This window comes from Talpa europaea, assembly GCF_964194135.1.
Source record: "Talpa europaea genome assembly, chromosome: 10".
In the NCBI taxonomy this organism is placed as follows: Eukaryota; Metazoa; Chordata; class Mammalia; order Eulipotyphla; family Talpidae; genus Talpa; species Talpa europaea.
In genome coordinates this window covers 63,229,903-63,301,192 of record NC_140077.1, presented here as the reverse complement: position 1 = coordinate 63,301,192, position 71,290 = coordinate 63,229,903, and the positions used below count along the sequence as shown (strand labels likewise).

At 47.4% G+C, this 71,290-nt stretch overlaps 3 protein-coding genes across 5 annotated transcripts in view; 1 reads left to right on the top strand and 2 right to left on the bottom strand.

The window, feature by feature from the left end:
* SNRPD3 (small nuclear ribonucleoprotein D3 polypeptide) overlaps positions 1–9,706 on the bottom strand; it is a 12,061-nt gene extending 2,355 nt beyond the window's left edge. Inside the window, exons 1-2 of the mRNA XM_084245387.1 lie at positions 9,429–9,706; positions 1–106 (exon numbers count right to left, since the gene is read on the bottom strand). The exon at positions 1–106 is cut by the window's left edge and continues 87 nt beyond it. Coding sequence (XP_084101513.1) covers positions 1–106; positions 9,429–9,554 — 232 coding nt within the window. The 5' untranslated portion in view covers positions 9,555–9,706. The remainder of the gene's footprint in view (positions 107–9,428) is intronic.
* Positions 9,707–12,566: 2,860 nt separating this feature from the next.
* GUCD1 (guanylyl cyclase domain containing 1) lies at positions 12,567–22,088 on the top strand (the record flags this gene model as incomplete). 3 transcript variants are annotated; one of them, XM_084244444.1, is made up of 6 exons in its annotated part: positions 12,567–12,609; positions 16,717–16,801; positions 17,599–17,764; positions 18,870–18,961; positions 21,238–21,350; positions 21,997–22,088. In XM_084244444.1, the coding sequence occupies 6 exons, from the start codon at positions 12,567–12,569 to the stop codon at positions 22,086–22,088; spliced, it is 591 nt and encodes a 196-aa protein (XP_084100570.1). The 3 variants fall into 3 exon arrangements, with proteins under 3 accessions (XP_084100570.1, XP_084100569.1, XP_084100568.1); XM_084244443.1 differs by having other exon boundaries at positions 21,109–21,350; XM_084244442.1 differs by having other exon boundaries at positions 21,109–21,350; positions 21,994–22,088.
* A 16,507-nt stretch (positions 22,089–38,595) lies between these two features.
* On the bottom strand, positions 38,596–65,432 carry UPB1 (beta-ureidopropionase 1; the record flags this gene model as incomplete). Its single annotated transcript, XM_084245386.1, has 10 exons — positions 65,320–65,432; positions 59,188–59,359; positions 57,313–57,400; positions 51,136–51,230; positions 48,739–48,900; positions 46,934–47,103; positions 43,057–43,138; positions 42,042–42,084; positions 40,833–40,987; positions 38,596–38,679 (listed from the first exon to the last, which is right to left on the bottom strand). Exons 1-10 carry the CDS (start codon positions 65,421–65,423, stop codon positions 38,596–38,598), a joined length of 1,155 nt encoding a protein of 384 aa, XP_084101512.1. The 5' UTR covers positions 65,424–65,432.
* Positions 65,433–71,290: the final 5,858 nt, after the last annotated feature.

The window sequence follows — 71,290 nt, the reverse complement described above, 5'->3', positions numbered from 1 at the left end:
TCAGCATGTCAGGTAAAATCAGAAAGCGGATCTTGCTGCCACGGATGTACACCTGCTCCAGCTGTGCCACACGGCCATCTCTGTATGTGACTGTGATGTTAGACATCTGGAAGGAAATCATTAGCTTATCAGGAAGGCCAACAGCACCAAAAGATAACAGGCGCACACAAAGCAGGGGCACCTTGGCCAGTGGGAGGAGTACAGAAAGTAATAGTCAAACAAAGGAACCAGGCAGAGCTGTGGAACTACCGGGAGTGCTTTCAGGTGCACTGAGGGCACTGCCCAGCAATTCTTTCTTTCTCTTTCTCTTTCCTCTCCCCTCTCTCTCTCCCTCCCTCCCTCCCTCCCTCTCTCTCTCTCTCTCTCTCTCTCTCTCTCAGCCCCTCTGGGAGAGGTATGAGCTTTCCTAGTTTTACAGAGAAAAAAAAAAAAATGAAGGCACTTGGTCCAAGATCAAATAGCCAAAATACAGGGAATCCAAATGCAAACCCAACTGCCCTGACTGCACTAACTCAGCTGCTACACTGCCTGTATGCGAAGCATGTGACGCACTCAACAGCAGTTTGGCATGTCTAAACTCTACGCTCTCCTGCATTTGCCTGACACACAGACTGCAGAGGCACTGAGGATGTCATGAACACACATCAGATGCAGGTCTATGCTCTCAAAGTGCAGACACAGTCTAGAAGTACCATCCACTCTGGTGTGGATGAGCACCTAGGCATAGGCACTGAGAAGGGGAAGTGGAGGGCCTCTACAAAGGGCCTGGAATTGGAGAGGTGTGAGGCAAGAGCTTGCAGAGAGATGGAGGAACCCACAGGATCAAGGACTGAACAGTGAAACTGTTCAGAACCCCTCACAGATTGGGGGTTTGTGGTCATATGAAGGGCGAGGAGGGTTACAGTGGCACTTAGGAAAGATGAATATGCCAATATGGACAAACTGTGAGATAGAGAGGAGGGAGCCTAGAGGTGAGACCAGCCAAGGGACTGGCTTGGTGTGAGGAGAAGCAAACTTATCAGTGGTAATCTTTGGGTACCATATTTGCCAGAAAAAGGTAGCTTGTTTTATGTGTCTTCTGGTTGGAAGAGAACTGCGATTTATTTAGAATGATTCAAGCCCACGTTACATAGGTGTGCTGTTCTGACTGGCTTGTTACCTTATACTAGCTCACTCTTTTTCTCAAGTGCCAAATGACCACCAGCCTCTACATGAACACCCAGAGTGCAAAAAGACTAACAATATTCTAGGGCTGCCTCTGCTGTATTTGCACAGCTGGAATGGTCTACACAGCTTCCACCTGTCCCTACTACCCCAGTGGGGCAGTAGGCTCAAGTTTCCCACACACCTTCTGCTTTAGGCTCAATATTCCCAGCTTCTTAATAAGTTTCCACACAGGTTCTGATTCCTTGCTGTCCTCCTGTTGCCTTAAGAACACCATAACCTCTGATGCCACAAATGAATACCAGATATGGTTAGACTATTCTGAGAGATCCAGGGCCTGATGCAGGCTCACAAATACCAGACATACTGAATACTCTGTAAAAGACACATCAGGCCTGATACCCTAGATCTGAGATCCAAGCCTGGCCATTTACTGGGGCTGTAACCCTGGGTTCTCCAGGCTTCCCTGAATCTCAGTTTCCTCAGCTGCCAAGTGAGGGAAATACAACACAACAACTCTGGCGCTCACTGAGCACTTACGGAGATGCCAGGCACTGTCCCAGGTGACTTCTCATTGCAATTCATTTTACATCACAACACTACAAGGCAGATTATTTCATCATCCCCACTGGAAAGAGGAAGAGGCACAGCTAGTCAGAGGCAGATCTGTCCCTACAGGCCACACTCGCAGCCTCTTATTTTCCTGTGCAAGGTCACACTGCTCTTCCTATGTGGCGTGGCTGGGGTTCAAACCCAGGACTATCAGCCTCTATATCCTTATTCTTAAACACACATTAGACCACCCCTCGCTTCCTTAGACCTGTTAAAGAACAAGCATGTCTAAATGCTGTTCCTACTAGTAGCACACAGTAGAAGCTTAATAAATGGTAAATCTAAAGGATGGTTAAAATGTCTATGTTGGAGGTCGTGCTATTGCTAAGCCACTTCTCCAGCACATCCCAGTATATATCTTACTCCTTCTTCTGTCATAATCTCCCCAACCCGATTTGAGAATCCTTGTCAGTGTTTTTTATATAAGACCAGTAAGACAAAGTGTTTTCACAAATGGCACGTGTTCTGGCTGCAGTAGGAATGAATCCAGTATCATCTGACGCCCACTACAGCCCTAAGTACACTGCTCTCATGCTCTACCTGCAGGGCTAGAGAACAGCTGACCTGCACACAAGTCCAAGGTCCCACCACCCATATCCACAGCCTGTTAATAAGCAATAGCTGTATTTTTTTTTTTGAATCAACTTGAATTTTTTTTAAAAAGATTTTTTTTTTTAAAAAGAGTTACTTACTTATGCATATAAGAACTGGGGTACAGGGCCTCCCTGGTGGTGCAGGCAGTTGAGCATGGCGCCATGAGGCTGTCTGCAGGCCGGCCTTGCAGCAACCCACATGGCGAGCCCGCTGTTCCCCTCAGCAGTGTACTTCGCCAGTCTGCCTGTTCTCTTCCCGGCTCTGTCTCTGTGAATCCTCTTGCCCTCCCACAAATCTGGCCTATACCCCAGTTCTTGTATAAATAAAATATCTAAAAAAGAACTGGGGTACAGGCCAGAGGTGTGGGGGCGGTTGGGGGGGAGGAGAGAGTAAGAGGATTCACCAGAATAGGCATATTTACTGAAATACACTGCTGAGGGGAGCTGCAGGTGAGACAGATGAGGTCTGCTGTGCCATGTGGGTAGCTCCCTGGCTGGATGGAACTCGCACTGCAGAGGATGAGGATAGCTTCACAGCACTGGGCTTAAGCCCTTGTGCCAACAGTGAGGCCCCAAAATTTATTTGTTATGCATTTGTAATGCATATGGAGTGTAGGGCAGAGGTGCGGAGGGGGTGGGTGATGGGTGTGTGCGTGTGTGTGAGAGAGAGGATTCATCAGAGACAGAGTGGGGAGCAGAACAGGAGGATCAGCTGAAATATACTGCTAAGAGGAGCAGAGGTCGAGACAGGAGAGGTTTGCTGTGCCTTATGTGGGTTAACTCCCTGGTTCAGAATCGAACTCAGGCTGCAGTTGTGATAGCATGATAGCGCCGAGACTTAACCCCTACACCACTAGGGAGGCCCCAATTTGAATTTTTAATAAAAGGCAGGCAGGAATACTCAAATTTGTTTTGAGTTTACTCAACTTTGCTAAATAGCCACAAGGAAACAGAGATCAAGAGCCACATACCCAATTAAAAAGACATCCCAGGAGAGAGCTTAATATAGTCAGAATTGTGGGGAGAGACACAGTGCTGGCTCCCAGGCTGTAAAGCAATGTTGTGGTACCTAAGGACAGTCAATCACAGCTTTCCTGTTGTGGGGCACATGGCAAGCACTCTGTCCTGCCATTAACAGCAGTGCTCCCCTACTTTTCCTGGTTCCTTCTACTAAGTTTCCTGCCTTAAATTTGGCAGAGCAGAGGTGTGACACTCAGCAATAGGATCCAACAAGTTTATTGTACACCTCATCCTTGGAGACTGTTGTTAAGATCACAGACTTGGAAGTCAAAGACCTGGCTTTACAGCCACTTTCACCCTGGACATCTGGAGACTTGTCCTCTGGTAGAGTCCTATGGCAACATAAGGAGCTATTTTTTATAATCATCCTAGCACTGAGTCTGGCACAGAACAAGCATGTGAAGAATGGAAACTTCTGGTACTTAATATTAAGCACACAGCCATTCAGAATTGGGTCCTAGTTTGATAAGTTACACCAAGACTTATTAAATAATTAACAGTGCCCAAATCTTGGCTCCCTGAAGAAATACTTGATTCCAGAGCTGGGTTAGGGAAGGTAAAAGATGAGTTTGTAACAAACATCTTATTCCGAAGGGTAAGGCTGTGCATTCCAAAAAGTTGCTAGGTCATATCAAAAGGACTCAGAAATCAGCTCAGGGAGAAGGCTCCTACCAGCCAAATCTGGAATAACAACATCAAAATAATGATAGCAATGAATTATATGGCAAGGCTCTCCCATATAGTTAGATCTAATGAATACAGAAAAGAAAGATGGAATAAAAAAAATTATTTTGCAACCATCTTAGTAAAAAAAGATTCAAGCAAGAAGCTTTACTGGATGCTAAATGGATAAGAGGTATGGTGAGGTATAGTCAGTTGGTATTTGCTCAAATAATCTCTCCACAATGGGCCTCCCGGTGGCGCAGTGGTTGAGCGCTGGGTTGCGGGGCTGCCCGCAGCCTCTGCGGCGCCGGTTCGATCCCCAGCTGCTCCCCGGCCACCAGAGGAGGGTCCCGCATGGCGCGCGGACCTCTCCTGCTGCCCGCTGCTCCCCTCAGCGGTGTGCTTCGGTCCTTCTGCCTGCTCTGCTCCCTGCTCTGGCTCTGGTGGATTCTCTCACCCTCCCGCGCTTCTGACTGTGCCCAGTGCTTGCATAAATAAATAAACAAATAAATCTTTAAAAAAAAAAAATTCTCATTAGTTACAAAAGGAAAAAGAATATACAATGAAAAGACTACATAATATAGCAACCAGATGATTTTAACATCACCAGTAAGGGGCAAACAGGCATTTTGGGTCTCTGAATGTGAGACTAAGAAGAAATCACCTACTCAGCAACAGTCAAAGAAAATATGACCTGACCTGAAGCTATGCATCATCAGCATAACCTCAATTAAGGAACATTTTATGAAAAATCAAAAACAAAAAACCTGACTTCTAGTCTCTAAGTGATCCTGGACTGCATGATGTAAAGGAAAACACTCATAAAAGACACTTGTAGAAAATGGAATATGAAGTACAGATTAAAGGACAGATACAAAGTTGAAGTTCCTGAATTAATAACTGTACTATAGATACAACAGAGTGCCTATGTTATTAAGAAACATACAAGGGTGGGAATAATGGGCAGAAGGGGGTCAATTTGCAATGATGGTAGGTACTGAGATGTGAAGCTACTACTCCTGACACTTACATAATCTTTTTTCTTTTTTTTTTTAAAAGATTTATTTAAGCACTGGGTACAGTCAGAGGAGCGGGAGGGTGAGAGAATTCACCAGAACCAGAAGGACCAAAGTACACTGCTGAGGGGAGCAGAGGGGCAGCAGGAAAGGCCTACGTGCCATGTGGGACCCTTGCCCAGCGGCCAGGGATCGAACCGGCGCTGCAGAGGCTGTGGGCAGCTTTGCAGCCCAGCACTCAACCGCTGCGCCACCAGGGGAGGCCTCACTTACATAGTCTTAACCAATGTAAGTAAAAATTTAATAAAGGCAAAACAAAGAAATATGCAAAATTATTATGCAATAAAGGAGTATGGTGAATATGATCCACTCTCACACAGTTCAGAAAAAAACAGATTAAAAGTTAGTATTCCTTCTAGCTAGAGAGCTAGGTAACTGAAGAAATTTCCAACTACATTATATTTAGAAATTTCCAAAACCTTCCTGATATTAATTCTGGGCGTTTTTTTTTTTTTTTTGGAATTAGGGTTTTGTTTGTCTGTTTGCTTGTTTTTTAAAGATTTATTAATTTATCCATACAGACAAGAACCGGGGTACAGGCCAGATTCGAGGGGAGGGTGAGAGGATTCACCAGAGACAGAGTAGGGAAAAGAACAGGCAGATCTACTGAGATAAACTGCTGAGGGGAGCAGCGGGCACTACAGGAGAGGTCTGCTGTGCCATGTGGGACCCTGGCTGGCTGGGATCTGGAACCGGAGCTGCAGAGGTTGTGGACAGCTTCACAGCGCTGTGCTCAACCGCCTGTGCCACCATGGGAGGCTAATTCTGGGCAGTTTGTAACTAACAATCATGTGAGAGCTATTTTGGATTCTCATTGTTATAAGACTATTTTTCCATAGACTGTTATGTCACAGCACAGAAAACATAGTTCAATTAGTCCAGTCAGTGACTGGGTATAAAGGTTATGCCTAAACCATCAAAGCACTAGTTCAGCTCCTGTGGAACCTATTAATGCTATCACCTTTTCCCACCAAAACTTCTAGAAATTGTTACTTTTAAGAATAGTGAAATTTTGGGGTTTGACATTACCTTCTTTATGATCATAAACTTAACATATGGTCACCATTTCCCCCCCCCCCAATAGAGGCATGTTATTTATTTATTTATTTGTTTGTTTTGTTTATACATGCAGTGGGTACAGTGAGAAGCGCGGGAGGGTGAGAGAATTCACCAGAGCCAGAGCGGGGAGCAGAGCAGGCAGAAGGACCGAAGTACACTGCTGAGGGGAGCAGCGTGCGGCAGGAGAGGTCTTTGTGCCATGTGGGACCCTCATCCGGTGGCCGGAGAGCAGCCGGGGATTGAACTGGCGCCGCAGAGGCCGCGGGCAGCTTTGCAACCCAGCGCTCAACCGCTGCGCCACCGGGGAGGCCCATGTTCACCATTTTTGAAATGAGAAAAATCTTTAAATATTTTAGTCACATATAATTTCCATCAAAAGGTAACTCTTCTCCTCTGGTTTTCCTTAAAAATCTTTACTACATGGGACTCCCTGGTGGCACAAAGGGTTAAAATGCAGCACTATGAAGCTATCTGCAGCCACTGCAGTTTGATCCCTGGCCAGGGAGATGACCCACATGGCACAGCAGACCTCTCCTGACTCGCTCGCTGCTCCCTTCAGCAGTGTATTTCAGTCAATCTGCCTGTTCTGTTCCCCACTCTGTCTCTGGTAAATCCTCTCACCACCCCGCCCCCCGCACACCTCTGGCCTGTACCCTAGTTCTTGTATGCATACACAAATAAATCTCTGAAAAAAATTCTTCACTACATTCTTATGTAGGAAGTATATTGTGTATTAAATACATTTTATGTATCATTTATACCTTGTTTGTACATTTTAAGAAAAATTTATTTTTGTGTAGAACTGGGGTACAGGCCAGAGGTGTGGGGGTGGTGGTGGTGGTGAGAGGATTCATCAGAGATAGAGTAGGGATCATAACAGGCAGATCCACTGAGATATACCACTAAGGCGAGCAGCAGGCAAAACAGGAGAGGTCTGCTGCACCATGAGGGTTAGCTCCCTGGTGGGAAATCAACTCAGGCTACTAAGGTGGACCTTCAGTGTGGTAGCAGAGATTTAACCTTTAGGCCACCAGGAAGGCCTCTTTGTTCATTCTTTTATAAAACCAGGAAGACACTGTGGAATTTTGTATTTTTCTCCACTTAGGTCAACAGCATTTTCCTATGACATTAAATATTGTTCTACACTATTTTATTGGATGATTACCATTCCTTGTAACATACCTTAATTTGTTTAGTCACAAATGTTGGTTGTTTTCATTATGAAAAATACCACTGCAATGGATACTCTTGCATATAAACTCACTGGTTGCATCTGCAAGACCACCAAATCATCTGGTCAGACATCTTTACAGTATAGATGGGAAACCTGAGGCCAGGGAAGCTCAGTAACCTGTCCAAATAAATAGTCGAGTAAACTCATTCAGATCCACTATCCTGTCTTACCCTGTACTCACCAAACAAAAGTACCTTAAAATGAAGATGTATTAAGCCAACAAAAAAAAGAGGACTGATCGGACTAGTTTTTCATCACAAAGGTAAAGGTGGTCTCTGCCCCATAGGCCTTTAAGAGAGCCCTCTATAGCTATCAGATGTCTAACCTCCCTAAATGCCAAGAACTGCCACAGTTGGTCAACCTGGCAGGAAGATGACGCTCAAAGCTCTAAAGAAATCACAAATAAATGAACACTGAAAGAATGGATAGTTAGGACATTTACCTCTCTGGTCTTAACAGGTATCTCATGCTGACAAGATGCTGAAATGCTGCACACACATAACTCATCTGATCTTTGAGACACTCCTGGCTGTGGATGTTATCCCCATAGTAGACTTGGAAATGCACTGCTCAGATCTCCCTTCAAGGGAGAGCAGGCTGTGAGGAATGCAGGGAGTCAACAGTCTCTAGCCACTACCTTGGGGATCCACAGCATTCACCTGAGGCCACTCTCTCCCCAGGCTGCCAGTCAGTGATGGACCACAGTGGTGGGTACTAGAACTAGGCCACTTCTGCCTCATACTAGATTCTTAACAAGCAACCTCTGCCTGGATTGCCTCAGAGATATGCTACAGTCTAAGGTTCCTCCCAATCTTCCTTCCTGACCCCTCTCCTTTCATCAGGGTTAGCCCAGCATCCCAGTTCTCCTGTTCTCTCTCCGTTATTGTCATTTCCCCCAATAAATCTCTTGCACAACTGACCCAGTATTAGCATCTATGTATTAGGACACAAAATAACACCACACCCCATTTTACAGGTAGAGGAGAACTATGATTAATATGCCTAAGGTCATACAATTAGGATTCAAGCCCATAGCTCCAATTCCAAAGCCCAAGCTCTTAACCTACTGTTTAAAGAAGTGTGCTGATACATTTTGTAAAGTAATGCTGTACAAATTTAAGTCACTATCAGTGAAAGGCAAAATAAGTGTCAAAGAAGGGCATTCTATCAGGAAGCTGCTGGAGCACTTACATTAGCAGAGAGACATTTAGTAGACAAGCCCTCTAACTTTATTCTGCCAATTTTATGGATGAGAAAACTATCACCAAATCTGCTCACCTCACGGGTAATTGCTCTTCAGGCATATCTCACTTGATTGTGTGCTGCAGATGCTGCCTTTTTAGTTTTTATTTTTTACAAGACCCTCCACCAGTAAAAAGAACGTAATTTGCTAAAGGCTCAGATGTGATTACCTTTTTGTTTAGCAAATAAAACATATCTGCATATTAAAAAAATTTTTTAGACATGACACTACCGCACATTTAATATGCTAAACTCTAGTGTAAATATAACTTTTCTGGGAAACTGAAAAATCTGTATGACTTGTTTGATTGTCACAGCCCAGAGCCCAAACCAGTATCTCAAAGGTGTGCCTGTAATCAAACAATTCCTCCCCCAAGAAAAATGGAAACTAAAGCACCATGTGAGTGGAAGATTATGCTAACTGAAAGGCATTATGTAAACGTGCAGGCAAATGGATAATGGTTCTGAACCTAGAAGATTCTACCAAAGAGAATAGCACCATTTCTCTTAAACAAGTTCCCAAAACATGGGAGAAAAAATTGTGGGATGAAGAAAACAAAGTATAAGGTTAAATACTCCAAACTTTAATTAACTCTTATTTACGTCCACTTCCCCAGCACTAGTAACAGTGCTGGCACACATTAGGCAATCAATAATTAACTGGTGAATGAGAATATCTTTAAAAAGTCCTGTAATCGCCACTTTTCTATCCTCCAAAACAAAGGTGCAAGCTCCCCCCACAGCTTCACGTGTAAAGCAGGATACCTGGCAGTTCATGTTGTCCTCTGCTTCAATAAGCTTCCCACGATATACTTCTCCGGTATTTGTCTCACAAGTCACAATGTGGCCCTCGGCCTCATGGAGGACTTTAATTGGCACACCAATAGACATCTTGGCAGGAAGAAAGTTCTACAATAAGAGAAAGACAACAATTAGTTCATCTCTCAGAACATGAAGGCATGTAGAATATACCAAGTCTCCCCTAAGGCCCTAATATGCCATAAAACTTAGCAAAAATGCCAAAGTTGTATTTTCTTTAGAAAAAGGAATGTGAACCCATCTGGCAAATACATGCAAGATGAGGGGAGGACTGTGGGGGCTGGATAGAAGGAAAGCTAGTGGGAACAAAAAGTGTTTCCCATTTTCCTCCCTGCTACCATTTCTCTCTTTAACTTCATCAAATAAGCATTAAACAACACCATGTATATGTTGGGGAAGAGAGTTAGAATGTATGTATAGTACAATGTATCTGTCAACTCATAATTGTGGGTAACACCCCTTTGTGAACCCATAATAAAATCTGGTCACTGTGCTCATGTAGCTGTTTATGTTAAACTTAAATGGAAATAAAATTCAAATTAAAAATTCAGTCCCTCAATTTCAAGTGCTCAACACTCATGCATTGCTACTATTGGGCACATCTGTGTACAGCCCTGGGTAGTGGAGACACAAACTGAACAATCAAGAGTAGAAGAGGCTGTGCATTCAATTCAGCCCATTAAGTGCCCTTTGATTTTTCTGCTTACTTCACCAAGGAAAGTGAAAGAGAAAATATCAAAGTGACATAGTGACTGTATGCTGTCAAGTCCCAGGGCAAGTTAGGGTTAAGTAGGCAGCTTCAGGGACAGTGCAGGCAGTAATTTTTTTTAAAAAAAGATTTATTTATTTATGCATACAGGAAGGGGGGCAGTTTACAGGCCACAGGTGAGAGAATTCACCAGAAACAAAGGGGAACAGAACAGGCAGATTGACTGAAATACACTGTTGAGGGGAGCAGCGGGCAAGTCAGGAGAGGTCTGTTTTGCCATGTGGGTTTCTCCCTGGTTGGGGATCGAACTTGTGCTGCAGTGGCTGCGGTACGCTTCATAGGTTGTATCTTAACCCCCTGCGCCACCAGGGAGCCCCAGGCAGTAAATTTTAGGAGACCTTGGACAGGGGAGGTAAAAAGAGAAACTCTAAGATTAAAGACTAGGGAAATGGGCACATCTGCCCAGGGGAGTATAGCCACTAGGAGGAAGAGCCAAGCACAAAATAGGATGATGAGATTTTAGAATAGAGGGGGAAAAAAGGTTTAAATATCCCTAGACACAGGCCCAAAACAGCTTCCTTGCCCCTCCCAAGTACAGCGTACTTGGAAGTCCTTACTTTCTTCCTTTAAATAAACTTTACTTTCTTAAAGTTTGCTTCTTTCTGCTTACTTATCTAAAATGTCTGCGAATTTCTTTTTACTGCTTCGTGGGACAAGAACCTATGGCGGTTCAAGGGAACAGCGCATACCGGCTTCACTATAAGCAGGAAATGATTTTTTTTGCAACAAAAACCATAACCAAGGTAAGCACCTATCTTGCAGACAGTGGAAAACCACAGTAGGATTATACACAGGCACGATCCAGTCAAAGTGTGGCAGTACTTAGAAAACTGGATGGAACGGGTTACAAGCAGGGACACTTGATAAAACTTCTGTATCTAGAAGGTAGGTGGAGGCAGAGCTGCAAAGAACGTTGAAAACTGTAACCCTAATAGGACTTAGGCGAAGGAGGTAGCAACCACAAGTTATTTCAAGGCTACTGCCGGGATGCTTCGAACAACACTAACCTGGGGAGTTTCAGAAAGTGACGCGCACGTACCCTGGGGGGAAAGCTAAAGAACTCACTTCCAGGCCAGGCAGACACTTGGATGGCCGGGCTTCCCGCTCTTTTCCCTCCCCCAGTTGCGCAGGGCTCCTCCGAAGCGCGTCCTTCTCCGGCCCCAGACCTCTCACGAGTGCCTCGGCCTACCCTCACCAGCCCCCAGCCTCTCCTCACCGGATCCGGCCTCCTTTTTTCTCGTGCGGCAGCGACTCAAGCAACTGCGAAGGCGTGAAACGAGCGAATGGCGGGCCAGGAGCTCCCAGAACACCACGCGTTCCCAAAATGCCGCGCGCAGAGCTTGCACCCTTCCTTTTCCTGGTGTTCAGCGCGGTCTCGCCTCTGCTTCCTCCTCACTGCGCCGGCTAGGAAACGTCTGCTCGGCTACGATAGTTCCGGCCCCGGAAGAAGGCTGATGACCGGACCTAGTTGCCGCCGGAAACACCGACCCTCGGGCCGGCGAGGGGAGAGGGGGGCTCGCGTAGCCAGACACTCCACGCCGGGGCCGGGTCGGATCGCGAGGCGGGAGTCTGGGGCCTGGGCCCTTGGATCCCGGGCGGCAGGCGATGGGCCCGAGGGCCAGGCTCTGCCCTCACGATTTAACGCTTGGGCCCCGGCACCGCCAGGTAAGGGGTCCCCTGAAGCGAGGCGAGGTCTCTCCCTCTACGCGCAGGGAAACTGAGGCACGGGGTAGAGCGAGGGCCGGCCCGAAGTCGGCCCTCACGGGAGTCGGAGTAGAGCGAGGTCTCCCGGAGCCGCGCGGCGTTTCGGGTAGAGCCGCGCCTTAGCCTGCCGCAGGCAAAGGAGCCGGGCGGAGCAGGGGCGGAGCCTGCCGAGGAAGCCGCGGGCTGAGTCCGCGGAGCGCGGGGCTGCGGGCGGGGCTCGGGCCGGGGCCCGGCGCGGAGTGGGGCGGGTCTGCGCGGCCGCGCCCGGGGCTGGCGGGGGGGCGTGGTCGCCAGCCACCGAGACAGCGAATGGCCGGGACGGGTTTAGGGGGCTGGGCCTCTAGGATTGTAGTCCGGGGGGGAAGGGGAGGGGTCCCCAAACCCGAGGCCCGAGAAGGGGCGGGGCGTGAGGAAGGGGCGGGCCCCGGGTCGGAGGCTTGGAAGGGCCGGGGCGGGGCTTGGGATGGCCCAGCCACCGCCTCCCCTGCTCACCGCGGTCTCTGTGGCCGCGGAGGAACCCGACGCGCAGCGGTCCCTCTCCCGCCCTTGCCGAAGCCGAAGCTGCTGCCGGCGCCGGGCCAGGGCCATGGGCGCCCCGCGCCGCCTGGGTCATGAGGACGGAGGCGGAGGCAGCGGGGCAGCAGCTCGAGCCCGGTTAGTGCTTCCCTAGGCCTCAGCCCTCACCCCGGGGAACTAGGGGGACCCCGCCCTAGCGCAGGGCAGGGTCCGGCCGCGCGACCTTGGACTGACCGCCACCTCTGCCTGAGCTATAAAGCTTCAGGCGAAACCTGGCCAGGTGTACACACTCGCCTTGGCCCTGCCAACCCCTCAGCTCGGGTCACTTGGAATTTCTTGATATTCCCAGGCTGGAACCCCCTGTCAGCTCCTACAGTGGTCATGAGGGGAGGGTCTTGGTTGTAAGCAGGTGCCACCTTACCCAGGAGCTTCAAGTCGTTCTGGAGCCACCTGGGGAGATTCTGATCCCTCAGGGAACTGTGGGGGAATTGAGGCCTAGAAGGGCAGGGAACTGCCTGAGAGCACAGAGCAATGGGAGGGCCGCTTCTTTTAACCTCAGCCTCCCAGACTCAGCATTTTTGTCTTGCTGCTCTTCTTCACCCGCTGTTCCTTCTGTCTGAGATGACCTCAGTTCTTTTAGGGCAGAGACCAAGATTGGCCCTCAGTTTGCTTCTCTAAGTGCAGGAGAGAGAAAGTAGTGATTCCTGTTCTGCTTAAGGCACAGGGTTGATGAGAAAGAGAAAGTGCTAGTAAAGAAAAGTGAGGAGCCATCTTATGGGAGATGTCATGAGTATATGGGACCCCAATCCTAAGGTATCAGTGGGACCATAGTGTCACCCATAGGGAGTGGTCTTTTGTGATTGCAGCATGGAGGAGGGTTTTATGCTGTCCTGGGATTTGCATCTCTAAACTTCCAACTCTGTGATCTTGGCCCACTAGGCACTTGGTTTTCTGAGCTTCAGTGGATGCTCACATTTATAGGGACTTTTTATGTGCAAGCACTGCATTAAGTTGTATGAGGCATTTGCAGTGCCTCATTAATCCTCATAATAATCCCAGAATATCATTATATTCACTTCTGCAGATGAACAGACTGAGGCTCAGAGGGGTTAATTATCAAGGTCAGTGAGTTGCCTACTTCCTTGATGACAGCTGCCAAGTGATTCCAGGTTAGGGCCCTCCAGGGAGGCCTCTGGAAGGCCTCAGGTTAGGGCCTCTCAGGTAGGACAGTCCCTTGACTCTAGACATCAACTTCAGGCAACGGCTTTGGGCTTGGAAGGCCTCGCCTACCCTTATCACCCCCCACAGAAGCATCTCAGGGTCCCTTTGGGCTGACTGCCAATGCCAAGACAGGGGATGGCCACGTGGGGATGTTAGGCCTTGTCAGGCTCTAGGATCAAAGGGGTTCTGGGGAGGAAGGCAAGAAGAGGAGGAGCAGAAGGATAGTGGCGTTCCCAAGGGCCCTGAAGAATATCTATCCTATGCCACATATATCGCACAGACAGAGACAACCCAGCTAGTTGGTGTCAGAGCCCAAGGTCAGGGAGCTATGAACAGATTCTGGAAGACCGAGGGGACGGGGTGGGGGTGGGCATAGTGGTGATAAGTAGGCCCAAGGCATCTCAAGGAATAAGACCTTTTCGGAAAAGACTTCTATTCACCAAACATGTTTGAGTGCTTGCTCTGGGCTGAGGACTAGGAGGAGGTGAATGTAAGCCATCCCCACCTGCCACTGAGGATTTCTGTTCAGTGAGGAAAGCAGACATCATCTCTAGTACTCTCTATTGAGGGGCTCGGGGCTCAGAGAGAGAAAGGAATTGGAAGTTCAGAGACAACATTCCAGACTAAGGGATATACAAGAGCAAAGACTGAGGAGTAAGTCACCTGTGTATGTAGAGAAAAACAAAAAGGCACTAATTTATGGCCATAGTAAGGGGTTCTTGAGAAGGGAAGCACTCCACCATGAGGGGACAAAAACTGTATTTATACAACTCTCCCTCTACTCGGCCCTTTGGGAACACTTGTTGGAACATGAATCACCAGAGGACAAAGTGTGGGAGTGCTCAATAAATTCATTTCCCCCAACAAATGTTCATTGAGTTACTATTAACCACCAGCGGCACTGGGAACAACAGTGAACAAGATTAGCAACTTCTCTGTCCTCAGATAGGTTATATATAGCGGGGAAACAGACTAGCTTTTTTTTTTGTTACATTTGCAAAGTACTGTAAAGGAAACAAACCGGATGCTGTGAAGGAGGGCTCTCCCACCCCACCCCAAGGCATAGTCAGAGAAAGCTGCTCAGAGACTTTGAACTGGAACCTGAGTGATGAAAAGGGGCAACTTTGAGAACACAAAGGAAAGAGTTGCAGACAGAGAGCTAAGTATGTAAAGGCCCCAGAGTGGAATGAGGCTTGATGGGTTTCCAGGGTTACTGGAACAAGTTGAGCTACAGTAGAGGGCCAAGGTGAAGTTGGTGCGCCTTGTGTTGGGCAGTGCCCTACAGGTCATGGTAAAGGGTGAGAACGTTATCCTGAGCAAAGAGAAACTACGGATGGGATCCCTGTGGCTGCTGTGTACAGAGATGAGAGAGGAAGGGTGGAATTTGAGGCAGAAGACAGGCAGGAGTCAGGCAGGCCTGAGCCCTCAGGACTGAATCTGAGTGGGAGGTGGTGAATATGCAGAGGCTTTGAATGAGGGGCCTGGGTTTCTTTTAGAAGCAGGGCAAGAGCAGAAGAGGAAGTAGGCCCAGACAAGTAGAGAGAGGTCAGGCACCTAAGGTGACTTAGGTGGCATGTAGCTTGCACTCACCCCTGCCTTCCATAGGCCCTTGGAGGTAAGGAGTAGGGGGAGAGAGGCCAGTACAACTTAGCGAAAGAGCAGTCACAGATCCAAACCTTGAAGACTAGTGTGTGTGTGTAGGTGGGTGGGTAGTTTAGATGTAGAAGAGCAGGAACTTGGGGCCCACTCCAGGCAAGGGACTGACCAGACATGTCTAGCAGGTGAGAAGGCCAGGATGGACTCCAGGGCTAGTAAGTGACCCTCTAGGTGGCACCTACAGTGGGCACCAGGGCTGGCATGGCTGGTGGACTCCAGGGACAATTCTGTACAGGCTGGCCTCAGGTTCAAGAGAGGTCCCAGGAACCACTAAGATGAACAGTAGGGAGTCCCTCTTGGTTCTTTAGACTGAATTTTGTCCAGATTCATGGGATCTTAGAGTTGGAAGGTCCTGTGGGCAACGTGCTGACTCGCCTCTACCTCGGGGATTCAGCATATTCTGTACCCCCTTTGCCTTGTGTTCCCTGATTCTTTCCTCTCTAAGATACACCCTTACCATTCCCCCTAGCCCACCCTTCCATTTTTCTCATATACTTGCTTGTTTTTGCTGTGCACCAGACAGGGGGCTGTGTCACTGACCGTCATATCTCCAGGTCAGGCACTTACTAGGCGCTTAGGAAATATTTGTTAAACATGCTCAAAGTGGACCAAAGTCCCCGCTTTAGAGATGACCAAACTTAGTTCAGCAAGAGGAATTCAGCTGCTCCACCCACCGTGGCAGAGGTGGGCTAGAATGTCTAAATAGAACCCTTTCTGCTCTGCCTCGCCACTTGGCAAAGACAGAGTGAGAGGTCGCTTAGGATAGCATTCCCTGAACAGATTTTGTGACAGTCTCCTCCTAACCATGGTCTTCATACCATGGTGGCCCTAGGGGGTTTGGAGTCAGACAGTCATCCAGGGGCCTCATGAATTCGGACATGAATATCCGATAAGTACCTCTCATGCCCTGTCTCTCTGGAGCCTGAGTTCACACAGTGGGGGCATGAGTGGAGCATCATGGAGAAGTGACATTCTCAGGTCGGAGTTAGCTCAGGCATCTGGGAGACCAGAAGTGCCCAGAGGGAGCAGGTGTACAAAGGCCCTGGGACATAAGATTCTATCTGGAGGGTGCCTGGTGAAAGCCAAGAGAGGCAAAGAGGCAAGGGGTGCTGGGGCAGCACCCTTGAAAGTAATATCCTAAGAGATAGCATTGGAGGATTTTGAGTCAGACTGAGCTGCTCTGACTGGTGTTTTGGGGAGATCACTGTTGTTGTAAGGAGGAAGGATTGGGAGGCCTGAAATGCTGTGAGCCCATCTTTGAACAGCCTCTACAGGCTCTATACAGGACCCAGTGATCATGGCTAAAACAGGAGGGGCAGCAGTGGGTACAGCACCAGGGGTTTGTGACCACCATGTGTTTCCATGCAGGGGACTTTGTGCAGCTGCCAGTACCCATCATCCAGCAGCTCTACCACTGGGACTGCGGCCTAGCCTGCTCCAGAATGGTTTTGCGGTGAGTGGGTAGCCCAGGCCCTTGCCCTCCACACCACCTGGTCTGGTTTGGAGAGATCTAGGGGGATCCGGAGAGATCTGGGTGGGATTCATCATTCACGTTACTCTCTTTGGTTGGGGATTGGGAGAACGGCCCAGCTTCCATCCAGGCTCGGTCTCATCTGCAAAATGGAGCAAGTGGTGGACCTGGTCTTCCAGGTCTTTATTCTGGGAATGACCAGGAAGTTCCAGGTGCCTAGGTCTGGCCCAGAGAGTGACCCCATGATTGGTACAAAAGGTCTTCAGCCTCTAGCTTTGGGCTCCTGGGAGACAGAGTCACTGGGGACCCAACCTCAGAGCTGCGGCTACGTGAGCATCACAGGAACCTTGACCACAGAGCCTGGAGGCACAATAATCATCACTTTGCAGGAGAGTTTTCAGGGGACCGCCTGGAATTGCCTGGTGAAGGCCTCTCCTTTGCCCATTTTACATCCAGAATTCCAGGCAAGATAGTGTTCAAGAATGGATTCTTTGACTAAAACTTAGAAAACCATGAATGTGGTCCTAGTACCTCAACTTAGAGATGAGCTAGTGAGGCCAGCGAAAGTGGTGACTTGCTTCAAGTTGCACAACCTGCAAGAATCTAGGCCCCTGGCAGAGCCAGTGTGGCTCCCAGGCAGCACGAGAGTGGGAGATACAAGGTTGGAGATTTTTGGGGAGTAGGGGGTCTGACAGTGGCTGATGGGCCCACAGGTAGGAAGTGACCCAGTCAGCTTCCCCTGGGGGATGAGCCAACTTCAACAGTCCGACTGCCCACAGGTACCTGGGCCAGCTGGACGACAGTGAATTTGAGAGCGCCCTGCAGGAGCTGCAGCTGACCAGGAGCATCTGGACCATTGACCTGGCTTACCTGATGCGCCACTTTGGTGTGAGGCACCGCTTCTGTACCCAGACCCTGGGCGTTGACAAGGGCTACAAAAACCAGGTGAGCAACTAGCCTGCACCAGTCTAGGCATTGCAAGAAGGTGCAGTCAGCCTAAGTACCTGTGCACCTGGATAGCACACAGATGTGTAGAGACCAGGGAGCAGTGTCAGATCTCCTGTAGGCAGGACTTAGGAGCTGGTCAAACCAGGTGACCTTGAGGTTTCTGATGCCCAAGGATTCTGCAGAGAGCTGGATCCTTCCCAGCACCTCCTGCCTGCCTTTGACTGCTCTTGAGGCTATACAGAGATGCCTCTTAGGCTGTCTTCCTGTGCCCTTCCCTGCTGCCCCTCAGCACAAGGCAGGACCTGGGACCTCAATGCACATTGCTCTGACCTTGTCGGCCATCACTTGCCCCTTTTCTTCCTTTCACAAGACAACCAGCTTCAAGCTGAGTAATTGGTATTCTGGGAAAGAACGCAAAATGTTTTCTTTATGAGAAAAAATGCTGATGTCGCCTCGCCAACACACCAATGTAGTCTCCCTCCCTGCACAACTAGAGCTGGTCTTGCCTGCCCCAAGGCAGATCTTGTCCCAGACTCTGAAACTTGGCAGAACAGAGTCACTGCTGGCCTTGTTGGCAAGAGGTTATTTATTACATGGTGGCCAGTGCTGGTCAACTTCTCCTTTGAATGTTCCAGACTAGAACATTCTGACCATGTAACCATGAGGCAGAGAAAAGGGCCTTTTCTGCTTCCCCCACAGGGACTCTGACCCTTTTAAGACCACTGCATTAATGTATGTTTCATGGACTTCCCCCGGCTTAGCTGAATGTTGGCTGAATGTCCAGGTGGATTTAACTGCCCTTTTACTCATTACTACAGACTTCTACTCATACATACCAGGTATATAAGCCCAGGTGTGACTACCCTCCTCGAGGGATCCAACCTGACTCTGACTGCCCACCCATCTGCTGTGCACTCTGACTAGCCATTCTGCCAGCTTGGGAGAAACACAGCTTTCTCCCCAGGCATGCTGCCTGCGCCGTCTCCCTTGCCTGTGCCATCTCCATTCTCTCGCTGTCTCTGACTCTATCACATGATCTTTACAAAAGGGACGAGGGTAGCCCAGATGGGTGACATCCTCCAGCCTGACCTTTTCTCTTCAGTCCTTCTATAGGAAACACTTTGACACAGAGGAGACCCGAGTAAATCAGCTCTTCGCACAAGCCAAGGCCTGCAAGGTGCTGGTGGAGAAATGGTGAGCCTCCCTGCGCCTTCCTTTTTGTACTTGCTCACCCAGACTTGCAGAGGGAGAGGCCTCAAGATGGCCTGCAAGAAAGACTAGGTATTTGTAAGTCAGGCCGAGTGGATTTCCTACCCAGGTGGCTGTGGGCAGTGACTTTGCCACCACCTTGGTTTTTTCATCCATAAAATGGGACCAGTGGGCTACTGACTTACTATACCCAAAGCCCTGGTCTTGAGTGGGTCTTGAGCAGAGACTGGAGAGGCAGGTGAGCAAGACAGACTCTAGCCAGCCTTTGGTCTGCTCATAGAATGGTGGCATGGGGCCCAAGTGATGGTGTGGTAGCAGAGAAGTATGCTGGCATGGGGTTAGAGGGTATAGGGACATCATTATAGGTTGCCTAGAAAGGCCCGGCTCCCAGATCTTCCCATGGGCTTTGGTGCTCTTACATGGGTCTTCCCTTTCTATCTAGATGGGGGTAGAGTTGGAGGTAGGGACCCAGATTCAGGCAGTCCCTGAGACTACTTCTCCAGGCTCACTGGCTTGCTGGCTCCCTCAGGCTTGCTGGCTCATCTCCCAGCCATGCTTCCCTAGACCATTCAGCTCAGGTCTCCCTTTTCTTTTCTTTAAGATTTATTTATTTATGCATACAAGAGCTGGGGTACAGGCCAGAGGTGTTAGGGGGATGAGAGGATCCACCAGAGACAGAGTGGGGAACAGAACAGGCATATTGACCAAAGTACACTGCTGAGGGGAGCAGTGGGCGAGACAGGAGGGGTCTGCTGCACCATGTGGGTAGCTCCCTGGCCGGCCATGGAATCGAACTCATGCTGCAGAGGCTGCGGACAGCTTCATAGGTTGCATCTTAACCCCTTGCGCCACCAGGGAGGCCCCAGGTCTCCCTTTTCTTTATAGATGTCAGTTTTCATTATTAACACAATGTAGCCAATGATGGGTGATTTGGAAAATGGGGGGAAGGTGTTCATGCATTCTTTCACCACATGAGCACCTTTAGAAGGAACAGCAGCAGATGTTTATTTAGTGGCACTTGACAGCTGCTGTCTTACTGAGTGGGAAGCTGGTACTGTCCGCATTCCTCAGGCGAGGAAACTGAGGATGGGAAAAACAGCATGAGCGCTCCACACTCACCGCCAGCGTCTCAGCAGTGCCGTGATCTCAACCCAGCACCTCCACACCAGATTATTCCATGAAACTGGCTGCTTTTCCTTCCAACAGAGCCCCTCTTTTCCTGCAACTGAAATCCCACTCTTGTGCCATGGGTTCTCGGTTCCCACTGTAAACTCAGCCAGTTATTTCATTTCTAAGACCAAATGGTAAAATGGCGTGTCTTCTTGGGCTGAAGCCACAAACCAAACCCCAATGTGCCTGAGTTGTGGACCAGGCCATGTGGTGCTCTCATTGCCACTCCTGAGGAGATTTCTCAGGAAGGAGGACCCAAGTGGGTGAGCATCCCCACCACTGAGGATAGTTGTACCTCTCTCTGGTTTTGGGGACCCCCTTCCAGTCCTTCTCCCCTTTTAAATTCTTACTTGAACTTGCTGCCTTCTGGGGGACAACAAATGGAGTAGTGCCTAAGAATTGGCCTCGGGTTTGTTCCCGGCAGCCAACTCTGCTGAACTGGGGGTTCCCCCTGGAGGTGGTGCTGATCAGCCCTGCCTTGGCAGCCCCTTCTGTGACAAGGAGCTTTAAGAAAAAAAGGAGCCCTTTCTAAAAAGCACTCGGCTTTAAACCTGGTAAAGACGTGTTTGGCGCAGATTTGGGAATCAAATTGGGCTGATAACTTTCCAGTGTAAAACACACGATTTGGGGAAAAGGACCAAGGAGGGTAATTGGCAAAAAGAATCCACCGACCAGGTCAGGAGGTGGGAGTCCCGTGTGCTGCTCTCATGGTGTTTGGCTAGGACTTGTTGGGAGGTGACCTGCCACCCTGTGATGAGCCTGCCAGGGCCAGCTTGTCATTTGGCATCCTCAGTGTCCTCGGTGGTCCTGGGCCACCATGTCAAAGTAGGACAGTCCTACCTGCAAGGAGCTCAGGCAGAGAGAAGCATTGTTCCCAAGCTTTGTGACACAGGGAAGAACTGGGGTCCAAGCAGGGGTCCACTTGAGAGTTGGGCACCAGCTGACCCTCCTCCTGTCCACAGCACGGTGAGCATACAGGACATCCAGGCACACCTGGCACAGGGCCACGTGGCCATTGTGCTGGTGAACTCAGGGGTGCTGCACTGCGACCTCTGCTCTAGCCCCGTCAAGTACTGCTGCTTCACCCCCAGCAGCCACCGCTGCTTCTGCCGCACACCAGAGTACCAGGGCCATTTCATCGTGCTGCGTGGCTACAACCGGACTGCAGGCTGCATCTTCTACAACAACCCAGCCTACGCTGATCGTGAGTATGGCAGGAAGGATGGTGGGCAAGGGTCTGCATTCAAGTTCCCAAATGCCCTGCCCACATCGCTCCTTCCCTTTCAGCGTGGTGTGGCCAAGATCTTCCTCCTCACCTCTCCCCAAAGCCTCCACTCCTCCTGGGCTCATGTCATTCATGCTACCCCCCAACCATATAGCAAACCAACCACAGACCTGGGGACACATGGCCTCCTCCACACCCAGGCCAGGCCCAGCCATCTGTCCCGCCTACCCTGCTAGCCCCGTGCCGTGGCCCAGGGCCCCAGCTCACTATCTCGTGCTGCACAGACTGCAGTTTCCTCCCTGCTGTCCCTGATTCCACCTCTCCCAGGACAGCCTCAGCACTTGCTCCAGACTGAGGAAGGGGAACAACTCACATTCCTACCCTGCATGGCCCTGACCATCCCCTGTCTGGGCCTCACTTTCTCCATCTGCTGAACTGGGGGAGCTCTGAGAATGAAACGATGAAGGCTGTAGTAGGCAAGGAGGACTTGCCAGGGCTGGAAGGCCCGAGCAGGGAGAGGTAGTCAGGCAGGTGCAACATAGTCAGACCTTTCCTGGCTCCCTGGGCCGTGAAACCAGTGTTCTTCCTGTACCTGCTGACCCCTCTGTCCTCTCACCCCCAGCAGGAATGTGCAGCACCAGTGTTAGTAACTTTGAGGAGGCCAGAACTAGCTATGGCACAGATGAGGACATCCTCTTTGTCTACTTGGACAGCTGACATCAGGAGCCTGGTGTCCCCAGGCCCTTGGATCCTACCCTGCCCTGTCCAGCTGAGGCTACTCAGGAGGCCCTGACCCCGGCCTGGGGCTGCTGGAGCTGTAATGCAGAACTGCCTCGGCCATTGTGATGAAGCGCCAGGAACTTGGGGAGACCACAACATGCCTGCTTCATCTGCCACTGCTGAATGTCATTATGCCACCCACTTAACCCCCACACCTGCCAGTAGCTGGAGGCATTTCCAGCATGTCTGTGCGGAGCCTCCCCCAGACTTTGAGCCTGACTCCTTCCAAGCCCAGGGGATATCCAGCCTGTTGGTGCCCTTTTCCATGCTCCAGACCCTGGGGGGGTCGGGGAGACCAGAGCCCATGTCCCTGCAGACCAGGGACTGAACGCTAAAGGGAGATGCCACTTGTCAGGACAGCATCTGTATGTTTGGAGACTGTAGCCAACCCCCAGGGCTGTGTATTGCTCCAGACTTTGGTCGGAACCGTCCTCAGCCCTCTCCCTGGAAGTGCTGCAGACCCCTTGTCCCCTTTGATGGATGCCATTGCCCTTCCCAGTGGGCCCTAGTGGACTGGTTGCACTGCCTCTTGGCCCTGAGGAGGGCTGGACCTCAGGCAAAAAGGACTCTGAAACTCCCCCTCCCCAGCCCTCCAGGCACTCAGCCCTCTAGGGTGGAGGGTACTAGGCAGGCAGGCTTGGCAGGTAGGGTTCCTGGATCCTGCCAACTGGCAGTGCTGAGCGTGCTCCAGGATGCCTGAACAAGGACCAGGAACATCTGTCTGAGCCCCAAGAATTCCCCCCTCCCCATGTGGACACACCCTGGAGGCCTATGACAATAGCCTGAGTGGGAGGAGCCCAGAGTCTCCAGGACTGGGTGCTGTGCTCCTGAAGCAATGTCGGGGAGGCCTGTGGCCTCCCACCCACAATCTTTTGCACATAATGTTGGTTCTCTTCTGTTTTGACAGTGAAAGGTAGTACTTGCCCAGGATCATGTGGCATGAATCATGGACTGGAGCTCTTCCTCGCTGCCCCCCTCCATACCCCCTTCTTTTTTTGGTGGAGGGTGGAGATGTTTGTGGTGTTTTTTTTTTTTTTTTTGAGATTTAAATTTTCACATTTAGGATTTGATTCTCAAATGACCCCCAAGTAAGATAATAATAGTGAGTTTGCAGGTACTTTGGAACCACTGACACCTCTTTTTATGGGCCAGGTAAGCCACCTTAATGAGAAGGGGACTCACCTTGAGGCGGACTGAGTATCAGGGCCCATACCTTAGAGACAGAAGCTGGTCCAGTCTGTGGAGTTGGCCAGGAAGTAGTAGTGCTGGGTCTTGAACCCAGGTCTGCACCTGAAAAATAAGGGAAATTGATCATTTCCAAGGGGGCTGCCTCTGGCAAAGAACCAGCGATTCCCCAACAGACAATACCGCCCCTGCATCCCTGCATCTTGGTCTAACAGTACTGAAGGCATGATGCAGTGGCAGCTGCTGCCCCTTTCTTAGACTGTAAGCCACACTCAGCGTCTGCCTCCACCCAACTACTGGCCCTATCCCAAGGAGGCTGCTCTGAGATGCTGCATTTGGCCCTGTATACAGGGCTGTCCGACTACCCAGCCGATTGCTTCTCAACACCAGAGGCAGCCTTGGGTCAAGAGGGAGGCACTGGTAACTGGGCAGCTGCCCTGGGTTTCAGAGACTAGTGTTGCTCTCAGACTGGTCTCCTATCGCCTTAATGATGAGTGGTCCAGGATCCTGAGGAACTCCAGTTCCACAAGTACCTCGTGTGACAGCTGTGGGGGGTTTGGGCATCCTCAGGAGAATCCAGGGAAAATGGTGAAAATACCTATACAGAGGGAAGCAGTGAGGTAGCCAAGCTTCCACAGTGGCTGAATGAGTGAGACATGGCAGATGTGCTGGTAGGGCTGGTGTGGGAACAGCCTCTATCAGGAGAGTGGTCACAATACCTCAGTCCATCATGGGACACTGAGGCAGCCCCTGGCCTTGGATGAGGCTTCTCAGGGCAAGCCACAAGCTAGGTGTCACCCACTTGAAAGGGTACGAGAAAAGCTGCCTGTCCCTGAGGTGGTGCCAGCTGCCGAGGGAGTGTTGTGTGAACACTGTGTCATGTTCTTGCGCACGTGAAAGGCAGGTTGGAAGAGTCCAGACATCGGGAGCTTCTGTCCACAGCCCATGGTACCCACAACCTCCTGTCTGCACACTGGGGGCCCAGGGTAGCCCCTGAAGCCACACTGGACTTTTGACTTTGTTCACTCCAGCCACACAGGGACAAAAGGGATCTTTTGCATTGCAGAGATTTTATACATAAATATATTTTGTTTGTAATGAGCCATTCTCAATAAACATTGTCACTGCAAAATAATGATACCCCTGCCTTCTTGGATTTTCATCTTCCCAAGTTCTCAGCTGCATGAGCACATGGAAACCTGGGTCCCTGACTTGGGTCCCTGGGACTAGAATCCAGCTTTTTGCCTTTCATGCCTGCAACCCAGACTTCCATGCTTGTAGAAGGCCGAGGTGGTGGTGCTGGAGGGAGAAGGGCTTGGGAACCTGGCTTGACTGGTTCTTGGAGAGGGCGATGGGGAGGGGAAAAGGGTGGAGTGTGTGAAGGGACAGTGGGACCCACAGTAGGGGGGCAGGAGACCTCCAGCCCTCCTGCACCTTCTAACCCCAACCAGCAGCTCCCCTTATCTGCTAACTATTGGACTATTATCAAACTCATTTGATTAGAATTCTACTTCGGAAGGAAGTGATGGGAAGCCCTGCATTATCCAGCAGCCTCAGACCTGCCTCGGGTTCTACAGGGAGCTGACTTAGGCAGTCTTCCGGTGTCTGGCCTGTCCTCTCGCCCTGAATGGCTGCTGCTCTGCCCACCTGCCCAGGCCCACACTGGCGCTCCATCAGCAGGAGTTCTGACCTGACTATTCCAATTGGAGACAGCCCTGGAGTCACCTTCGGGCAAGGAGTGGCAGGGGGCCCAGCTGGAGTGTGCTGGGCAGGACCGCGGGTGTTCTACGTGTGTGGCCAGCAGCGTGTGAGCGCTGGTAGTGAGCTCGCCCGTCTTGGCACTTCAGTGTGCACCTTCTGCCCACCCTAAGAAAAGAGCCCCATCCTGAATGAGTATATTATGGGTTGGGGCAGCCATGAAATTGGTTTGGAGACTTTGAGTGACCACTGAATGCGATTATGGGAGAAATGTGTCAGAATGAGGGCGTGTTAAAGGAGGAGGGACACAAGTGGGCAGTATATTGAGTTCTGGTGGATCTGGTTGCCCAGAGAGCATGCAGGGTGGAGGTAGGTAAGGATCAAGGGGCAATGATGGCCAGGGCGTTCCATTTTTTAAATTTCAGAACAGAATTAGAAATGCACCTGGGGACCATCTTATCTAGCACATTCAGAGGCATGCCTTTCAGAATGCCAGTGGTGGGAAGTCCTGGATAAAGCAGTGCCCTGGACAGGTTGGCCTGGTGAACATTGCATGCTACATACCCTCTGGGAGTTTAGGATGTGCAGGAAAGGTTCTGTATAATCCTGTGGCAAGAGGACCTTATCCATCCAGAGTATCCCCTAAATTACTTGGCCATAGTCTATTCTTTTCCCCTAAGAATTATAATTTTATATATTATAAAATTTTTAATTTTTTTTACATCATTGTTCATTTTTAGAGGCATGTTTTTATTTATTTATTTGTTTGTTTGTTTATTTATTTATTTATTTATACATGCACTGGGTACAGTCAGAAGCGCGGAAGGGTGAGAGAATTCACCAGAGCCAGAGCGGGGAGCAGAGCAGGCAGAAGGACCGAAGTACACTGCTGAGGGGAGCAGCGGGCGGCAGGAGAGGTCTGCGCGCCATGTGGGACCCTCCTCCGGTGGCCGGGGAGCAGCCGGGGATCGAACCGGCGCCGCAGAGGCCACGGGCAGCTTCGCAACCCAGCGCTCAACCGCTGCGCCACCGGGGAGGCCCATCACTGTTCATTTTTAAACAATATTTGCTTCCCCCTACCTCCTCAGGTGTAGTCCCCATAGAGTTTCCTTCACCAGTGCACCTGTGCACCATCACCTCAGTCCCCTGTGCTCCTCCATCCCTCCCTCTGATCCCTCTCCCACCTCCTCCACTGCAGGATGTCTCTGATTTATAGTTGTCCATTTTTACTTTGTTGTGTTTTGTACTGTTATTATTTTTTCACACTGATGTCTTATTTGGTTTCCCTATATTACTGCTATAAGAGAGACCATCCGATATTTTTCTTTTCCCTTCTGGCTTATTTCACTGAGCATAATTCCTTCTAGCTCCATCCATGTTGCTGCGAATGGCATGAGTTCATCTTTTTTGATTGCTGAATAATATTCCATTATGTATATGTACCACATCTTCTTGATCCAGTCATCTGTTTTTGGGCATTTGGGTTGTTTCCAGGTTTTATCTATTGTAAATAGTGCTGCAGTAAACATAGATGTACAGGTGTTCTTTTGAATCAATGTTTTTGTGTCCTTTGGGTAGATCCCTAGGAGTGGAATTGCCGGGTCATATGGAAGCTCCATTTTTAGTAGACTGAGGAACCTCCAGACAGCTTTCCATAGTGGTTGGACCAGTTTGCACTCCCACCAGCAATGTCGGAGAGTTCCTTTTTCACCACATCCTCGCCAGCATTTGTTGTTGCTTGTTTTTTTAATATGTGCCATTCTCACTGGTGTAAGGTGGTATCTCAATGTGGTTTTGATTTGCATTTCCCTGATAAGGGATGTTGAACATTTTTCATATGCCTGTTGGCCATTTGCATTTCCTCTTTGGAAAAATGTCTTTTAAGTTCTTCTGCCCATTTCTTGACTGGATTGTTTATTTTGTTTTTGTTGAGTCTTGTGAGTTCTTTGTATATCTTTGTGATCACTTATCGGCCAGAGTGCAAAGAATTTTTTCCCAATCAGTGGGGTGTCTCTCTGTTTTAGTTAATGTCGCTTTTGCTGTGCAGAAGCTTTTCAGTTTGATGTAATCCCAGGTGTTTATCTTTCTTTGACTTTCTTTGCTTTGGGTGATGAGTCTTTAAAGATGTTATTGAGATGTATGCTTTGTAGTGTTTTCCCTCTATTTTCTTCTATATATTTTATGGTTTCAGGTCTTATGTCCAGGTCTTTTATCCATTTTGAGGTGACTTTTGTGCATGGTGAGAGGTAGTGGTCTAGTTTCATTTTTTTTGCATGTGGTGGTCCAGTTTTCCCAGCACCATTTATTGAACAAATTGTCCATGTTCCATTGTATATTCTTTGCTCCTTTGTCAAAGATTAGTTGTCCAGGCCATAGACTATTTTTTTTTTTCCATAGACTATTTTTGTGTGACATTCTTGTTCTCTGAAATGCAATGACACTTGGGTTAACCACTGACCGGGGGTGGGAGGGGGGCGCAGGCAGGTGGCACTGCAGTCCAGAAAAGGGAGCAACTGACCCCAGACATCACCCATTAAGCTATAAAAAGACCCAAACCATCACAACCCTCCTGTCAGGCCAACCCTCCTGTTCCCAACCTCCTGTCAGGCCATGGTCTGAGCAACCACAGAGACCCTGTAGGGGTAACTAAGCCAAAAGAGCCCGGAAGTGAACTCTGAGTTCTGGAGCCAGAAGTAAGCTCCCCCTGGCCCCTGGGGCCTGCCTCCCGATAGAAGGCTGGCATGTAGCCTGGACACCCCAGAAGAGCACACCTCCTGCTCTTCTTGCAGACTTGCCTCCATCTGACCTGCGCATCATGGGCTTGCCCCTCGCCCTCCCAGTACTAGCTTCAAAACAGAATTGAGGAACCCAGGAAAATACCCAGATGTAGCCCTTCTGGGTGATGGGCCCTGCATGGACTTGATTGTTCACGGAAAAACCTGTGTCAGGAAATGGAGGCTGAGACTCTCAGGGGCCCAACACAGTGGTCTCAAGTGACCTCCTCATTCTCTATTCCCCTTAGCCTCTTCCTTGGTCTATCCTTGGCTGTCTGCCCGGACATGCATCCTGAATACTGCTTCCTGAGGATCTCCCCAGCCCTGGTTAAATCCTGGGCTTCCCGCAGCCCTGGAAGATCTGGTGAGGCGATCTCCCTGAGCTGTCTGGAGATCCTTGATTTTACAGTGCCTGGATGTCCACATCTCATTCCACCCTCACAATCAAACCACAAGAAGAACCCTAACCTGGTCTTGCCTTGATACTCTCATCTGTCAAAATTCATCCCTCAGGGCCTTTGCACCTGCAATTTCCTGTCTCGGGGTTCTGCTCAATGTCACCAATTTTAAAGGAGCACCTCCACACCTTCCTTGTGCCACACGCTCCCACACCATCCTATTTCCACTGTACCTGATACCTAGTAGCTGTCTGATAAAGTCTGAGAGTTGTTGGCAACTGGTCTTTAATGACATCCATTTAAATATTTCCTGATCTTTTCAGCACCATAGGCCATCATTAAGTACAGGCATTTGAACCTCTGATATCAGCAGAATTCAGCAGACAGTCTCCCAACAGGATGGGGTAGAAGGGTGAACTGGTAATGTTTTTACACGGTAATTGCAGTGGATGATTGGGAAGCAATTCTCCATGGGTGGCTGCATTTCTGCTGTCTCATGCACAGAGGCACTTTCTGAACTATCTATTCAGGATGGCCACCTAGCAAATAGCTTTGGAAGATGTGATATTATCTCTCTTCAGGGCAAAGACGTACTGCCTGTTATAAAAGTTTCAGGTTCTTTAAACCCAGGGTTCCTCTCCTGTAACGAAGCCACTACCAGTGCAGTGTCCCCGGACCCTTTCGAACTGGGGTTAAAGAATCTGCAAGAAAATGCTGGTACTCTCGCTACTGCTAGTGCCATAATAAATTCCTTTGCTCTAAGCTAGGAGTGTTGTGTGTTTTACTAGCATCCATGGAGCCACAGCAGGCTAACTTGCAAGTAGGGCTTTTCATGATTCTTGATGGTTTTGGCAACAAGAATGGGATGCTGACAGAGACATGGCTTTCTGGAATAAGAGGCATGAGGGCCTTGCAGGTTAATTAATGGAAAGTCCATGGAATCAGTAGCAGTTGTTGACTAACTTCTACATGATCAGGCAATAAATAGTCCTTCATTTTATTTTTTTAAAGATTTATTTATTTATGCATTCAAGAACTGGGGTACAGGCCAGAGGTGTGGGAGTTGAGAGGATTCACCAGAGACAGAGTGGGGAGCAGAACAGGCAGATTGATTGAAATACACTGCTGAGGGGAGCAGCGGGCAAGACAGGAGAGGTTTGCTGTGCCATAGGGTAGCTCCCTGCCTGGGGATTGTGCTGCAGTGGCTGTGGATAGCTTCATAGTGCTGGAACTTACCCAGGGAGGTCCTGGTCCTTCATTTTATTGCTTGTTAATGAAGAAGAATTAGAGAGGAGCCTGCAGGGTGTAGGAAGTAGGTTCAAAGACAGTCACACAGATAGTGTCCTGGTTGCCAACCCTCCTTGGGTTAGGGGCACCCTGCACTATTTGGTGGTCAACTTTACATTTTCCTCATCACAACTACAGGAAGTTTCATCTTGGGTGGGCAGATGGTTGCGACCCAATTGAAACGACACTTACAGAGATGCACACCTGCTCTGAGCACAGGGCTGGAAATCCAGGACAGGCAGATCACAGGAGCCTTGTCTGGCCTGCGTGGTCCTAAGTGCATAGGGCACAGAGCATTTGCTAAGGGGGAATGACAGAGATGGGCTCCCCATTAGCTTAATCCTTCTTGCATCCTCTTGTGCCAACCTTCTCCCCACTAGGAGACAATAGTAAAAGATCTCAGAGGGTTCTTATTTATTTATCTATCTATCTATCTATCTATCTATCTATCTATCTATCTATCTATCTATCTATTTATTTATTTGCAGTGGGTCCAGAGCTTTGGTGCTCTTGGAGAGAGTCCCCTGACACACACTCCTTAGAAAGCCAGAGAAGAAATGTTGACTAGTATTTGGACTCTTACCACTTCAGTTGTGCTTACGATTCTGATGAAGGTAACTGATGAGAATGAAAAACTCACCCAGAGAAGTCTTGATAAATCCTTGTAATCAGCCCCACCATCCAGGAAAATTTTCTTAGACCTTCTGTTAAAACTGGGTGAAAGCTGTAACATGATGGTGACAAGGGGGGCAGTAAATGTCTCAGATGAAGCTGAAGTTCTTGAAGAAGTCACCACAGCTCACACCTAGTCTGTGTCAAGCAAGGACAAAAGCCCTGCAGCCCTCACTGGAAAGCGGAGCAACTGTGGGTGAGGGACCCCCGAACAGAAGCAGCGGTGTCAGCAGTGATGGCCTTGTCACCGGGTAAGGGGCTGAGGCTGGGCTGAAAGCTGATGAACAGCTGCCACGCTGCTAGAAACTGAGAGCCAATGTGCCCTTGCTTGATGGCGCGCAGCCACTTTCTCTTTCCGCGATGCCTGATCCCTCACTCCTTCTCTCCCCTGACCTCAGCCACTCAGAGGGAGAATGGGGTCAGGGCTGAGGCCTCTCTTTGCTCAAGAAGGGCCAAAGGTCATGTGTGCTGAGCTAAGTGTGCTGGGAAACTTGGGGAACTGGAGGAACACAACCTTCTATGACTCTGTTGGATACGAGTTCCCAGGTCACCATCCTTCTGGGTTTGTGGGGCAGGGGTGCATGGTTTCCAAATTCCACTGATGGAGACTGGGCAAGTTTCACAGTGAGGGGAGCAAAAGCTAAGTGCCACGGGCCCTTTGATCCAATTCGATGTATAGTCTTTGTTGAGTCTACATCTGAATGTCTCGTAGGAGCTGATGCTTGCCCTTTAGCCAAAGGGGGTTCTTTCTGTTAAAAAGACCTGCTTGCACTTTTCTGAGGGTGCGTGGGATGGACTCCCTTGCCTGTGGGCAGGCAGCACGAGTCCTCTTACCCTCTGATGGCTAAAATTTCACAGTGTAATCGGCCTCTTATTGGTGACAAGTCAAAAGCCTCAGCAGCAGAGATTCTGACAGTGGTGCCTTCACATCTCCACCACAGGGGTGACTGATGCACCCTCATCCAGCGTCTTAGGGCCATGGGAGAAGAATCACAATTTTACAAAGTAAAAATCAAAATCAACAAGCAACTATAAACCAGAGACACACCACAGGGCAGGAGGAGGGAAGGGGAGAGGAAGGACTAGGATCAAAATAAGGGGGGGGGTGTAATGGTATGGGGAATATAACCAAAATGATAATGCATGCATTATGCAAAAATGAAAAGTGATGTAAGAATTATATAAAATAATAATTAAAAAAAGAAGAATCACATTTTTTAAAAGATTTATTTATTTATGCATATAAGAACTGGGGTGTAGGCCAGAGGTGTGGGGGAGGTGATTGCATCACCTGTATCACCTAGAGTGCCACCTGTGTCCACCATTGTACTGGGCACAGCAACACACCCACAGTTGTGGATTGAGTACAAAGGAAGACTGTTTCTGATTCAGAGGCTACCGCCTACCCTACCACTTCATGTCCAGCTTATGAGTCTGACTAAGGACTTTCTATTTCTCTTGCAGAGAAGGCCAGCTTGCCTAGACATGGCCTCGGTCTGCTCACCTTGTACAGGATAGGCCTCTCACCCCTTTCAGGGCTATTGGTGGTTGGTGTCTTAGCACTGTGGACAATTTTCCAGGTTTCAGAGTGGCTGTTCCAGTCCAATCAGCCAACTGTGGGTACACCATCATATCATGGCCCTGTGTGGTGTTTTGGCTTTCAGGGCCATTTGAAGTCTGAGAAGGGCATGCTTCTCATCATAATGGACAGGTAGATGGTTCTTTAATGGTCTGTACACACTCCCTGCCATACATACGCATCTGGAATCTTTCAAAACCCGAATGCTTCTTCAAAAATCAACTCAAAAATGTTTCTGACTCTACTTTCTTCACTCCCTCCTGGTTCATACTCTTTCGTATAGCTATTTGGTCACTTAATGCAACTTCTAGAGAGGCCATTTCCTATGTACATCTGGACAATAGCAGTAAGAAGGTCATAAGAGGCCTCCCTCATAGTGCAGGGGTTAAAGATAGTGCTGTCAAGCTGTCAGCAGTCACTGCAGCACAAGTTCCATCCCTGGCCAGGAAGGTGACCCACATGGCACAGCAGACCTCTCCTGTTTCACCCACTTCTCCCCTCATCAGTGTATTTCAGCAGATCCACCTGTTCTGTTCCCCATTCTGTCTCTGGTGAATCCTCTCTCACACACACCCCAACCACTGCATCTCTGGCTTATACCCCAGTTCTTGTGTGCATAAAAAAATAAATCTTTAAAAAAAAAAAAAGGTCATAAGGGCTCAAGTTCATAGTCAGTTAACATGACTATTCCTGGGCAATGTTGCTTCTTTCTTCCACCTAAGAACAACCCCAGGCCAGCCTGATGGGCACAGCTTCTAGGTGGCAGCCCAGCTGAAAGGGGGCCTACAGATTAGAATTTGATTGATTTAGTCACTTGGATTCTCTAGTTGGATTGACATGGTCTTAGATCACAAGGACAATGGACACTTGTGTGAGCACATAGCTCCCTGTGGTGGCACATGCAAGACAAAGTGGGGAAGATAAGGGTCTCTGCATTTTATTAAAAAGTCCTGTTCCTCTAGCACCTGATCCTTGCAAAGAAAAGGTTTAGGTGTGAGAAACAGAAAATGGAAAAAAAAAGATAATGTTTAGCTACTGGAATGAGACTTGCCAATTTTGGAGCATCAATTGCAGCACCTCAGTAAGAGCCACCTTAGATTGCAACAGTAAGTGATGCAATATTTGTCTCTCCCTGACTATATCTGAAGTGATCAGTGGCCTGCAAATCATTCAGGTCAGTGTCAATTCACCGGACAGGGTTGGCATAGATACAGACTTGCTAAGGTGGAAATTGTCAACATCTAGTATATCCTGCTATACCTGGATTAAAAGTCTAGGTCAAGTAATTTAAAGGTCTATATTTGAGAAAGTTGCTGGTTTTCTAAGATAGACCTTGATGGCTTCGGGGATTTATTCAACCTATTGGGTCAAGAACCCTGGTAAGCAGGACTGTGGCTATTGTGCAGATTGGGCTGATTCTGCCCCTGGAAGCCCTATGGATGAAATTAATGAATGCTATGTGACAATTTGAACTGACCTGGGTCAGCCCTGTTGGTCAGATTAATAAGAGTAACTGATGGAATCAGAGTAACTCATGGGGAAATTGCCAGAAGTCAAGATGATGTGAAATGAGGGATGGAAATAATAAGTTATTGTTGTAGTGTTCCCACATCTCATGCATTTCAGCATGATTTGAGAGATAAAACTATTGATGCTTTGTTCTGGACTATCTTTTCAAAGATGTTTGTAGAGGTAGTAGTTTTGAAAGACAGAGAGAAGTCTCTCTCTGAAGCAAAGCTTTCTTGTGACCTTGGTGGATTGACAGAATGTCTGCTTTTGGTGCGGTGGGTCAACATACTTATTTCCCAGTATAAAAGATTCAAGTCCCTTAAGCTCTCGTCTCTCTTTTTTCCCTTCCTCTCCTTAATGTAATTCACTGAGTTGGTGGGAGTCACTTGGCCCTTTTTGCATTGCTATGTAGGAATTGGGGCTTGGGAATTGCTACAAGAAAACTCCTATGCAAACCTCCTAATGCTGGTTTCTCTGGTTATTGCTACAGCTGTAACAAACTGTCTTTTGTCTCTGACCCAGGAATGTTCTGTATTCTGCCAGTGTTTGTGAAGCTGAAGTAGGCTAATTTGTCAACTTGTAAATAGGATATTATCCTAGACTTTCCATAGTTTTTTTTAAAGATTTATTTATTTATGCGTACAAGAACTGGGGTCTGGGCCACAGGTGCGGGGGGTGAGAGAATTCACCGACAGAGTGAAACAGTCATATCTACTGAAATACACTGCTGAGGGGAGCAACTGGTGAGACAGGAGAGGTCTGATGCACCATGTGGGTTAGCTCTCTGACCGGGATCAAACTCATGCCATAGTGGCTGGTGATAACTTGATCTTGCTGGGACTTAACCCCTTGTGCCAACAGGGAGGCTCCTATTACTATAGCTTTATATTAAATTTTGAAATCAGGAAGTGATTTGTTCCTTTTCAATTGTTTCAGGGCTGATTGAGGTTCCATATGAATTTTAGCAAGAATTTTCTGTTTCTGCAAAAACATCATTGGGATTTTGCTGGGGATTGCAATTAATCTGTAAATTGCTTAGGGAATATTGATAATTAAAGATATTAAGTCATCCAATCCATCAACATGGACTGTCTTTCCATTTATTTATATCTTTAATTTCTTTCAGCAATGTTTTGTAGTTCTCACTGTGCCTAAGTATTTTATTCTTTCTGATGCTATTGTAAATAGAATTATTTTCTTTTTATTTTTTAAAGAGAATTGTGCTTCAAATGGACCAAAAAAGAAGGCAGGAACAGCCATACTTATATCAGATGAAATAGACTTCAAATTAAAAAAAGTAAAAAGAGACATACATACATGGACACTACGTTATGATCAAGGGGATAATACATCAGGAAGATATAACACTCATCAACATATACTCACCAAATGAAGAGGCACCAAAATATATTAGACAATTATTATCAGCTCTGAAAACAGATATTAAAGAAAATACATATAGAGTGGGAGACTTCAACACCCCACTCTCACCAAAGTTCACATCAAAGAGACAAAAAATAAAGACACTAGAGCCCTAAATAAAGACATAGAACTCATGGACTTAACAGACATCTATAAGACACTGCACCCAAAAAAATCCGGTGTGGAGAAAAAGGAACTCTCCTGCACTGCTGGTGGGAGTGCAAAAAGGTCCAACCACCATGGAAAGCTGTGTGGAGATTCCTCAACCTACTAAAGATAGAGCTTCCATTTGATCCAGCAATTCCACTCCTAGGTATTTACCCAAAGGACACAAATATTAATTCAAAAGAGCACCTGCACCCCTATGTTTATAGCAGCACTGTTTACAATAGCTAAGCTTTGGAAACAGCCCAAATGCCCAAAAATAGATGACTGGATCAAGAAGATGTGGTACATATACACCATGGAATATTACTCAGCATTCAAAAAAGATAAACACATGCAATTTGCAGCAACATGGATGGCGCTGGAAGGGATCATGCTCAGTGAAATAAGCCAGAAAGAAAAAGAAAAATACTGGATGGTCTCACTCCTAGCAGGAATCTAGAAAACTTAAATAAGGGACCAGGAATAAGAATAACTATAAGAAAGAAAATATCAAAATCAACAAACAACTATGAACCAGAGACACTCTATGGTGGGGGGTGGGGAAAGGAGGAAATGGGGTCATAACAAGAGGGTGCAATTGTATAGGGAATATAAAAATATAATTAAAAAAATAAAAAGAATTGTGCTTTCTTATGTCACCTTTAAAAAAAAGATTTGTTTATTGCATAGAAGAACTGGGGTATAGGCCAGAGTGGGGGTGAGAGGATTCACCAGAGACAGAGTGGGGAGCAGAACAGCAGATTTTACTGAAATACACTGCTGAGGGGAGCAGCGGGTGAGACAGGAGAGGTCTGCTGTGCCATATGTGGGTTAACTCCCTGCCTGGGATCAAATTCAGGCTGTAGTGGTGATAGTGCTGAGAATTAACCCCTAGGCCACCAGGGGCTAAGAATTGTTTTCTTAATTTCTTTTTCAAATTGTTCATTGTTCCTGTATAGAAATGCAACTGATTTTTGTATATTGACTTTGTATCCTGATACTTTGTATGATTTCAGTCTTTTACAATTTAGTAAGACTTGTTTTGTGGCCTAACCTGGTCTATCCTTGAGAATGCCTTCACCTTTTCTTTCTGTTGGGCGTACTGTGGTTTTGCCATCCTCCCTGCCCCCCATGCCTCTCCCCTAGATTCTAACAGTGACACCATGGGTTGGCAGGAATGCTGCTTGTAGAACTGCAGAATGTCAAACACAGCCACCTCTAATCTTAGAGGTGGGAAAACGTAATGCCTGAGGGGTCAAAAGGCTTCACCCAGACTGCACAGGAGCCAATGGGCCATAGAGCCTGTACACTGAACCCTTAAGTTCTCTCCTGTGGCATCAGCAATGATCACTTTGAAACAACAAATTCTACCTGAGGGTTATTCAACAAACACTTGCTGAGCATCTGCACGGTCCAGACATGAGTGAAATCTTCAGATCACGCCATTTGTAGAGGACCTGCCTGCTCTAAAATGAGCCTGACCGACATGCAGTGAGAGGTATGGATAATCAAATTATTTCTGGTATATTAGAGCTTATTTTATAAATGTACCAACTGATGACCTAAGTTGGTCTCTATACCCTCCTTTTAGAAAGGTTTTGGATACTGATGGCCAAACAGAAAAGCTCACCATGTCTGCAGGGCTGGATGAAAACAGTAAGGTATAAAGGATTATTAGGTGAACTGAAAAGCCTGTTGAAAGAGAGTAAGGGGGTTAATACAGAGTTGTGGTCAGATTGCTCCATCCAGCTTTCTTACCCCCGGTTGCTGTCCAGGAGCATCTTAGCCCTGGCACGGGCTATCCAATCATTTCAGCTGCTGTACCAGTGAAGGAACGGGGCTGCTTTTCTGACTGGGGACAATAAAGACCTCATTCCCACCTACTGGTCAGTGTGGAGGTTTGAGACTTGGCAAGTTGCACTCTTGCTGTGTGGTGCAAGGGGCAGGCACTGAACTCACACGGCCAAGGGGTTCTCTGGTCCATCTAATCTGTCTTTCCCTAGTGTCCTGTGACATAAAGCAAGACAAGGATATGGTCTCACTTTACAGATGTGCAAACCAAGGTGCAGAGAAGTGAGTAACCTGCCACGTCAGGCAGGCCTCAACCAGAGAAGCAGAACAAGGGGAGAAACGCGTATGTATGTAGCCATACATATTATACACACAGCCATATATATTTTACATATATTTAATTTTAATAGAGGGACATATATGCATTTGTAATATGATTATGGCAGAAAATATGTATATATATGTGTATATATATCTACACACATACACATGGGCTATAGATAGATAAGTTTAGTGCAAGGAATTGCATTACATGATGATTTTGTAATTGCATTACAAAATCCATAAATAGGGCAGACCGCCAGGAGGGGCAGCCTGGAACTCAGGCACAGGCTGATGGTCTGCCTTATATATAAACCTCTATTGCTACATCATGTTACAGACTACCATATGCTTCTTTACCACTGGAAAGAGTCCTATGTGATTATTTATTTATTAAAAAACTTTGGTTTTTTTTAAAGATTTATTTATTTATGCATACAAGAGCTGGGGTACAGGCCAGAGATGCAGGGGGTGAGAGGATCCACCAGAGACAGAGTGGGGAACAGAACAGGCAGACCGACTGAAATACACTGCCAAGGGGAGCAGTGGGGGAGACAGGAGAGGTCTGCCTCGCCATGTGGGTTTCTCCCTGGCCAGCTGGGGATTGAACTTGCGCTGCAGAGGCTGCGGACTGCCCCATAGTACGGTGCTTAACCCCTTGCACCACCAGAGAGGCCCTCCTATGTGATTAAATCCAATGAAATTAGAGAAGATTCCAGAAAAACCTAGAACCAATGCAGAAAACTCATCCTTAAGATTCTGTTCCTTTAGATCCACTTCTGGTACCAGAATCTGTATCAGTCAGGGTCCAATCAGAAGTAAAACCAGTTGGATATATATTAAGAGATTTATTGTAAAGAATAAACATTTAAGTGATTGTGGAAGCTGGAAAGACAAGTCTGAAATCTGTAAGGCAGGGAGTCAAGGAATGGAAAACTAGAAGCCTCAGGCAAGGGTGGAAGCCACTGTCCACAGGCAGAAATTTCTTCTTCATAAGGAAGCCTCAGCCCTGCTCTTAAAGCCTTTAAGTTGATTAAATCAGGCCTATCTGGATAATCTGGGATAATCTCACTTGCTTAGTTAACTGGGTGTGTGGACTTACAGTCAAACCTATAAAATACCTTTACAGCAACACCCAGACTAGTGTTTGATGGAATAACTGCAGACCATGGCCTAGCAAGTAGACACAGATGGCCACCTCCCTCCACAGCCATCTGGCAGGTGCACTAACGCTGGGCGAGTCTCACCTCTCATACCAACACATACTCTTATGCTGACCCTCAAATCTGACAGTCTCCATAGGCAAGTGGAGAGCCTCAGAACTGGGGTACCCCATGTGTCTAACTACAAATTAACCTTCCCTATTAACTAAAATTTACATAACAATGAAAGCAATCATTTTAAAGTATACAGTTCAGTAGCATTTGGTATGTTCATTGTGTTTGGAGAACCATCACTTCTATGCAAGCCCAGAAGAGCATTTTATACCCACCAAGCAGTCACTCATCATTCTACCCTTTCTGCCTGGACATGTTTAAACCAATCAGGACAGCAAGATTATCAGGGCACCATTAGGGGGAGCTTGGATTTGTCAAGTTTGTTGCACTTGTTCATCTGCTGGGTACATGTGCCTCCCTTAGTGGGAAGGGACTGAAGGTCAGCTACTCTTTCACAATATTGGGATTGTAGTTTGGTTTAACAGCTTCGGCGAGCTCCCTTGCGTACATCTCATATCTGCCTGTCATCTGAAAGTAAAATACAAGTCAGTCAGAGGTTCCTCCTTTATAAACACTTCCCATTTACTCACCACCACCTCTCGACACTAGAGGGCAGCCATGGGACAGAAATGCTTCAGGAAGGCAGGTCATACAGAAATAATCCCCATGACCCGGTGACTCCTGGCAATGATCACAGGTGACTCACACACACTGGTCCCTCCTCCTGGAGGATCTCCGGTGATCTGTCCATCTAGAAGGTGTGTCTCACCTGGGATAGGAGGGAGAAGGCCTGTCCTGCAGACCTACAGAGCCCCAGGCGAGCAGCCCACAGCCCAGCCTGCTCCAGATCACCAGCCAGGAATGGAGTTGGTCAGGATTTGCACCCTGGGCTCCTGGATCTGAGTCTAGGGATTCATCCCACAAGGCATCTCCACAGAGATGGAGGCTGGGAGAGGGAGGGCACAGGGCTAGACAGCCCACCTCACTGGGTACTTAGACTCCAGTATTCTTCCCCATCCCCCCAACCCTCTTCCTTCTCCCCAGATTTCACTAGGACTCATGCAGATTACGCAGCACAGACTGGGAAGGTTTCTACTTTTTAAAAGTTTCTAATGAGAAACTATTCTGTTTCTTGGTTTCCACTTCTAATTTGCACAGAACTTTGCATTAATCTGAGCTTCCTAGGAGAAGCAGAGGTAGGCTGAGACTCAGGGTACATGCCCAAGGACCCTCAGGTAAATGGGGAAGCCGGGCCTGGACTGCATCTCTGGCTGGATCTGGTTCCTCCCAGACATGTGGGCAGAGTCACTCAGTCTCGACAATGTGACATTCATTTGCATATATGATTTACTTAAAATTGGGTGCTAAATTTGAGGAAATACTGCCCAACACTAACACAGCAAACTGTCTGCATCCATGATGAGATGCCATATTCAGGAGAAAACCAGGCCATGGCTGCCACCACCCCATTCCAGGAGGGTGGACACACACTCCTCTCATGAACCCTGGTGTCACAGGTAGTAAGGCTCAAAGGCCACTTGCGGCCTTCAAGGTAAGTCTCTTGTTTTATAAGTGGGAGTACAGTAGTCCTTTGAGCAACATGGGTTTCAACTGTGTGGGTCCAGTCGGATTTTTTTTCAATAATTGGAAATATTTTTTAAGATTTCTGACAACTTGAAAAAACCCACAGATGAACCATATAGCCTAGGAATATAAAAAAAATTAAGAAAAGATATGTGATGAGTGCATAAAATATATGTAGACAGTAGTTATCATTTACTACCATAAAATATATACAAATTGTTATAAAGTCAAAATTTGTGCACACACAGACCATTCATGGCGCTTTTCACAGTTGAGAGACGCATACAAATGTATAGCTGCAGTATTAAATCATAACTGTGTAAAATAAACTCATGCATACTGTGCATGACTTTGTGGCCACTGTCATGCATGACTTTGTACCACCTCCTGCTGCTCTTGTGGTGAACTCAGTATCACCTTATCCACTTAAAAAGCTGTGTGAAACTGATCACAGTGTGAGCAGTTCCTCTCTTCAGTAAAAATGAAAAACAAAACAAAACAAAACAATACCAACTTCTATGTGGATTTTTCACCTGCAGGAATGTGTGTGGAAGGGTTCGGTGCCCCAAGCCCCATGTTGTTCAAGGGTCAATGGTACTAAGGACTGGGGCAGGGAGGACTTGCTTGAGGTTAGGGAGCAAGGTCATGGCAGAGGTAGGCCTAGATTCCATTCAGCAATTCTATTTCCCCTCCTCATCAAGGCCTAGACAGTGGGGTCTGGCCACAGGCAGAACCAAACATGCGAATTTATCTTGTGATAAGTGTAAATGCCTGGAAAGGCAAAAAGAATTAGAAAAGTCAATCTATTCTATTCTCTGGACAAATGAAATTGAGATTAATTTGGTAGAAGGCACTCTGCATCTAAATCAGATGAGAAGTGAGACCAGCTGTCTGGGCAGCATTTGCCTGGAGGCTCCACCCTGGCTGGGAAGGTTGAAGCCTGAGAGAGGCACAGACCTGGACCTCTGCTCATCTCAGCTCAGAGCTGCACATGAATGGGCTGGCTAGAGGGCAAAGCAACAGAGGTGGTTCCAGTCCGGGGTGTAGGGAAGGGAGCCTGTGGAGGAACAGGGCAACAGCAGAGGACTCAGGCCCACCTTGAAGTTCCAGATGTCATTCATCTGTCGGCAGAGGTTGAGGTTGAGTTCTGCAACGAGCAGCCCGTCCCTATTGCGGGGGAGCCCAGGAGTGCGGCTGCTGTCAGGAGCTGCTACATAGCTTGAGCCGTAAAAGTAGCCGAAGTCTTGGTGAGCTTTGGAGGAGCAAAGGAAAGCACCATCAGCTTGTGAAGACAGAGCCAGGAATCTTGAGGGACACCCCGAACAAAAGGTCCATGCCATTCTCCCCAGCATCTGCCCAATGCTGAAGCCCCAAGGATTTGTGTCTCTCTTCAGGCTGAAGGCCCAGCTAATTGCTGCAAGTCATCTTCACAGTCCTTGCCTCGGGCCCTGCAGATATTTCTACAGGTCACCCCTCTACAGGTGTTTTGGCTCTTTGCTCCCGACATCAGTTACTCACAGCCCAAGAGTCACATGGCTCCTGGGGGGCTTCCTGTGTGACCTGCTTCTTGGGGTGGCCCCACACAGTGAGTTGGGGGGTTCTGTCCTCTCTAGCCTTTCCAGCTTATCACTTTCACCCTTTTGCCCCTCTTGGAAAGTGGAGCTAACTTGAGGAGCCACCCCAAAGGTGTATAAGGAGCAGGTGAGTGCAGTGCTGGGCCAAGTGGGGGCTTGGATGAAGCAGGTACCCTGAGCTCATTCAGAAATCTCCTTGTCCCTCTCTCCCACATTCTGGACCAGAGAGTGGGACCAGCAGTGGGGAACTCATAGCAGAGGTGAGGCAGTACCTGCCATCACATGAAAACAAGCTGTGGATTCTAGGAACCCGAGGTAATCTATGCTGGTGTCTGGCTTTCTTTAAATAGCTGCATGGAGGTAGACAAGGACAAAGGAAAGGAGGGAGGGAGGGAGGGAGGTCTGCAGGGTGGATGAAGCAGCCCCCTCTTTCAGGGAGCACACAAAGGACTCTCCCATGTCTTCTCAGCCCATCTTCACACAGGTCCCCGGGGAAGGGTGGAATGCAATCCAATCCCTGTTCCATCCCCATCAGGGAACGAGGTGGTCACAAGCCCAGGACTGCCTGTCCATGGTTCGGCCATAGTCAGGCTCCCACACTGTGGACAACAAAGCGGAGAGAAGTCAACCCCAATGGTACATGGGGCAGCCCCCGCCTGGAGGAGGCTGATGGAGATGGGAGCGGTGAGGCCTCTCCTCAGGTGCAACACTACAAAAATTCATGGAACGTACCTTTGTTCCCATCTCCAGAGGTAAACTCATTTGGGAAGAGCTCCTGTGAAATAAAACAAGGTAAGATACACCTATAGGTGGCACTACCACTCTGCTCATGACAAAGTTAGGCTGAGGTGGCTTAGTAAGAAATACTAATAGTTAAGCAATACAGAGGCCTGTACCAATGGGCTATCAGCAAGTACTTATTAAACGTCCCTGCTGGGCACCCAGCAATGAGCAAATGCAGGTGACCAGACCAGCAGGGAATCTTGACAAGCAAGGTAAAGACCCAGACTGCTGCTGGGGAGTTTATTATCTGCTGGGCATGGACTTTGGGCATGGAGTGGTTCTGAGGGCTGTGGAAGGCTAAGGTGTGCCTGCCAGAGGAATTAAGTCCCAGCCCCAGATCTGTGAAGGAGGTGAAGGGGTGTCCACACAATTTTCAATGTTTTCCCCAAAGCTTCATGAAAAGCACACATCAAGCTGAAATGGAGTTACACAGGCTAACTAAAACACTGAGTCTCTTTATGTTGCCAGAAATTAGGCTGCCTTCAGTGTGGAAACTATCTCAGACTGATGAGATGCTCCTATTAGAGTTTGATATCTCCTTAATAAGTATGGGGAAGAGGATTATTACATAATAAACACATGGTATGTGGTGGTCAGATGTGTTCAGTGCATGGGATCCATAGGGAGAAGTGGGAGAAATAAGAAACTGGATACTTGGTAGTAACAGCGTGAGAGCTATTCAACATGGTTTCAGCTGAAAACAGAAACAGAGGAAGGACATAGTGATATCTTCAAAAGCAACAGGCCAAGCCAGTTTCTCCCTTTCTGCAACTTCGTGGCATGCAGAGAGAGTAAGGAGAGGAGGGATACCAAGTCCCTCCCAAAGATTTCCCCTCTGGCCACTACTGGTCTAAGGGGCCAGCCCCCTCTCTGCAGGCAGGTCTGGCAGCAGCTTATCTGTCTTTCTCTTCCCCAGCACTCCTGGTGACCAAGCCAAAGAACTGGCGGGATTGCTGGGACTTACCTCCCCCACGCGGTTGATGGCACAGGTGAAGCAGTGATTGGCAATGGCTGCGTTTCTGGCTTCAATAGGCCACAGGGACTCGCTGTGAGAGAGGAAGGGGAGGAACCTGGTTGTTGATTCTGCAGCCAAACTCCGTGGAGGCTTCACCCAGCTACAGCCTTCTCAGGCCGTCACTGGCGGTGGTCAAGGAGACTCATGTCCAGAGGTAACCCCAACCCCTCAGCCTGTTCATGCTAAAACCCAAGCAGACTATTGGGGAGGCCTGCTGCAGACATAACAGTACTGGATCAGATCCTTGCTGAGACTCAAGTTTCCTTTTCTGAAACTTCCTCAACAAGGGAGATTGCGAAGAATGAATTAACATTCTGTTGAAGTTTCTAGAGGGGGGCTGCGTGGCAGGAGCTCCATACTCACCTCCTTCCCTCTGCCTGGCTTGGTAAGCAGAGCCTTACCAGGTAAAAGGCAGGAGGGAGCTGAGGGTTGGAGGCTTGCTCGTGGCCCGGCGGAGGCACTGCCTGCCCCATTGCTACTCTGCTGTGTTGCCTTGACAAAACAGTTTTCATAAGGTGAGGTTCAGGTTGTGTAAAGAAAATAAGCCTGAAAGGAATTTAGATATTGGGGGAAAACAGATTCCTCTGCAGTGGTCACCTCTCCTGAGCTTGTCCTGGTTCCCCAGCCCCTTCCTATTTTCTTCTTCTGAATCTTGAGTCTCTACAGAGGATCCTTGGTCCTCTCACTGGTCTAGGAAGGGGGCACCCCTCAGGCAAAGCTGAACAATGAGCCTTTCTCAGTCCAGCACTACGAAAGGGAGGATGGGGGGGGGAATCTCACCCCAATTGGAGACTCTGTCCTTTTCCAGCCCACCAACTAAATTGTGCCATGGAATTCAGTGGGTCTTCTTGTCACTAACTATCTCTTGTCTAAGGAACAACATCATTAAGATTCTGGATTGACAGGCATAATGCCCACTTAGAAACACTGAGTGACTGGGAGCAAAATGTCCTGGAATCTTCCTTCCTGTCAGCATGCACCTGGTTTAAACCAGGGAGTAGGTGGAGGGGGTGGGTGCTTGTCACAAGCCTAATTCTCAGGAGGATTCACGAGTCTGGAAAAAAAAAAAATCACAGGCTTGATTGAGGGGACTCATTTTGCTGCTTCCCTCCACCCCAGCTGCTAAGCCAAGCTGACAAAACTTTTAAGAAAGGATTTTTACAGAAACACGCCCGTAATTGACATTTTCAAGAATTAAATAGACAGTTGCAGGGCGAGTGCCATAAAACATCTTTCTTGCAATTCTCTAGGGAGGGTGTGCTGCGTAGGACTCAAATCCACAGCTGGCAATAAAACTTGTGCTCTCAAAACAAGCAAGGGAAAGGAATCCAGAGATTTGTGAGAGTGCAAGAGTCAAGGAGAGCCTGCTGGGGGCCTGGGGACATCTGTCCTATTCCCAGTGTGGTGTACACAAGCCCCTAAAAATAATCACAACGGGAAGGTGAAATGTGAAAAGGGGATTGGACAACAACTTTCCGATAAATGCATATATGGGGTAGAAATCTGAAACCACTCAGGCTGCATGACTTGTCAAGCTGACTCAGTTCATCAAAAAGCACTTTGATTCTATTGTGTGTTTATGAGATTCCAAAATGGGTGAGAACACAGTGTCACCCCACAGTGCATATGTGGGTGCGTGTATCTAATATGGGGGTGGGAGTTGCCAGAAAAGGGATGGAGATTCTGGAAGCTGTGGTCCGACACCTGTGTAGGTAGTAGGGACTAGCCCAGCCTTGGATAAAGGAATACTCACCATCAACTCCACTAACAACTAATCATATTAAGAAGTGCATCCTGAATCCCACCATACTAAAAAACCATCCATTGTAATTTTTCCACACCCCATGAACAGTCTTAGTAAAAAAATTTTGCAGAGCTCTGACCACAGCCTGGAAACTATTTATTTATTTATTTTGCTTATAGGCTTTTGTCATGATGCTACATCATATTCCTAACCCAGGGAAAACACAGGCTGAAATTTACCTAACCCTGACATTTCTCTCATTTTCAGTTTTTCTCTTGTACATAATGCTGCCAGAAACATTTTCACAGATATAGCCTTCTCTTTTTGACACTTCCTCAAGCTTAAGTTCTAGGAGTATAATGGTCTGGCCAGAGGGTGAATGTTTTAAGCGCTCATGAAAAATACTGCTTTCTGAAAGAAAAGCAGTATTGTTTTAACTGCCAGCCTCGCCACACCCTTGAAAGGCACAAGTTGGATGATTGTTGGCTGAGGAAGGAAAATCAATAATTTTTAATAAGCCTAATAGGCTGCTGAGGACATAAGCAGTTGTGTGTATATTACATCAGGGTGCTTCTGTTTGCTTAATTGGGTCTAATAAAAGCCTGAGGAAGTGGGGTCAGGGAGGTGGCCAGCTGAGTCTGAGGCCGCAGTTTTGCCTGCCTTGGCTTAATAGCCAGTTCAGGCCCAGATGCTCAGCAGGTTCCTGTGGGGAGATGAAGCAAGAGGGGGCTGCTCTGGGAGGTGGGCTGGTAGCTGCATAACCAGTAACCTCCCTACTTTACCACTGCCAGAGGACGCTGTCCAGATCTAGCTGCCACGATGCCCTTAGGAGAGCCCGAGGAGAGAGCCAAGACATGATTTTTCCCCTGGACACAAAGACCTTTGGCAGACACAAGGTAGCAAAGAGTTTGCATTCTACTGTGGTAAGGGATCTGCTCTGCAAATCAGAATGCTGAGGGGACACCACTCCTGAGAAGGGGACACTGTGTTTTAAAAAAAAAAAAAGTTGAAGTAAACATGACATTCTTACATTTAGAAGAAATATGACTAAAATTGAATCAAGAGCAAGGACAAGAGATGTGGACCAGCAGGGAACTCAAAAGTATCCAGCAGAACTTCCCCAGCAGCCCCCCCCCCACCCCCCGCAGAGAGTGACTGGGACACTCCTGCTCCTAGCCCTGCCCTGCCTACACGGCCAGGACAACAGAGAGTGAAAGTAAGTACCTCCTGATCTAGGAATCCTGCCCTGGAGGAAGTGAGTTGGGGAGAAAGATATTTGCACATACGTGCCTAGAGCTCTGGCTCTCGTGATGATACAAAACTGGAAATCACCCAAATGCTCAGCCTTTGGGGAAGAAGCAGCGAGCGGATGTGCAGTCCTGCTGGATCGTCTCAGCTTGTTGCTATAATTAAAAGAGGGTCCTCCCAGGAGAGCTGGTGCTGCCTGGCCCATCCCACCACCTTGATCAGAAGCTTTATCTGTTTCAGGATTAGACTAACACTTGAATGCATATTAGGTGTTACAAGAACAGAGCATTCTTCTGGTTAAGGATAAGTTGCAGAGCTACTCGATCTCTTAAGGACCTTCTAAGCCCCAACTCCCTCCTTTGTTCCTTCTCTTATCTAAATGTCTGCCTCTGTGCCCCAGATGTTGGCAGGCTCTGGAATTCAAACCCTGCTCCCCATGCTCTTCCCAGGAGCACACAGCAGCTGGGACTGGGAGGGAAGTTCTCTGGGCCAGGCACCTACTATTTGCTGGCCACTTTATAAGCTGAGCTTTTTTGAATCCTGACAATTGGGGTGCCGAGGGGTTGGGAGGTTGTTATCATCAGTGTGTTCAGAATCATGGCAAAGGTTGATACTTTATAGTAGAGCAGCTCTTTAGGGGAATTGTAACTGTCACTTCGAGTACTTCTCTTCAGGGAAAAGTTGGCTAAATACACAACATGCAACCCCAGGACTCAGGTATGTGGGATATCTGGTGGTAGCACCTGCCTGCTGCAGTTCACAAACCTGTCTCCAAGCCCCCAGCCCAGTCTCAGGTCTAAGATGACAGCTCCTAGCTCCTGTCTGCTGAGCTACCTGAGAGCGCCAATGGTGGCTGAGGGGTTGAAGATGATCTCAGCCCCGTTGATGCTATACATCAGCCAGTTGAGAGGGTGGTGCCGCCCGTAGCAAATGTTCACTGCAATCTTCCCAAATTGAGTCTGGAACACAGGGTGGCCCAGGTTCCCCTCCATGTAGTAAGTTGACTGAAAAACAAAGAGCCATGCATTGAAGCCTCCTGAGGCGTAAAATTTCCCTTGTCTTAGACTTGACAGAAAAGATGAAATACTGTCAGTAGTCCAAGCCACGCTCCCAGGTATGACTAGTTTTAAGTTCCAAAATTTTGATACACTCAAAGACAAAAACAAAGAGAACAAACAAAAAACCGAGACACAATATCAGCAAATCAAACCAAGGGGAAACACTGTGGTTTAAACACTTATCCACAATTTCTTTCATGACATGTCAACAAAAACAAAATTCCCAAACTCACTTCCCACATATTTTAAGGATAAATCAGTTAGGCTTCAATCACGGTACAACTGAAAGCTATGGTTTGGTCAACGTTGACATGAATTGGTCAACAGCCTCACCAAACACACATGCCAACGAGCTGCTCTAATGGCAACCCTCGCCCTGCTCAGGGAAGAGAATGTAGACTGAGGGGACTGCGACCTGCCCAGCTGAAGAACTCCTACCCTGACATGTTCTTCTCCACAGACTTCCTGGGCAGGATGCTAAGGATGCCCCTGCGGAGTGCCGAGCAGGCAGGTGGGACCCAGTCCCGTGGTCCTTGCCCCTCTGCCTTCCCCTCAAGGTGCTGGCTCTGGAACATTTTCAGGGATGGCAGTGAGAATGGTAAGAGGGCCCTAAACAGATCTTTTCCCAAGTATTTTGCCTTCTCCCATTGATTCTAAATCTGCCAGGGGCAGGCAGCAACCAGGATGTGCATATGGTGGACATTGGAACGGATCCTGGTATGTTGAGACAAGCCCTTCACTATCTGCAGGGAGTTAAAGATTAACCCCAGGGTAAACAGGTAAGGGGCCTATCTTTCCACCCCCTACTCCAACTGTTTCTGAGAAACACAGGGTTCTTCTTTCTTCCCAGGAATCCCAGCTAGCTCTGCAGACCCTTTCTTGTCTCCCTGACCAGTCTGAGAATGGCCGGGACCAGTACAAGTGAGAAGGGAGGTGAGGGACTAGGGACACCACATCCTGAACAACTGTAGTTACTGCATATCAAGTTCAGATTTCACATCTTAGGTATTGGGTGGAGTTCACTTCCTTCCTTCAGATGTCTACTCCCTTCAATTAACCATTCAGAAAGCGCCCCTGACATGCTCTGATCATAGGCACGAAGCCCCATCTAACATACAAGTGTACCAACATGCACTTTCCCCACTGTCACCCAGCAGGTGGACATGGCTAAGACCCCTCTTGAGCTATGGGGAAGGACTCTGGACCTCAAACAACGACTAGGCTGTGGTGAGTGAACTTAAAGTCTGAGGGACTGCAGGAATTATTTCATGTGTGTGTGTGCTGTTTATTTTGGTTTTGATTTCTATACTGATTATTTAAAAAAAAAAAAAGAATTTCAGAAAGCCCATACAGGTGATATTAAAGAAAAACACCATGTGAAAAATGACTCACCTGGGAGTCCCACCTGCATCCCATCTGCCCCTATGACACAAGGCACTGTCCGGAGGCCCCCTGAGCAGTGCAGCCCTACTGTGTCCCAGCACTACAGAGATGACATGGTTCGACAGAGCCTCCCTACCGAAAGGCCCACAGAGATTTGCATGCAGAAGAGCTGGACTGGTCATCTGAGGAGCAGCTTACCTCATTGAAATCACCCACTCTGGGGATATGGTTTTTCCTGGTCTTTCCCAGGACGGCTCCAGAGTTGGAGATCACGACAGCCGTATTCCACAAAATGTCCCCATGTTCTTCATCTCGTTCCAGGATAGGCGATACCACCACCATGTTATGCTTCTTTGCCAACTGGAAAAATGATAAAAATATCAAGTCCTACTTTCAAATCAACTGCTGGAGTTTTCATTGAAGAATTCAATGATCCTACCCAATAACTAGACTTGGTTCAGAGCTTTCACTTGCATGTATTTTTTGGTTTTATTCCTCACACTCCGCCCCACCCCCCAGATTTTGTAGCGCTTAATTATCATACAAAAACTGAGGGAATGGAGTTTGTTATTACAGTTCCAGTGCCTGGTACACAGTGGGGAAAATCCACACATCCCTATCCCTCTCTCAGACATAGGATCTTCTCTCTGGACTCTAACAAACTTGCAAGGCAGAAGGGCCTCTGTGGTTCATAACTTGCATGTGTTTTTTTGAAGACCAAATGCCCCTGCTATCCTAATGTCCAAGCTCAGCTAAATAAGAATAATCATTGATCTTGTACACTATTGCTGGGAATGTAAAATGGTACAGCTGCTGTGGAAATAGTGTGGCAATTCCTGAAAAAGTTAAAAATAGAAACAATCAAAGGATCCAATTCAGGGCATGCATCCCAAAGAAGCAAAAGTAGAATTTCAAAGAGATATTTGCACACCCCTGTCCACAGCAGCACTATCCACAGTAGCCAAAAGATGAAAACAACCCAAATGACCATTGATGGATGGATGGAAAAATAAAATGTGGTCTCTCCATATAATGGGATATTTTTCAACCTTAAAAAGGAAGGAAATCTTGTCACACAAGATGTCATCCTTGACATGGATGAACCTTGAGGACATTATGCTCAGTGAAATTAGTCAATCACAAAAGATAAATACTGTATGAAACTACTTATGTGAGGTTATCTGAAGTGTTCAAATGCATAGAAACTGAAAGTAGAACTTTGGTTTCCAGTACCTGGGGTTGGAATGTAGTTGTTAAATGCGTACAGAGCTTCAAACTTACAATATGGAACAGCTCTAGAGATCTGTTTCAAACCAGTGTGAATATATATAACACTACTAAACGGTACACTTACAAATGGTTAAGATGATGAATTTTAAGTTATGTTTTTTTAATCACAACAAAAAAGAGAAAAAAGTCATTTCACTTCTCATCTATACAAAAGAAAAAGAAAGGGGAAAAAAGCTTCTTGATACCTAATTCCTTTTGTCTCAAATAGAAACACAAGTACCTGATGGTTGTCAGCATGGGCAGCCCAGCTGGTCATGTCTTCAGCTCTCACTAGCCCATGATTATCACTGATTTTAATGACAGGAGAGGAAAAGGTGCACTGGGCAGTGCCCTGCCACCAGTTTTCATTCCCACCCTCCTTTTCTCTTCCTCTGGTTCTGGCCCAGGTGTGCCATCTGCAATCACCTCCTAACTAGTCCCCTTCTTTCCACAGCACAGAATCAACAACCTGATAGCTTGAGAATCACAGCTTAGGATTGATGGAATCACCATGATCATGGCAGAAACCCCCTAAAAATATATCTAATGTCTGAAATGAGAGATGGAGAAATGAAAGTAGTTCTTTTGTTAGAAGTGGGAATAAGGATGTTACCATTCATCACTTCTTATGGATCTTTTTGATTATAGCTTTATTAAGATGTAATCAGAGCATAAGATTCATTTTATTTATAAAATTCATTTTTAAATTATGCTATTCAGTGGTTTTCAGTACATTCACAGAGCTGTGTAACCATCACAATCTAATTTCAGAAAATTTCCATCACCCTAAATGCAAATCCCATACCCATTAGCAGCCATTCCCCTTCCCTTTTCCACACCAGCCCCTGGCAACCAATAATCTGCTTTCTGCCCCTATGTATTTGCCTATTTTGGACATTTCATATAAATGGGATCATACAACATGTATTATGAAGTTTTAATAAAGACAAATGAAAAGCAGTTTCTACGTTGATGAGACAGCTCATGCACAGCTTACGTAACTCAGGCAAGCAGTTAATAGAGTAGGCAGAATTCTGGACAAGGACCTGGTCCCTGAGTACTTGTTCTGCCAGTGTGCTGCCCCTGGCACAGCACCTTCTGTGGGAGTCATTCTCGGGCACCCCCTCCCTGGGCTGTAGCTCCCTCACCCGGACAAGTCACTAAGGACCCTTCCGGCTCTGAAAATATGAATTTAAGTGAAAGTACACTAAAAAGGGAGCAAACAGTTTTATCTATTCTAATATGGCAAAACAAGCCCCAAATGGGTATTTTTCCACGAAGGGCCATACCCGGCAGCTGTTGCCAGAACAGTAGTTAATGTCCTACCTTCTGACAGAATCTAGTGGTGGGACCGACCTCTGCTGACTCAGCAAATTCCGTCCACGGAAGCTTCTCTCTTGTACAGAAAGCAAAGGGCATAGCTGTGAAGAGGAGAAAGGTCAGAATCACATCCAGCACTCATGACTTCTGAGGGGGCTCCTTAGCCCTCCCAGTGGTGGAGGATCTCCACTAAAGAATATGGCCTGAATGCCTCAACCTGGATTCTACTCACTCACTGGATCTGGACATAGGCATACTCTACCCCTCTGAACTTCATGGTAAAATAAGGGGCTGGGTCAAAGGCCTGTCCTATATTCTTAAAGACAGCTGCACCAGGGACTTGAACATATATTTGCACACCCATGTTCATAGCAGCATTATTTACAATAGCCTAAAGATGGGAGAAACCCAAGTGTCCATGAGTGGATGAAACAAAATGTGGTGTAGACATGCAATGGAATATTACCCAATCATAAAAAGGAAATTCTGACACATACTATAACATGAGTGAAACTTAAGGACAGTATGCTAAGTGATATAAGTCAGTCACAAAAGGATAAAAGCTGTATGATTCCACTTAAATGAGGTGCCAAGAGCAGTCAAATTCATAGAGACAAAAAGTAGAATGGTGGTTGCCAGGGGCTGCAGGGGAGGGGTAATGGGAAATTCTTGTTTAAAAGGGACAGAATTTCATTTAGGAAGTTGAGAAAGTTCTGGAGATGGATGTGGCAATGGCTGCACAATAACGTGAATGTACTTAATGCCAGAGAAATATATGCTTAAAATGATTAAAATTGTTAAATTCTGTGTTATATATATATTTAGTACTCTGTGTGTGTGTGTGTGTGTGTGTGTGTGTGTGTATTTTAACATTTTGCAAAAGTCACAGCCAAAAACTGTTTCTGACCAGTAGATCCTGAGCTGCTGGTCAGTCTGCAGGTTGGCAAGAGCAGAACTAAAACTCCTCGGGGAAAATACTAGAATATGGTGCTGGGACCCTTGGCATGTCACTATGGGAAGAGCACTCACTTCTTCAGGAACAAGAAAAGCCATTCACTTAATGACCCCACAAAGGTTTGGGAACCACTAGGTGGGCTGAGCACTTGCCAAGGATACATGCATTCATTCCTATGATCTTAGATGAGATGCTACCAGAGAGCTAACTTAGTAGGAACTGTCATTAAAATAATTTTTGTCTATTTCCCCTTATTCCCCCTAAAACAACAGGTACATATATGTTTAGTAATAGTTCAAAGAACACTACATACAACAGGGTCAAATCCTCTGCGGGGAAGGAAGATGTGCTAGGGGTGGCCATCAGGGGCCTCTGGGCAGGCATTCCACTGCTCTACAGCCATTCTTGGCAGAGCTGTGACACTTGCACTTTTTAACACCTGCCAAACTGGTTCTTGTGAACTGGTATCTCACCATGATTAAATATGTGCTTGCTTTCTCCCAGTGGGGTGAAGCGCCTTGCCACATGATTACTGGCCTTTCTGGATTTGTCTTCCAGGCACTTGTGTTTGCAGCCTTTGCCCAAATTCTAGTGGATGTTTGTCTTTTACTTCCTGATTTGGAGTACTGAATTCCTTGTTTGGACTGATTCCAAACACTCTTTAGCTCTTCCTTCTCTCAATAAGTCCATTCCTTTCAGGGGGATTGGCCTATGAGCCTTTGCAATTTATTCCAAACTGACAAATTGCAGAGAGGGTTTGTGGGAAGATTTAACTGGTTGAAGCATGAGGTGTGTGGCCAGCCTGGGGTAATAATTGCAGTCAACTTTTTCCACCAAATGGGGGTTACATGCCTGGCAAGTATTCAGACCTGGTAAAAAGCAGCTTGCCCTTGATGCCCCTGGGAGGTAGGGATGACCTTCCTGCTTTAAAAGGGAAGGAAGAGAAACCCAGCTTCCTAACTCCTTCCAGTTCCAGGAAGTCTGGACCTACAATGGTGTCAGTGTGAAGAAATCACTGATGGCATCACCACCATCTTGGCTGCTGGGTGGAGGCCCACAGAGGCAGCTAAGTGGGCAGCAGGTTCTGCCAGCAATAGCCTCAGGGGCCTTGGCTCAAGATTCCCCAGGCTCTCTTTCTACAAAGACAGATGAACTATTTTAAGGAAGCCAATGACAACAACAACCAAAAAAAAAAAAATTGTTGACAACAAAAATGTCCCTTAATGACCATTTATTCTCAGCTTTCAGAACATTAGGAGAAATTCAAATGTCCCAGGAGAATAAAGTCTCCTTTTCTGATTTTATTTCAGGTTGCTAAGCTCTCCAAATTTATCCATTTCCATTTTAATGACTTCTTTTCCTGTTTATACAAGCACTCTAATGTAAATGAATCTTCAAAAGAAGGATGTGGAATGGAGGTTGGGGGAGGTTGGTTGCAAATCCCAAGTACAGTTTTCTAATGAGAGGGTAAAGGGAGTTGTCACATCATTGTATCACAACTCCTAGACTCAGACTTGGCCCTGCCCTCAGAAGCTGCCAATCTAGAAGTGGAGTGGGGAGTGGATATTATAATTTGGGAACTGAAAGTCATTTCAGAAGCTGAATTTAGCTTCTGAATTATAACATGGCATTACTGAAAAACTTCCAGGGCACAGTGTTCAGCTCTGCGTAGAGGAACCACGGTTCTCACGGATGAACAGTTTTCCTGATCCAACAAAGGGAAGTAGTTGGTGAAACCATTCAATATATATTTTTTAGTGTCTTCCATGTACCAGGGATTTTCCTAGACACTAAAAATAAGACAGGGGTGGAGAATGAATTTTTAAAGTGTGCTATGATGGAATATTATACAGCCACAAAAAGCAATGGAATTCTGACACATGCAACAACATGGATGGATCCTGCAAACATCATGCTAAGCTAAAGAAGCTAGGAACAAAGGGACAGAAAGTACACTTATGCACTTCCTTATTCTTATTCTACAGACCTAGAATAGGCAAATCCATAGAAAGAAAGAATAGAGAATATCAGGGGTGAGAGAGGAGGGAGAGTTGTGGTTAAATAACTTTAAAGTTTTCATTGGGGATGATGAAACAGTTTTAAATATAGATAGTGGTGATAGTTTTACAATTCTGAATGTAATTAATGTCACTGATTATACACCAACAATGGCTAAAGTGAGAAATACTAAGCTATGCATCTTTTACCATGATTAATTTTTTTTAATGTAGAAAAATAGGGCTGGGAATTGGAATGGGAAAATAAATAACACCCTGCCATTTGCCTCATGGAGCCTACAGTCTAATGGAAGAGACAGAGAAATCAAAAGTGTGGCACAAACAGGGCCTCCCTGGTGGTACAAGAGATTAACAAGCAACCTGTGAAGCTGTTGGCAGCCTCTGCAGCATGAGTTTGATCCCCTGGCCAGCCAGGGAGCAACCCACATGGCACAGCAGACCTCTCCTGACTCACCCACTGCTTCCCTCAGAAGTGTACTTTGGTCAATCTGCCTGTTCTGTTTCCCACCCTGTCTCTGGTGAATCCTCTCACACCCCTCCCCCCCACCGAGACTTCTGGCCTGTACCCCAGCTCTTGTATGGCACAGTGTGGCACATACAAAAGTATACAAAAAACAAGATGAATTTCCGGGTACAGGTGGCAGATTGGACACATACCCTTGCTCTTTCCTGAAGCCCTACCAACATGACAGTAAAGGGACTTTTATACAAAAGTATAAAGCTACAAGAATGGGGCACTGAGAGAGGGGCAGTAGCAACAAAACACGGGAGGCTGGAGAGTGTAGGGGAGCATTAGATGTGTTAGAGGAAATGAGAAAATTGAGTTCCCCAACAGTGAAGGAGGCCAGGAAGCACCCACCCTACTCTCTACAACATTCCCATGAAAAGCTTAGGAGACAGAGGTGCCATGTAGCTTGGAAGGTAAGAAAGCAGAGAGGGATGACAAATAAGAAGGATGGGTTGAAAGTCTGTTTAAGAAGCAGAAGTCCAGACTCCCCCTCCACTGTAAGAGGTTAGGACATGCACCTTCTATCTTAGCAGAAGGCTGGAGGCTCCTTCTCTAGTGAGAATTAAACAGAGGGTCTCTGACTTTATGGAAACCAGGACAGAAGAAGGCAAGTAGAGTGTCAAAGACAGAGGGATTATGTAAGTGCCACTGTACTGGACCCTGTCCTCTTATTTTCTTGGCAGGAGATTAGAAGAAAGTTTTCTGGAGAATCTGAGCAGCCTAAAAAGAATGACCTAAAGATACCACCTTGGGGGAATTACCTAACAAACAGTTAAATTGGGTCATCCTATCATGAAGCTCAGTGGAGGAGCCTCTCCAACAAACTCAGAACTTGCTTAGTCTTCAATCTTAAATTATAATCAGGGGAGAAAAGGACCAATTTGGAATAAGTAGAGATGATGCAGAGAGAAAAAATACACTACTTAATATATTCAGAGATAAGGGAAGTTATTGTAGCTATAAAATAAGAACAGGATATGGTAAAACATTAACTTTCTGACCAAAAGAATCCTTGTAAATTAAAATTAAAAGCATAGAAATGGAAGGCTGAATAGAGGCTGAATAAAAAAATTAGATAAAAATCTACCAGAAAATGAACAAAAAGATAGATATAAGAAATGGGAGGAAACATGTAAAAAAATTAGGTATCCAGTCCAGGATTCCAATATCTTAATCATAGGGGTATCAGGAAGAAAGAAGAGAAAAAAAAAGGGAGGGGGGAGAGAAAAATCACTAATGAAACAATACTAGAAAATTTCCTTGTACTGAAGAACCCAGGTTTCTAAAATGGTAGAACCCACTGAGTGCCCAAATCAATGGATTTAAGTAGAACACATGATGGCACATCATTATGAAATTTCAAAGTATTAGAGGAAAAAAAAAGAAGATCCTATAACCTTTCAGAGAAAAGTAAGCAGGTCATAAACAATAAGTCAAAATGGCTTTAGATTAGTCAGCAACACAATGCCAGAAGACAATGGAGCTACCAGTTCAAACTTCTGAAAGAAAATAATTTCTAATCAACAATTCTATACCCAACCAAACTACAGAGAAAGTTATAGGAGACACATTTTAGACATGCAAAGGCTGAAAGCTTACCTCCTATATTTTCTTCCTCAGGGATCTACTCAATCAAAATGAGGGATTAAAGCAAGAACGAGGAAGATGTGGGATAGGAGAAACACAAGGGCCAGGCAAGGGACAAGGCAAAATGACAGCTATGCAGCCAGCAGTGGGTGCAGCTAATTCAGAGCAGAACTATCAGAATGTTCTGGGACACATTCCTTCAAAGAGATAGAACTGATGAGCTGCTTTATGGATCTAAACCTCTTGAGGAGATTTAGGAACCTGGAAGAAAGCTTGGGGTAGAATTTGTGGAAAGTTTGTAGAAAACAAAGCAAACTCCAAGGAAAACAGATTACTCAGGAAAAGACATCAAGGCTTATAAAATGGCTTGTTAAAGAAGAGTTGGGGGATGGATCAGGAAATGTACATATGTGTAGAGGCAGTAGGAGGTTAATCTTAAATTCACCCATAGCAGGAAGGCAACAGATGATGCAAAACTGAAAAATTAGGAAGCAGCAACACAAAGGTAAATTCCAACAGTACTAGCTAAGGATTGAAGATGCTTGCCTCGGGGGAAGAGGATAGCTATTTTTTGGAAGCAGGCCTAGTAGACTAATTTGTGACTCTAAATCATGAGCACGTTGTTTTGACAAAAATAAAAATGAAATAAAGAAAAGGCACATGGTACCAGGAACCTATAACAGGAGCAGAGCTTTAAATAGGGATAGTGACTCAGGGCTTAGATCTGGAGCTTGAGCAGGGTTAACAAGGCTAGGGGTGGAAAAACATTCCTGGTAGAGAGACCAGCTGGTGCAATAGTCCGGGAACAGTGAAGTCAAGGAAGAACCCAGCAAAAACGGGCCCTTGGACCAGGGCAGTGGTAAGGAGTTGGGAGGAAGGAATGAATGGATTCATAATAACTTGGGAAGAAGAACTGACAGAACCAGACAATATACTGGGGCAGAGGGAGGGTGGGCGGGAGTTCCTGGGTTCTTGGTGTTGCTGACAAAGAGCTTTCTATGGATGAGAAAAGAAAGTAGATCTTTAAAAAATAAAGTAGCAGACAATCTTGGCAATATGGAAATAATACACTATTGTTTGGAGGCAATAGAGAAAGCACCCCAAGAAAGACTTACTCCATGCTTCCTGGAAACAAATGATGTTCACTCCACACATTGCAGCCACCTCTACAATGGCCTCTATGCGTCTGTGAATGGCTGAGACCTGGCAATTAAAAACACAAGGATAAGAACCCATAGTTCTATTGATTGAGACCACTGTTAGAACTCGTCCCAGTGTGGAGCCCCCACCCACCCAGCTACAAGAAGAGTAGGGTAGGGTACTATGATACTCAAATTCTCATTAGGTCCAAAATTTGCAATAAAAGGGAGGTGCAGAGGCTCTGGAGTCCCACATAGACTTAAACACTGCTTTGTTGGATCTGTTTCCTCACCTGGAGAATGGAGAGAACACCACCTGTCTAGTAGATTGCTGAGAGGAATGCGTGGAAAGGCACATGCTGTTTATTGAAGAAGGGGTCATACTCAGTGGGCCCACCACACATGGGCACCATCCCACATTGTTAACTCCTGCCTCACCTGGACACAGTCCACTTTCTACCATCCTCATTCAAGGACTCTGGGATGCTTTGTCCTGCCACCTCTGTCATCCTGTGGGTATCTTATCATAGAATGACTTGCCTTTTCCAGCTGTGCTTCTGTGCAGATTCCTCCCCGACCCAGTCTTCCGTGATGTATCATCCACATCACGTGTTGCCCACAGAGGGCCAACTCTCCAGAATAGCTTTGAGTATCAAGGTACCTTTGGGCTTCCAGCCTACATGGAACCCCCACAGCAGCACCATTCCCGTTGTGCTGGCTCATTCCTCTGCTGTCATTCCCATGACCCCATGCGCTCCTTGAGGGCAGGAGGAAATGGACCTCATATTCTCCATGTCCTCAGTACACGTCATGGTTTCCAGGAGACATTCAGAAGTGTGTATTCAAAGAAAGACCACAGAAAGCAAGCTGGAAAGCCCAGAGAGCACGAGCTCTTCCAAGGATGCCTCTCCTTTCAGATGGCACATACCAGGCCTCGAGGGTGAGTTGCTGGGCACTGACAAGTATGCAAAGCATGTTTCTAGGTGCCATGGGGATGAGAGCAGCATCTGTGCCCCTGATGACTGACAAAATGGGATAGGGAGAGGAGAGAGAGTCACAAACAATTAATCTAAAGACAAAGAGGGTACTGAGAACCAGGAATATTTTAGTTCAACAACAGTAAAGGAAGGATCAATGGAACAGATGATACAGAACCTGAGCAAAAATCCAACTGACCTTAAGTATTTGAAGTTTCCCTAAGAATTAATTCTTGACCATGCCGTATTCCGAGGAAAGCTCTACAGGAAAGCCTTGAGAGTTTGCACAGCTGGAGGAATGCTGTGAAGAAATGTATTCAACACATCACCTGCGTCAGTGACAACATGTTTCTTTAGGGAAGTACAGTTGCTGTCACATGTATATTAATTGTAAGGTAATAAACAAATGGCTATCATATTTCTGAAACCCTGCAGGCATCATCAGTTGACAAATGTTGGGGTATAAGAGTTCCTGCCCTTAGGATCAAGGCAGAACACAGGGACTGACAGGGACAGTCCTAACCAGCGTGTGCTGGTGGTCAGCCTTCTGACTGAGAGGCAGAGTTCCATAGAAAAGAGTGAGCCAGCTAAAAGAGTGCCATCACAACTGAGAAATGGAACAATGGATCAATCACAGGAGAGGCAGAGGAGTGGGAGGTGGAAAGAACAATGAGAGAGGAAGGCAGAGAAAGAAGAAGCAGAAGGAAAAGAGGCAGAGACACAGGCTGGAGGGCAGGGGCCAAAGCAGAAGCATCAGGAGAGCCACGAGGTGCTACAGACCCAGAGTGAATGGCCAGCCAGGGACAGTGGACATGTTCAAAACACAGAGAGGGCCACAGCCAATTTTTGTATTTATGGTCCAAAGAGGCCGCACCTGTTTTGTCACAGGGGCATCTGCAGGGAGGGGAATCCTGTTCTGAACAAGCCCCACACGCACAGTCCGGGGGCGCCTCAGCTGCTCCTCCGCTGCCTCAAAGGCATATCCCTGCACCTCGAAGTCCCCTTCCAAGGCAGCTTCAAAAGCCCTGCTGGGCAGCTCCAGCTTCCTAAAGGGGCAAGGAAGAGAGCAGGCAATCTGCATGAGTTCTGCTGAATTCAAAACTCCCCCAGTCCTCTCCAGCCATTTATCAGGGGTATAGAGGAGGTGGGAGTGCCTGGCAAGAAGGCACACAGAGTTGTGGGGCCTGGGGGACCAAAGCTCAGGCTGGGAGGGTGGGCTCAGTCAACGGGCTGAGGCTGAGGGAGGCCTCACAAGCCTGAGAAGGGACTCATACTGAGTCTGGACTTCATCTGACAGTCACCAAGGAGGCTTCAGCAGGGAGGGAGTAGGTGGGGAGAGGTGAGCAGGGCAACTGTCAAGAGGCTGATGTGTTTTTTCTAAAGTTGCTGAAATCAGTGCAGGGATTAAAGTCCCAGCAGTCAGCACAGAAGGGAGGGAAAGGATTCCCAAAAATGTTTGCGGACTAGGATCAGAGGGCTCTGCTGAGTCTGGGGGATGGGGCAGGCTGTGATAAGAGGGCGGGGCTGTTGAGAACCAGGCTTAGGAGGCAGCTGAGTGGAGAGGCCAGGAACTGTTAGCATGAACACGAGTCAAGGATACAAGTCTCTGGTGACCCCCACCACCCAGTCCTGCTGCTGCTCCCATGGGGCGGGGGAGGAGGGTGTACAATTCCATGCCTGGTGCTGGGTGGGCTCGGCAGGACCCAGGTGTCTGAAACAAAGGCCCAAGTGCTTATCCTGATTTGTGGTTTATTAACAAAGGCAAGTGGATTATTTATAAAAACCTCCCTCTATAGTGACCATTGGCCAAACAGCAAACACCTCCTGATGACTGCCGTGCGTTGAGGTGAAACTGGCAGGGGCAAGGGACACGGCCCCTGGCCAGGAAGGGCTTACCATCTAGGGACAAGACGGTTACGAAATACCCAGAGAACACATCAAAAAATAACCTGACAGTCATTATCTAATAATAATATTTCTCTCCTACTTTAAATCACTTTCTTAAAGACATTTCTTTAAAAATCACAGCCCTGTCAGTCCAAGCCCCCTGTCGCCGCCCCCTGCCAGGCGATTTTCATGTGACGGCCCTGACAGCTCTGAGTTCGGTTCCGCCCCTGACAATCAGCCTGCTTTTCAACTAGTCAGGGTTCCATTTCTTTACTAGGTTAGAAATAGCAGCGGTGCCCACACCTTGCCTCCCCTTGCCAAGACTGCCTCAGCGTCAGTCCTCCAGCTCTCAGGCAGAAAGCACCGCCTGACCCAGGCAGGCTCAGTCCCAGGACAAGTCACTTCCTGGACACGAGAGGGAGGACAGGGCTCTATGAGTCAGTTTCTCCTTAGGCCCATGGGTCAGGGAGCTAGACTGCCTTTTCAGAGAGGTGCTGGCAGGCCCTGTCCTCAGCTGCGGGCACATCCTGGGGAAGATGTCAGGTAGAAGAGCTCGTCTCAGGCTTGTAAATCCAGTCATGTTACCTTTGTGATAGCCTTAGTTTCAGCCCTCTCTGCCCATCCATTGCCCACAGCTGTCCTCTCTCCCTATCGTTCCATCACCGTCAGTCCTGTGACTGCGTGATGCTAAACCTCCCTGCCTCCTCACTGTCATGCCAAGTGCTGCCTCCAACTCCCCAACTTCTAGTCCTCTTCAAACACTCATTTTCCTAGGCCTGAGGGAGTGCTGATTCAGGCTGCTCCACTCTCACAGAGAATCTCCTTCAGGCTCTACCTCTCCTCAGCACCCTCCATCCCTTCTGTCTGACCACTACATCCAAGGTTTTCCTGCCCTCCTGTTATCCAGCCAGTCCTTAACCACATTCTGTCCAGCTTCATCTTGGAGAACTCAATCAACCTTGAGCTCCAATCCGTAAACATATGGTCACCAGAGGCTTGATTGAGGGATGCAGCGGAGGTACAGATCAGCCACAGCTTGGGGGGCAGGGGGGTGACAGCAGCAAATAAGTCACAATTACACAGGGGGAAGGGGTGATGCATGCAGCTCTTCGTTGGTCTCTATAATTGGCTTTCTGCCCCTCATCCTGCTACTAAGGCCCTACCCCTTGTGGTCTTACCTCCAGATTCAAGGAGGGGAGCCTATCACTCCCTGTTCTGGCCCTAACACATGCTCCTAGGTCCTACCCCTAAGCAGAACTTGCCAGAGGGAGTCCACCTCTTGTCTCCTCTAACCTCTCACTTTTGGAACTTTATCTTTCCCTCTCTAACAGCGCTTTACCATCAGTGTTTTAAATAATTAAACTAGCGCTTTGTTACAAAGGAAACAGGTGCATATAGGGTAAAAAAAATCAAACAGTGAAACAGAGAATCAATTGAAACATGAATTCCCCTGTCCATCCCAGTCCAAGCCCTAGTCAGGAACCTCAGACATGACCCTCTTACTGACAGTTTATGTATTTTGCCAGTACTTTTCTATCTGTGTGTACATTATACCCACAATGGCGTCCTTCTGTAAGTTCTGCTCTTCTGCTTGCCTTTCTGATTTAACGATTTGCATGGCTTGGACATCTCTCCACCTCCTACACACTACCACATCCATCACTTAAGTTGTTTGAGTCTCTCCCATAAAAATGCATAAAAGTGGGGAGAGAGTCCCTCTTGTTCCTTTACTTGCTCTCTCTCCTTTCCCCTTCCCTGGAGCCCTCACCCCCATACCTTCCTCAGCTCCTTATCCCCCAGGCTCCCTCCCCACCAGTCTTCTCCTTGTTACCCTCATCCTAGTAGACATTACTGACCACCTGAAACTTTATCCCTGTTCCATTCAGCATCCATGCTATGCACCCTAGGACCCTTCCACCCCCACAACCTCACTCCTGGGGTCTCCCACAAAGTGACAGTGTCCTCCGGCCATTTTAATATCCAAGGTTCTCCAGATTTCCACCTGGGCTTCTCCTACTCTGCACCCCAGCCTCCTCCAACTGGAACGACCATCTCCAAAACAGCTCTCTCCTGAGGTGCCCCCATCCAGTGGTCTCTATAGTGGGGCTGAACTGTGGCCCCGCAAAAGATATGTCCATGAGTATATGGAACCTATGAATAGGACCTTGCTTGGTTTGTAAAGAATCTTTATGGATGTAATTAAGGATCTCAAGATAAGACCATACTGGGTTATCCCAGTGAGCTCTAAATTCAATGACAAGTTCTCATAAGCAACATCCAGAGGAGGGCACAGGGAAAGAAGAAAGCCATGTGAAGATGGAGGCAGAGACTGGAGTGCTACTGCCACAAGCCAGGGAATGCTAGAAGTTGCCAGAAACTAGAAAAAGGAAGGATTCTCCCCCAGGCTTTTGGACGGTTTTGGCCCTACCAACATTTTAAATTTGTACTTTCAGTCTTCAGAATAGTGAATTTCTTTTGTTTTAAGCCATTCAGTTCGTGGCAACCAAATGGAAGCAGCTCCAGGAAACTAAGCAGCATCCCCAATTCAACTCATCAGCCTCCCCCAAGGCTGCTTCTCTTGCGATGAATGCATCAGCCACCTGACGGCCCAGACCAGAAGACTGAAGGATCTTGATCTTGTCCATCACACCCACTGCTATCCATACTTCTGCTGACCTCCCTGTGACCTCTGGGAACTTCCCACCTCTTTATCTCCAAGCACTGTTTGCATTAGGCTTTCTCATCATTCACATGACCTTTTCAAATTCTTTGAAAGCCCTGACCACCATCAGGTCAGAGCCTCAGCAATGTACAGTTCCCCCAGGACCCCTCTCATTTACTCCCACCTCCTCTCATAGCACTCTACACTCACTGTCCCCAGATGGACATGTCCATCGGTGTTTGGACTTTGGCCTGGAGCCCCTGAGGCTCTCCTTTCTCCAAGCCAACTCTCCAGCTCCTTCAGGGTGAAGCTCAAGCATGTTGCCCTGGGAAGCCTTCCTGACCTGCTCCCAGCCCTGCATCTATAAATTCTCTTCATCTTTATCTCACACTGTAGGGCAACCACCAAAAGACAGAAAGCCCCTTGAGGCAGAAACCCCTACTGCCCAAGAGAAATGTAAATGCTCAATGAATATTCATTGAATTAATGAATTCTTCATTTTGGCAGTCCTCAAATTCAGAGTCCTCAAATGGAGATTTCACCTGTCTGGAACAGGCAAAAGCCCATTTAGCTGATCCATTCAGCATATATTTACTAAGCATCATCTTTGTGTTGGGCACTGCATGTAACTGGGAGAAGTGGTCTTGTATGGAGTGTAGTACGAATCCAAAGGAGGGCCTGCAGGTCTACCAGACCTTCACAGAGGTGACCATGTCTGACTCAGGCTGTGAGGAATGAGCAGGAGTTTAAATGGGAGAAGAGTTTTTAAATAATTGACAATTTTCTATCTTCCATTTTCAATTCTGTACATAGTCAAATCCTATCCCATCTCAAGGAATGAGCAGATATGGTTTATACCCTAGAGGTAAAGCCTGGATGGACTCAGTGGCAAGTGGAAGAGAATCAAGGGACTAGGAAACAAGGGAAAAGGTAAGCCACTTATTCAGATATTTGAACCAAGCCCCAGGATTGACCAATGGATGGGGCGCTGTCATTTCATTATCTGTTATAATCCCTTCCTACCCTGGAGCACTCCGAATGCTCATATAAAGTGCCTTGCAAGGTAGTCCCTACCCTGATCTGTAGAATGTGCTCTACTTAGCTTCGTGGGAAACTGCTTTCTCTTTTCCTAACACTCTTGTGCTTTATTTCTCCCTGACACCCACGAGTTCTCTCTGTTTTTCCCCCCAAGAGAGCATACCCACATCACCCTTAAAACAAACTTATTCCATCCCTAGAAACTATAGCCTGAGGCACCCTAGTTTTAAGACACTTGGGAGCCTCAATTCTAAGAGACTTTATCCACAATGAGTTTTTATAGGTGCGTGGAGAGCGGTACCCTAGCAGGAGCCACCGGAGAGGTCTAGAGTCACCCAGTCCTGGGTAATTCTGGATGAACAGCCCTTCTGTGTGACTCCTAGGCCCAGAGGCAGTTGTTCTACAGTTTCTATCCACTAGCAGTGAAAAAAACTCCTGGATCTAAGGTCTGGCCTCCCTGCAAAAACTCTACAGCAACAGGTGGTGGGAATCGCTGTTCTAATTAACATCTCTGAATTTCAGGTGAGTTGACTAGGCTTTTGCTCAAGGTCACTGCCACAAGGTCAGGGAGCACTCAGTCTGGCTAGATGAAGGGAATCCACAAATGGGCAAGGAGGTGGAAGGGCTTTTAGTGTGGCGCAGCATGGGGTCAGAGATTAGATTTCAGTCTAAAGTCAAGGAAATACCTTGTAGAGTTTTAAGCAAAGGAACAACAGGATATGATTTACATCTTCTGGTTGCTTTGAGAGAAGTGAGTCTATTGAAAAGAAACAAGTGGAGAGACTAGTGTCTTCCAGCTTTATATACCCAGTGTCTAGTAATGCACAGCCCTCAGAAAATTCTAGTGATGCACAAGACTGGCTGGGAATGGAAAACCATCTGCACTGAGTGAAACCATCTGGTCTGATGTGGTAACTAATTCTTGTGGCTTGTCCGCGGGAAAGGTTCCTTGGCCAACCAGATTCAACTGTCTCTGTCTCCAAGACTCCATCAGAAGCTGTCATCGCTAGAAGGGAAAGGCAGGGCTGGGTCTGGGCAATTAGTTGAATGGCTGGGGCTCTGGTGGGGGGCACAGACCCAGACAGCCACTTAGAATACAGGTCCAGCTCTGGGGAGGAAGCTGGTCACTAGAAACAGGGAAGGAGAGTTGGGTGGCCACAGAGAAAGATCCAGAGAGTAAACTCCCCCACTCATCTGTCCCTTCTGGTTGGGGCAACTGGGGGAGAAGTAGCTTATAAACGTCACCTCGCGGTTGTGCAAGCCCTGAGCGTCCCTGAGTCATCGCATCTACTCTCGCCGCCCAGCACCTCAGCACTTCGTCACAGCTCCCTCAGAGCCCTACGTCAGTCCTCGTCCTCCCCCGGCCCCGCACTGTCGGGCCCCAAGGCGCGCCCGCATCCCGGCCACTGAGTCCCCGACCTGGTCTCCTTGCCATAGAGCAGGCGTTTCACCTCCCGCAAGTCTGCGGGCGGCAGGTTCTTCTCCAAGCACCGCTCCAGAGACTCCCATTCTGCCCCCGCCATGGCAGGTGTCCGCAGGCGCCGAAGTCCACGCCGAAACCAGCCTTTTGCCCTCAGAATGCGGGGGGTGGGGGAGGAGGAGCGGCGGGGGCTGGGCCCGCGCACGCGCCCTTCACTCCCCTCGACCCCGGCGCTCCGGCCGCCCCGGAGCCCGACACGCCCCCTCCTCGCGCCGCGCCAGCGGTCAGAGCTCCAGGGCGTCGCCCGCCTCTGGGCTTCCCCCTCCCCGGCACGCGCCGGGCACGCCCCGTCGGGGCGCGTGGGGCCCTCTGCTGTCGCGCCCGCGCCGCGCCCCTGGGCCCGGGTGGGCCTCCCGCGGCGCAGCCCACGGGGGCCTTCGAGCAGGCGCCGGGCGGTTCTCTCGCCGTCTCACTCTCCCTCGCCTTCAGGTTCCTCCTCTTACCGGCCCCGAGATGTCGGGACAGGACCGAGGACTTGGAGGCGGCCTCCTGGAGGTCGAGGACGCCCGCCGAGGCCCCGTTCCCGCCCTCTCGGGGACTGGCTGCAACTCCCTGCCGCCTCCGCGGTCTCCGGCCCGCACAGTGGGGGCTGCAACCGGCCCTGCCTGCCTCAGGACACACAGAGGAAGGGCCCGGACGGGCTTCAGTGTCCCGAGGGAGGAGGTTACCCCACTGTCTTCCAGTAACCTGTATTTCCGAAAATTCATAAACCCTGAGGGACGAGTCTCTACAAGCCCTTGCACTAGTATTGTCAGTACCTTGCAGCACACCCCAGTCCCCCCCCAGCCCCACCCCCCAGCCCCTTCATCCCCACCCCTCCCCTCCCATCCTCACCCCCCACCCCTACTCCATCCCCCCTTCCCCACCCCCATCACTACCCCCACCCCCATTCCTCATCCCCCCATCCCCACCCCCCATCCCCCTCCCCATCCTGCGCTTGGGAGCCGGAGCGCAGACGCGATCGCTAACTCAGCTGTCGCTGAGTTAATGCTGTGAAATGCCGGGTACTGGGGCTGCGGGCGGCCCACCCAATGGGTGGACCCTGGGCCCTCTCTCAGCTCAGCGGTGGGCACTTCCCCGGGAGGGGGCCACTTTAGAATGTGACTGGGATGATACGCTTAGGGCCCTCTTGCAATTTCCAACGAGCTAGAAGTCCCATTCTCTCTGGCGCCCTATTTTCAGTTCAACTGTGAATTAGGACAGTCAGGCCCCCTTAGTCCTGGCAAGGCAGCATCGTAAAGGAACAAGTCTCTCCCAGTTCCGGTTTGGCCACTTGCAAACCTTGTGACCCCAGGCAAATAATTTAGGCACTCTGGACTAAGGTTGCTCTATCTGTAAAACAGGAATACCACTACCTTGCAAGTTTGCTTAAAAGATACGCACAATAGGAGCTAGCTACTGTGAAAGTAGGTGCTGCAGGGTCAAATACTTTAGATATTTTCTGTAAGTCACTAATGTTAAAGTTTTGGTCATTGTTTTGATAAATGTTAACTGGCAGCTTCTGAGTATTATCTGATGGAGCCACCTTTTCAAAAATGCAAACTTTAGCTGAAGGCCTTTTGTATATAATAAGGGGTTGTAATAAGGGCTGTGAACAAATGATCAAGACCTAGTACTTTTTCTCCATGATTTAAGGGAGGGATACATTTGAAAAGACTTATAAATACAGCAGATTTAAGTGATACAGAATAAGTATACCATATGCTATGCAGCTCAGAGGAAGGGGTGATTTCTGGATTAGAAAAGGAAACTCATTGACGGCCTCTTGCAGGCCTTTTGCCAACTCAAAATGCCTTAGAGGGAACTTGAACCCACCTTTCTTAGACCTGCTCTTATCTTGTGTGTGGTATTTCCTATTTTAGTTAATGACTTCACTACCCACTCATTTGCCAAATCCTTGGGAGTCATCTCCAACTCCTCCATGTTCTTTCTTTCCTCCATATAATCAAGCATCAAGTTCTGCTAAATTTATCTCCTGAATTTTGTTAAAATCCTTCCCCCTCTCACCTCATGCCTGCAATCATGTCATCTTTTGCTTGAATTCTTACCAGCGTTCTAACTTATCTCTCTACCTCCAATATCTCCTCTTAGTTGTCTAACACAAGTATCTTACCATCCTTTGTACCCTCTCATTCAGCGTCTCCCTACCTGGAATGAATTTCCATCTTGTGTTTTAAGAACTCCTACTCATCCTACAAGATGCAGCTCAAACATTACCTCCTCTGAAAGGTCTTCTACAGTATCCCTAGGAAAAGTTAGACTCTACTAACCCTCTATGGATACCTCTGTTAGCGCACTTATCAAACACTGCTGTGTAATTATTGCTGAGGTCTGGACAGGACCTGGGTCTGGTCTGTTTTTGTATCGACAGGGCTTTGGCACTCATAAAGAATTAATTTTGATGGGGTGGAGGACATATTCACTAAATCACAACTTTTGAGTTGGACTTTAAGCAGAAACTATTCTTACTTGGTAAGTTGCTTATACCACCTTTCCCTATCGTTGGGTGACAGGTCACACTAAGTCATTATAAACAAGTGGTTCACAAATATGAAACACCAGAGAAGAATAATAAAAATGTTAAACATTTTAAATTTGCCTGATCTTTTTTTACTCTTAAATAATAATGGTGATGGAGGAAAGAATAGAAAATCTAAAGGAGGCATCACAAGACTAAAACCTGACTCACAAAATGCCAAGAGCTGGAGGTGGGGGTAGAAGGGATTAATGTAACATTAATCCAGTTATGGAAATCAAGATCCTTAGGCTCCAGTACCTTATCATGGGGCATAAGACCCAAGCAGGTACCAGACTGCTGTAGGGGGTATCAGGAACATAGACCTGAAGAAGAAGATACGGAGATTGGGCCCATTGTGGAATCTCTGTGTACCTCTGGTCTCCAAAATCAGCAGCAAACAGGCCACTCCACAAAGGAGTGACCCCTCCCAAAGAGAAGAGGACTATATTAGTGCAGTCTCCGCACTGGCACGGGGCAGCAGCCCTTTTGCCCACCTGTGACTATGCAGGTGCTTCTATTCGCCAGCTCTCTGTCCCCCTGCAGGGCAGCAGCTTGCTGCCTGCCCATGACCTGTACCATGCCGGGCTTCTCTTCACTGATCTCCCACAGCGGAGGCAGCTCTCCTCAAAGCCGCCCGCCTGCAAGCATGCAGGCCTTTCTTAGCAAACCTGTTCCTTTGGGGCAGCTCTTCCTGCCCGCTTGTGTTTATGCAAGTGTCCTTTAGTCTTCTGTTCCCTTTTCCTAATAAACCTGTTCTTTAAATATAACCAATGTCTCTGTCTCATGGAGAAACTCATCTGGGAAACTCGCAGCGTGCTGCTGAAAGAGGAGCTCTGGCGAAACCTTTCCCAGAGTGAACTCAAGGATCCTGCACTTCAAACCCACTAACTCCAAAATCTACATCAACAGGACACTTCACTAGATCCTTCTGTAATAATTTATAAAGAGTTTAAGCCATGCCCTAGTTTCTTTTTGCAATATTTAGCCAAACCCCAGAAGTTTAAACTGCCTATAAACATACTAGAGTGAAGGACTCTTCCTTGTTTTGAAGGCCAACTCTTTCTGTGACAACATGGTGTGGTTTATGGATATATAGTCGTTTGGTAAGTGCATGAAAACATGAGCAAGAAGGATGAAACGCCACAACCTCAGTATGCTGGTTACCTCTGGAGAGGGAGGTAGGGGAATGGGATGGAGGAATCAGGATCATCTGATTTATATTATAATTTTTTTTAAAAAAAAGAGCTGAAGGGCCTCCCTGGTGGTGCAGGGGTTAAAGACAGGGCTATCAAGATACTGCCAGCCACTACAGTAGAGTTCTATCCACAGCTACAGAGCAACCCACATGGCGCAGCAGACCTCTCCTGCCTTGCCAGCTGCTCCCCTCAGCAGTGTATTTCAGTGGATCTGCCTGTTCAGCTCCCTACTCTGTCAGGTGAATCCTCTCACCCACCCACCCCCGATCTCTGGCTTACACTCCAGTTCTTGTATGCATAAATAAAACTTTAAAAAAAAGCTGAAGCATATGATATGAACATCTTAAAAATCTGGATGTTGTTATTATGCTTCTCTTTATGTTTGAATTATTTTATTAAAATAAATTTTTAGAAGAAAACAGCTGTAGACCAGGAGTCAGGAAAACTGCAGGTTAGACTGAGTTCCACTATTACTTTAGTTTTCCTGTTGTAAGAAAGGCGGGGGAGGGGAGGAAGCTGGTCTGTAGAAATGATCTAAGCCTTTCTAATTCTACTAAAATGTGATTTTAGCAGATTAGTCATATATAAAATTCTCTTTACGTGCTTATTGTGACAAAAGAGTTTCATATTAGAGGCTGGTTTTATAATAACAGCTTGTTAAAAAGGATAGTGGCTCTAGGTGTGACTTTTAAATTCACAATGTATGTTAATTTTAATCTCTTAGCAAAGGTACTCAAGGTACTGTGGATACTGCTCATTAACATTCAAAGCACTAAAATTTTATGACCCTTGTTGGTGAGCAATCCTTGCCGGACTGTGACACTGCGATTCCACCTGTCCTCTTTTCTCCTGTGAGCCAGAGAGGCTGCCTGCTCTCATGCAGCAGTTATAGCACAAAAAGATTTTGCCTCTTTTTATCCCATTTGATCCTCTGTATAATACTGTGAACTGTGGAGCAGAGCATCTTGGTATTTGACAGAGTTCCAAGGTAAACATGACACTCACACTTACTGGAAATGAAAATACAGGAGCCAGCATTTCACTTTATAGTCAAAGGGGAAAGATCTGAGGTGACCCGATTTCTAAACAACTTCCTAAGGGCACAATTTCTGGGTTAACTTGTCATTGCATGGTGTTCCTTAGCTGGAAGTCACAGTTCTTTTTCTTTGCTAGAGTTTTTTTTTATTGTTCTTATCCTTACGTAGATGTAATGTCTACATAATAGGCATCCTTATGTATTCTTGTGTAGTCTCATAGAAAAGAGTTTTGGAATAGAGCACTCAAGCTGACTGAAAATGGGCTTTATAGTAGAACAGAGTCCGCCTGCCAAAGTCATGACATACGAAGTTTCTTTGCCTCTCTTTTAGCTACCTGAACTCATTGTTCCTTGTTTTTGTTTTCGGTCCCTTTATTCTCCCCTCATGACTAGCCCAACCCATCCCTACAAAGTCGCCTTTCCTTTCACTAAACTTTAATAATTCATCTTAATATTAGCTAACCAACACTAAACTACATTAACCAGCTCCATTTTAATAGAACTGAGAAAGAACTGATGGTATAAGTGTCATACATGAGAGAGGCCCTGAGAGAAAAATTCAGATGAGGTGATTCCCTCCACCCCCACACAACATTTTCAATAGCCTCCTTTTCTTCTGTATTATGGTGCATCTTTTTAAAAAATATTTTATTTTATATAATTCTTACATCATTTTTCATTTTTGCACAATGTATGCATTTTCATTTTGGTTATATTCCCCATACAATTGCACCCTCCCCCCTTATTTTGACCCTAATCCCTCCTCTCCCCAGGCCTCCCCACCGCGGCCTACCCATCCCCGTAGTGTGGGATTATGGTGCATCTTATACATTCTTATTACTACTTACACATTCCTTGCACAGGCTCTCATCAGCTACTAGATTACTTCAGCCAATTCATAATGAGTATTTCTGCTTCCCAATTTTAAACTCGCCCTGGCCTTGGTTCCTAAGGTGATCTGTTTTTCAGTGCCTTTTCTTAGTTTAGGCTGAAGTCTAAGATTGCATGGTGTAAGGTTTTCTGATTTGGCCTCATCACATTATAACTCTTCCCTGGTCCATATTTTGGGTTTCAGCATTGTTAAACTATTTCCAGTTGCATAAACACTCCACATTATTTCAAGCTCAGTCTTTTATTAGCTCCTTATTCACGTAGATACT